This window comes from Echiichthys vipera (genome assembly GCF_963691815.1).
Source record: "Echiichthys vipera genome assembly, chromosome: 6".
NCBI classification, from domain to species: Eukaryota; Metazoa; Chordata; class Actinopteri; order Perciformes; family Trachinidae; genus Echiichthys; species Echiichthys vipera.
Genome location: NC_139831.1, coordinates 28,929,938 through 29,002,026, shown reverse-complemented (window position 1 = coordinate 29,002,026; position 72,089 = coordinate 28,929,938). Strand labels below are relative to the sequence as shown.

Here is a 72,089-nt window from a genome sequence, read left to right as displayed (position 1 = left end):
TGGTCGGCCCCCTGGAGGAAACACTGGAAAACTGAGGGGCTAAAACAGTAAAATAAGATAAAAAGGTATCGAAGCTTAAAACTGAGGGAATAAAAGCAGTCAAAACAGTAAAATAAGATAAAAACAATAGAAATTGAGGGAGTAAAAACATTCAAAACAGTAAAATAAGATAAAAACAACAGAGGCTAAAAACTGAGGGAGTAAAAACAGTCAAAACAGTAAAATAAGATAAAAATAATAGAAACTATGAGGAAATAAAAACAGTCAAAGCAGTAAAATTAGATAAAAGGAATAGAAGCTAAAAATAATTATACGTTTTTGTACAAATAATCTACCTTTCTCAAAACCATTTGTTTGTTCAAAGTTTCCCTGTGGAGTTTTCTTCCAAATAAAATTTTTTTCTGTTTACTTACAACAAACTCGTAAAGCATATGCAATTTTTACATTTTTTCAACTCCGTGTCCTCAGTGGCATCTGCGGCTCTGGCTGAAACAAGAAGAATGTATTACTGTCAGTTTGGAATGGGATATTTTTGTAAAGTTACTTATAGAATGGGAAAACTCTATGGTTCAGGGTCAATACAAGCAGTCAATAAAGGTAGTTGAGGTAGTTGAGACTGTACCTACTTGAGAGGATCTTTACTTTTTTCAAGACTCAACTGACTATGATATAATGTGTTCTGTTGAGATCAGTAAAATGAGTATAAACTATGAGACAAAGATAGATATAATACATATCTTACAGCCTTCCTCTTTCTCTGTTTTTATCCATGAATTAAAAAGAAAATCTCAAACATTTTTTAACCTTGGTTTGCTAGAAGCACGGGAGCTGTTCCTGTCCTATTGAATCCGTAAACGTCCTTCTACTATTCTCTGACAGAGTGAAGCTTTTTGTTTGAGACATATTTCTAAAGTGTTGCAGATCCCTGGTTGAGTTTAAGCAAGGGGAAATCTATTTTCTTTTCATTCTTTCGATAATCTAATAACACATTTGGGTGAGGTTTCAATGCGCAACTCCATTTGTAATGTGAAAATGTTCTCATTCCTTCCCCCTCGTTGTTATGTTCAAATAAAGGCCATGCATCATTTTAAGTCTGTTCATTTGTTTAACTCTGTTCTGTGCTTTTCAAAGCCATTTACATGGAAATATCCAGCAGTTGTGAAGCACTGCAGCACCCCCATGTGTCTGCCCAGGGAACCGCATCTCAACATGTGTTCTCAAAGGAAAATGGGATGAACTTTCTGCGTTGTTGGAAAAGAGGAGAGGAGAAGAGGAGAGGAGGAGAGGAGGAGAGGAGGAGAAGAGGAGAGGAGGAGAGGAAGAGAGAACAGGAGAAGAGAACAGGAGAGGGGAGGATAGGAAACAAGGAGAGGAGACAAGAGGAGAGGAGAAGAGAACAGGAGAGGGGAGGAGAGGAAACAAGGGGAGTAAACAAGGAGAGGAGCTGCTTACCTGACTGATTTTTTTACAGTTCTTCATTAAAACTCAGTATTATGGGACCTTGTGTGTTGCATTTGCTGCAACACACTTTATGGCCCCCACTGATGTGTGTTGTCTCCGTGAAATTACGAACGATCATTTTGTTTTGTATAAGTCACATGCAGGCCCCCATGAAGTGCACTGGGGTTTGAGGCCAATGAGACATAACAGTAAGTACAACTTCGGTCACGTGATGCCATTGGACCCTAGAAGATTTTTTCTACCATTGACTTACATGACAAAAGAAACGGCTGTTACATTTTTTGAGGGTTAGGGTTAGCTGTCGGAAGTGACGTTTCCTCTATGGGCCACACAGTGCTGAAGAGTTCTGATCATCCTGGTGTTTTTAGATGCGGCAGTTGAACTTTTTTAGATTCATGCGTCGCTGAGCATCTTTCATAAGAGCCCCAATGGGCCCCGCCTCAGAAACTATCCAGTCCTCTTATTACAGCAAAGGCAAACAGCTCCAAGCCTGTCCTATCTAGTTCCATTTCTATATACACTGCCTTATCACGTGGACCTCAGAGGCAACAATATCCAACGTTTTTTGGAGGCAAATGAGCCAGGCAACTGTGGGGACAGGCGGGGTTGAGGAGAGGCTCCTACTGCTGTGGTCACTTTTAGAGATTGGGAGCACCTGGTTGGCGTTGAGAATGTTGCTCATTCATTACACAACGCAGTTTCTTAAAGAAAAATGTATAGCTTTGATTCGTCATTGAACAGATTCCCTGTGCATTCAGACCAGGAGGCGATTAAATCGCCCAGAACGCGAGTATCACATCGCTTGATAGTAAAATAACTTCAGATTTGACACACTTGGTTGGTGTCAGACATTGTCAGTCTTTTTTTTGTTGTAGTTGTTTTTTTCTCTGTAGCAAACCTATTAAGGATTCTTTCATGACAGATTTAATATGAGGAAATTGTGAATGTTATAATGGAACTCATTAGAGAACTTTTAGAAAACTGACTTTCACTGACAATTTGTTAAAATCAAATCAACTTTTTAGAAATTCCAAATCCTTTTCCACTGTATCCAAAAGTTGTTTGAAATTATAACAACAAAATTAATTGGTATCATCTGCAAATATTTACCTACAAAATAAACAGTAATGGGTCTAACACTAAACCAACCTTACTAAGTTAAAAAGCCTTTTTGTGCCCCAACCTAACCGAACCGTAACCACAGACAAGTCGGATTAGTTTTATTAAATCAAATCAGATTACATTATACTTACATCACCTGGGGTTTGCACTGCTTGTGTTTCCAGACCACCACGTATTTTATAGATGTTAGTGTGTGAACACACAACTCTTCAATTTGAGTAAATTGTTAGATCCTTGACTGGAATTAAAATTATTCAAATAAGCTCCAAGTTGAAGTCTATGAAAGTCTATGAAAGCAGAATTATCCTTTAAACTGTTTATTGAATTGCTGATCAAGTGCACATTTTAAATGCCCTTTGATGCTATGTAAACACATTATCCACTGTGTGTGTGTGTGTGTGTGTGTGTGTGTGTGTGTGTGTGTGTGTGTGTGTGTGTGTGTGTGTGTGTGTGCGTGTGTCTCAGTTGGATACCTCTGTCACACCACACACTGTAAACTGGCCGACTTTCACTGTGAATGCAGGTTGGTGTGCTTCCTCTGACGCACCCTTAGAATGCAATCCAGCTCCTTTTTCTCCTTCAGCCCCCCCCCCCCTCTTTATTCATCTCTCTCTCTCCCTTTCTCTCCTTATTCATCTCTCTTTCTCTCTCGTCCAACAGCCAAGACTCTGGCACTATTGACTTACCTGTGTGTGTGTGTGTGTGTGTGTGTGTGTGTGTGTGTGTGTGTGTGTGTGTGTGTGTGTGTGTGTGTGTGTGTGTGTGTAATCTCTTAGCTTGCAGCATAAATGTTCTTCAAGCTGATACAGTGGTAATAGAGATGCAATGTCCCTGCTTTTCCGGTGGACCACCATGGGACGAAGATATTTTGCAAGTGAATAAAATCACACTTCAACATAGGTTTGTCGCAGTACTACTTGGTTTTGTGTTAAACTGCTCAGTGAACTACATCTTCCATTTTGCACAATATTCATCACTTTGCTTGCTCAGCTTGTCCACTACCTAGCTAGCTACCTTAACTATATGTTCCACAACATATGTAACTTTATCTTACATGATTTGTTTTATCCAGTAACTCTTTTTATCAAACAGGAAGCCAATGATAACAAGCAAGACCTGCTTGTGTGAGTAGGCCTCACGTTACATCCTGGTGCAGGTGTCAGATCAGCCTGCCAGGTAGGCTAATGGGTAGACTACCGTGTCTACAGATGATGGACACATAATGATTAGAGGAACATAGGACACAGTGTTTACGGGAATAGCTTTGTGCTTGGTTATTGTGACAAGACAGTGTGGATGAAGCATTTAAATTTTACTCATTTAGCAGAAAAATATGTCGGCTAATTAGCTACTGGCTAGCTAGCAAGCTGACCAATGGGACAGAAAGAGCACCGAGCCCTCCCTTCACAAAGAGTTTATACAGCAATAAAGTCCATTGGGTTGTTGTGATTGGTTAAGAATGTTGCTGAGGCAGTCCCTGGTTCAGCCTTTAGAATGTCCATCACTCCCAGATTGGCTCTCATTTGTTCACAAGTTGAATCCTCCGCACCCTGGTCACACGGTTCCTCCAATGAACCACCAGCTCCTGTAGAAAGAACACTGCCTACTTTGTAACTTCCACTTCCTGGGGCTGACCCCCTCTCATCTTACTGCACCTAGTTTTAACCTGGAACTTATCTGCTACATCCTTCAATTATGCTTCTGTGTAAAATTGATAATCATGTGAAAGAATGCTAAAACATTTTCTTTAACTTCTGTACGTGCACATTAAGTAATAACAAAACTTCAATTATATTGTGACAAAAATAAGCATTTCATGTTTAAAAATCCCCACTATATATATATATATATATATATATATATATATATATATATATATATATCTATATAGTGGGGATTTTATATATATATATATTTATATATATATATATGTATATATACTGTATATATACAGTATGTAGCACCTTTCTAGCGTTCTTCACTTTTCTTTATTCAAAACATAAGTTGAATAGAGTTCAAGTCCTTATTTAATGAGGGGCTCTGATATGGCGACGTGTGGTTGGGAAATGAAGTGTGATGTATGCTTTTAGTTTGCTCATCCACTGGGGACTCTTTTTTTCTTTTACAGGGCTGACTTCTTTTTGTTGTGGTTGTTTTTAGCGGAGAGGATGCAATGTTGTGCGTTCCCTTCAGAATTCAGCTGAGGGGGGTTTAAGTCCTCACAGTGTCAACTGCTACAAGTACAGAAATATGTCCATTTTGAGCTTTCAGGGGTCCTGGGGGACTGAGTGACCTACTATAGCTATCACTTTGGTTGGAGTCTGATACTCGTTTCTCAAACTAAAGCTTTGAAAGGCTGCTGGAAGTTCTGTGACAAGTTTATGAGTAGAAAGCTTCTAAAATCAGGAAGATTAGGAGGTACAACTGTAACCGTGGAAAGCATCAGCGTTCTGCTGAATGTTGCTGAGGTGAAGAATAAAATTACTCTAACACATGCTCTTTGGTGCTTTATGCGTTTGCTTTTAATAGGAGATACTTAGACAGATTCATAAAAGATGGTGAATTTTATCAGTAGATTAGACATGCATTGTTATTTCCTTGTGGTTTTTCAAATGGGGGTTTGCTGATAAAGACACTGGCTCAGAGTGGGAGTGCAACCAGCAAAAAGTTGACCTGATTTAATCTTCTTTTTGACTCCATCATGTTATGTTTGTTTTTTGACCGCCCATTCCCACAATAAAGTTAAAACCGCAGAAGACAACCTGATGAAGATGTGCTGTGACAGTCCACAGAGCCCTGAAGCCCTGTCCCCTCTGCTGCCTCTCATTTAATCCATAGGCTGTAAAAAAAAAGGGATCCTATTTGGACAAGGGGGCGGGGCTAAGGGGGGGCCGCTACACAGGTGACGTTGACACAGAAATAATGCATAAGAGCTGCATGGAAAGGAGGAGGAAGTGAGACAGAAATGTGACCTATAACCAGGTTATTATAGTTTACAGGGCTGTACATTGAATGTAATGATCGCAGTAGCACAGTTCTATTCTACCTGGTAGTTGTAGTCTATCGTGCGATGGTGAAACAGCGCATGGAAGTGGTCACAGGAGACTATTTAACACAGACCAGGCTGTCCTCATTCACTGTTCCTACATATACCTGCAAAAAGTGATGCACTGTAATTTGTATGTAAACCACCTATTTATTGCTATAAAAAAACATCTTCAGCTGATAACAATATCAGTTGATGTATAAGAGCGCCAAAATCCACTTTCACCCCGGGGAACCAGACGTACTAATGCAAACTACAACTTTTTTTGTAATCTTAACCAAGGGGGGCAGATTATTTTTAATTACTTTACATTTCGAGAATAAAGTTGAAATGAATAAAATCGAAATGTGGAAAATTCAATGTGACTCAAACTACTGACTTTTACGCATCCTCAAAATGCCTGGTGTAGAAATTGGTGAAATTGTACTTCAAAATTGGTTTTAATAACAACAAAATTCTTTCTCTTTTAGCGCATTAACACAGTGTGATGATAAGTATTCAGACTTTGAAGAGATCGTGCCGAATTGCGTGAAACATTGCGTGATCAGAAGGAGAAACACTACAAACTTTGAAGTGGAGGGCGCATTTTTGCAAACTAAAATAGCTGGTAATGGACAATGCAAGGGTATCCGTGGTTACACCAGCGTGCAGTAGAGAGAGGATATGTTGTATCACAAGACAAAATAAGGCAATTGATCAGGTTGATTGATCCTGAAGGTGTGGAGATGCAGGCATTACGCAAATTAAAGCATGCAATAGAATTTTGTATTTCCTAACATATCATATAAACGCCCTGATGGGAATACGCCGTGCAGATGCACATTCAACAATAGTCAGCTGTCACTCAGTCTGCAGCGTAGTTCACTTCACTGATTAACTAGATTATTATACATACCATTGGGCTTCATGCTTTTTCCCACCTCATTTAATGGCATTTCCACTCAGATTTTTATGTGTTTGAAAATGCAAATGAAAGAAGGTATTCAAAAACAGGTCTATTTTTCTATGTGTTAAATGTCCAATCCTTTTGAGATAATGCCAACATTTAAGTTGACACATTGTTTGAGCCGTAGCATTATAGGCTATCTTTACTGCTACAGACGTTGCCAGAGACATTTGGGATGGAACTATAAAGACAGAATACCACAAAGTACCAAACAATGACTGTGTACACCATTATTAAATGGTGTTGCCCTTCATGTGTTTATTAAAGCTCACATAAAGTAATTTAAATACATGTTAAAGTAATATCCTAAACTGAGCGGTGACAGCCAATGAGCCATCAGCAGCGTGGTAAAAGGGACATGTGCTTGCAGCGCGGGCACAGCTAGCTCTGCTCTCACAAAGGCTAATGCTAGCTGAGTTTAAGCCAGCTTTTTATGGCTCAGCGCTAAAGTGGAAGCTCCCGGGCATTTTGTCTCCATCCTGCCATCCTCTCATCAGAAGTAAAAGCCCTCCATTTACAGTGCTGAGAGGGAATGCAGTGTGCCACAGGGCAGCGGTTACACAGACAGATTACCTGCAAATCCCACCCAGGAGGAATGGAGAGCAGCCACATCAGCAGACTGCACGCGCCACACACACACACACACACACACACACACACACACACACACACACACACACACACACACACACACACACACACACACACACACACACACACACCTGGAGAAAGGCTAGAACCACACCAGGTTGCACAGAGCCAAGCCATTTCATTTATGATGCAGGAGGGTAGAGGGTGGTGCTGCTACGGTCTGACTGTTGTGAAATGTGAGTGGACTTCCAGTGAGCAGAGAGACCAGACAAGGTTGTGAGGTGATGGAAAGTCATATTAACAAAGAATAAAATGGCAAAGGTCGTAACGATAGCACAGCACCATCTGCATGCTACAACCTGGTTGAAAGAGGGAGACAACAAGTCGATACAAAACATGGTTCTTATTGTACTGTAGGAGAAAAGCTGAAATATATTTCATGCCAAAGTGATTATTGTCTCTGTTGTCAGAGAGCGTGTTAGAGCTACACTAATCAATATTTTTATATTAAAAATGGATACAATGAGTACATGTAATATGAAAGGTGGGAATAATCATTATCTCTGCAGTTCCCCTCAGTTTGATTGAGTGAATAAGAAAAATACATTTTCAGTTTATTGACTGTACTTTGTGTAACCAGCATGAAAAATCTGGTTACTAAGCCTGTATGTCATTTAGACTGTTCCAGTAAACCTGCAGTAGACGACACTGTTCACCTGTTAGTGTTCAGGCAGGTATCACAGGTATCGCGTAATCGTGCAATCACACCAAAAGCGATGGAGGCGATTAAATCGCCCGGAACACGAGTATCGCGTCGCTTGCTCACATTTGTCACATTTTTGATCATCGCTTCAATTGCAGGTAGCAGCCAAGGTAGCTAGCTAGCCCCCGGCTCAGTCTACTCTGCTGTTGTGCTAAATGGAAGTTCTGCTAGTGCTAACCAGGGTTAATTAGCTCTCAGATGAAGTTTGTGGCTCTTAAAAGAGCTGTTGTGTTGCAGTGAGATCAGGCCGTCAGTGATTTAACCTCCGTAGCTGTACAGGTGCTGCCCGGTCTCCTGTAGATCAGACCGGGATACACTTCACTCTTCACTGACAGCTTTCTTCTTCTTCTTCTTCTTCTTCTGGATTTCCGTCAGATTAGATGCCTAAAGGCACGTCGCTGCCATCCACAGTTCATTGTTATATCCATTATATTATATCCAAAGGAACAGTCTGGTTCCCCCCAAGGACTGCAACAACAGCGGCTTTTGTGCACCAGGTGAGCCCCGGGATATTTCACAGAGAACTTCGATGGCGCTTACCGCAATCTCAATGCTGCTTTTGGTGTGAATGCACGATGACTCTGCTCTAGGTCCTGAGGACAGGCGCTCTCATTGTATGCCACCATGGGCTTAGCGGCCAAGCATGGTACTGTAGCACTTGCGTGTTTAAGTGGCGATCCTTTACCTGGAAGCAGATTCGCCCATTCACTCCCATACATGTGGGGAAAAAGAGATCGCCTCCAAAAAATGTTTGGATCCCAATCTAAAGGTTCATAATTATCTCTGGAGACACCGGTGAGTTAGCGCACAGTTAGCCTGCAGTTTGCTAGCCGCTCAGACGGAAAAAATGCATTTATTGTGCCATTAACTCGGTTTCAATGTTTTGTCAATGTAACGGTTGTGTACTTTCTAAGGTGGTTTATTGTTTGAAAAAAGACTGCTAACTAGTGCTAATCGCTAGCTCATTTGCATCAAAATGCTCATTTGTCTATTGTTTATGCTTCGTTCATGCTAATCGCTCTGCTAATCACTATGCACTATGATAAAATGCAGTTTATTAATTTTTTGTATTCCATTTGAATTGCTCATTTGTGTTATTAGCCACTGCAAAGGGTAACAGCACAATTCAAGGTGTGGGATATTTCATTTTTGATGAAGAAATTGTACTTTTGTTTATTTAAAAAACATTAATTAATTTGATGTTAAAGAGTTAAATAATAAAAGGTTGAATTAAAATAGTAAAAAACTGGTGATAAAAGATCAATAGAGGTTTAAAAGGATGCATAAATGATGTGTATGTTAAAAATACTGTTGTTGATTCATGAATAATTGGTTACATTTATGGTTAATTGTTTTAATTCATAACAAGTCATTTATTGTAAATGTATTTCCTTGATTTTTGGTGATATATTTCATGTTTGAATTGAGGTGATGATGATATCTCATAAGAAACTAAGACAGAATCAGATTAAGTTACTTACAACTATGCACTTTCTGTGTAGGTTGTTTTTTTTCCTTTTGCTCGTCTGAACTACTGTCCGAGAAATAGAGAGGAAGAGACGATTAAGATGGCGAGCCCAACACAACGATTCTGAGAGCCAGAGAGAATTGAAGACGCAGTGTGCCCAGCTGCAGAACCTACCTCGACGACTCCAGATCATCTGAATTTCACTCTCTGAGAACAGATAAGACACACACACTCCTCACCTTCCCGGCTAGTAGTAGACGTAATTACAGAAATTGAGGACAAAGAAACTGAATTGACATTGATACAAATACATTGGATCATTCTTGACTGAACTTGCCAGAATACTGAGCAGGAGAGCTTGGTTCCTTGAATCGTTATTGTTTTGTTTTTTTCTTTTCGTGCCACCTTATTTTGGAAACAAGTGTACAGCCAAGCTGTTGATGTGCATTATCTGTTTTACATTGTATTAAACTATCACCTGTTCAAATACCAACTCTCACTCCTTTTTGTGAGTTACTTCCTGGTGCAACTCCTGCCGGACCTAGAGCGATGTGAGTATCCCCAAAATCTCAAAGTTAGGACTAAAGGTGCTACATTAGTATATGTAACAAACATCAGTCAGAAATGCAGCAATTGTCTTTAGTATGCTTTATTTGTTTTTATATATTTGCATAAAGTAATTAACTCGTGAAAACCAAAAGTTAAAACAAAACAAAAATTCCTGATATTCCAGGGCTGCAGTAATAATAATATAGAAACAATTGACAACATGTATAGTATAATCACTCAATATGTACAGTACTGTGGGGCTATTTAGTTCTCCCTATGTCCTGCATTTGTCCGGCATGCATTCTTCCTCTCCCTGCCACTCTTCTTTCCAAAACCAACCTGTTTTCTTTGATACATGTTTCCGAACTTAATAATTCGGAGGCCGCCCTCTTTGGCAACAAGATTTATAACAGGACATAGGCTTTCTGCTGTGTCTGGAACGGTTATTATTTTATTTCATTTTATTGTAAATATTCTCTCCAAGATTTTCTACATATTATATTTCCGTATAGTTACTGTAGAAACTTACCCCCAGGTCTGAGAATGAAGCCAGTCTGGCAAATACTGCAGTTCATAGAGCAGCCACTTGGGTCTGTCTCCAAAACTGAGCAAATCCCCATAGACACACATCCCAACCCAACTTTACAGAAGAAATAAACAGCAAGCACCCACCACGGCGACTTCCTGGTTGATCCAATCAGGAAGTGCCAAAAACTACAGTTCTCTGAGTGTCCACTTGGGGCAGGTTTCATAATAGAGCAGTTTCTCATTGACCCCCATGTTAAACAGGCCGTTTTCACAGCATCATTGAACCTGTTTAAGGCCTGGTACAAAAAAACATTCTAGTCTGTATGTTTAGGTCATATCTCCATGACAACACTGAGGGGGGTGAATCTTTTTGTACCAGGCTTTTTATTTGATTGGAAGTTAAAGTTTATGAATAATTAGGGATACGCCCTCTGGAGTGACAGCTAGCTGCTATACGTCAGCCAGATGGACGTATGTCCCTCCCCCCAACATCACATCACTCCCTTTGATGGAGAGGCTACGTCCACTTTGTATACCATATATGGTTTACAATCTGGTATAAAAAAATGCTTTTCTATATGCTTTTTTATAATTCACTTTAAATTAAATTAAATCTTAAAGTTCTGCATATATATATGTATATATATATTTATATATCCTTTGAGTGACAGTGGCAAACATTAGCTACTAGCTGTCTTTCTGCTCTGCAACCGTCACAACCCCTCAGTTCTCGGCCGTGTTTGTGCTGTTGGTATGTGGATACTCAGCTGATTCGATGGAATCGATAATAAATATCGGGCTAATACTATGGCTTGCTGTGCATTTAGTTGGACTAAAGGTCTATTCATAGTTTTGAAAACAGTGTTAGCATTTAAAAAATGAGTATGAATGAGAAAAATGTTCATGGATTTTGGGGAATGTGGTCACTGAGTGTATTTTGTCGGAAAGTAATGACAAATGAATGAACAGTTTAGTCCACTAGACTTTTGCGTTTTGCTCACTCCGTGAAGAGTTTTTCGTGTTAGCAACTTAAAGTGGAGACCTGCTGGCAGCAGAAACAAAAATGTGGTTTTAGAGGTACTGAGTAACTTAGAAATTGATATATACTGTATCTGAATTAATGGTTGACATCAAACATCCTAGGTTGCCGCTGTTATGTATTACTATTCTACAGTTTAAGGTCAGTGGCTGATAGAAGTTTTTAATGGTATTTAAGTTGAGCTAGACTGGAGAGGCTGCTATGACGCACACTATGTGTGTGTGTGTGTGTGTGTGTGTGTGTGTGTGTGTGTGTGTGTGTGTGTGTGTGTGTGTGTGTGTGTGTGTGTGTGTGTGTGTGTGTGGATAACATGAAAACCAAAGTCACAAATTTCATGCAAAGTGGGGCTGATTGCCTACTGCCCCGCTGCCATGTGATTGTCTATTTACTCTTGTGGTCATTGGCTCGTAGTTGGCAGAAGTTAGTATTTCTCTAAAAGAAAAGTTTAAACCCTTTGAAGAAAAACTCAAGATAAAACACCATGGTGCCCATCATCTGTATCCCTTATAAACCAAACTGCTGGTAAAAATAATCAGATATAACATGTGGCAGTTCTTCAGGAAATAAAATGACTACTGCTATCTTATCTGAGAAGATGCTTTTTTGATTCCTGCATTTTTTTGAGAGGATGCTTCCTGGTCAAGAACATATTTTAGGAACTCGAACATCTTTCTTAGAGGATTACCAAACATGAAAGCAGCAGAACAAGGTAAAATGGGGCAGACATAGCTGCTCAAACTACAAACAGGAAATGAGCAGTAAAATAGTAAGTTGAGAAGAACAGGTATAGTAATAACATTAATAATGATAACTTTATTTATAGTACATACAAACAGTACATACAGACATAGGAGTAAGAAAGGTATTAGTTATTAAGTTAGTATTACAAGGCACAATTACAAATATGAATGTAACAACAATAACATTAATTAAATGAATTAAGACAAAAAGGAAATAAATATGTAAAAATGAACAAATATGAAATCATACTGATCTCCTCAAGCAGGGTATCCCAAAGTCCAAGTCTTCTCTCACCCCATTTCCTGTCTGTCCTATCTAATAAAAGGCTTGAAAACTGGAAAAAAAAGTGGCACTTGAACACACCGCCAAGACTACAGCTGAAAGCCAACTAGCATGTACACCACCTGCATGAGAGGAAAATAACTCCATACCAGCAGGGGGCATCATTGCAAAAGGAAAACCGGAAGACTCAGTTAGCCAGTTAGCACGCGAAAATGTTAGTTGCCGATTGGATAAACCATCTGTCTATCACCAACATACGGGCCAAATCAACCAATCAGATCAACAAGTGTATGACGTACTATCAGCGTTGAGGCAAAGCTCAGAAAGTAAACAACATGTGGGTAATGGATATTTGCCGTTTGTGTAACGTGAATTTACAGATAAAAGGCACAATTTCAGGAGCCCGATCCATATTCAACAGAAGGATCCAAGTGAAAGAAGAGTTAACAAGCGGCTTGTTCCATAGCTACGCTCATCTCATACATGGAAGCTGCCATGTTGTTTACACTGAACAGTTACTTCTCGTTGCGTCACACTTTGACACACCTTAAAACCAACGCTGATTGGTTCGGTTGCTGGTCAAACTTTAATTTTCATAATTTTCTCCATTGGCTCTCCGTTGGCTAGCCTCACAAGACCATCCTGATCTTGCAAGGCTAGACAACAAGTGCCAACGGTGCGGCACACACTCCAAAAACAAGGGCGGCGGTCGCTCACCATTGGCCAGTCAGGGTTAGCTTGGTGTGTCTCTACCTTTAGGTTTTAGCTGTGACTTTGTAACTGAGGATCTCAGGCAGCGTGTGTGCTCATTACAGGAGATGTGTATGTATGCAGTGTGCGTTTAACTTTGTGGGGATTAGGACATGACACGATAAAACACGATAAAATGCAACAGATATACTGTAATCTGCCAGCCCCAACATTTGTTCAAGGACACAATATGAAAATGCAAAGATTGACAAAGGGTTAGATTAGTTAGCGTGGATTATTACCAGGATTTCATTAGACTGTAGACTGCCTCTTCCTGGAAGTGTCCTTTAGTTCAGTCTCTGAACATAGGGGATCCCTCTCTGTACAGTTATTTATCCAAACAGATGTTGAATTTTAAGACATGATGCTCATTTCACAATATTTGATATTGGAACCAGCAAAAAATGAACTAAGCTACATACTGTATGTAACACATTTGAGTTTGGCTCATCTCTATTTTTACGCAGTTGGTCTGTTTTTTTCTTTATGCGTGGCTATGCAGCCCGCCAATGGTTAAGAACTACATGGAACTGTGTAAAAGAAAGAAAAAAAAATACAAGACAAGAACTCGACAATGTGAGGCAGCACAGCAACTTCGTGGGTGTTTCTACATTTCACATAAAAAATCAATGAATCAAATCCATGACCCTGTGGTTAAAACAATGCAGTTAATTAGTTCAGTACCAGTTAATAGCCTACACTGCAGAACCAACTGCATTATCACTAATAAAATCACATTAGTCCAGACAATGTTTGTATCATGCACAGCGATTTGTTCTGTTCAGACCCAGTGTGGGCTGTTGAGAAGAAAATGTACTGTTACATAATCACAATGCAATGAATAACACAGTGACGTAAATGTAAAATTAATTTGCTTCTTTCAACATGAATCTTTATCCTTTAATAAAACACATCTAATAAACTCACATTCAGCAGACATTTATGACTTTAAATCTTTGTACTAAATGAGTTTTAGAGAGTACAACAGCAGTTTTACTCTCTGAGTTAGATTTCAGCTCAGTACTATATCAGGGCTATGATCACATATATATATATATATATATATATATATATATATATATATATATATATATATATATATATATATATATACCATTTTAAATGAATGCCTTTAGCAAGCATACCATGAAGGAGGAGAAATGTTGAATGAAACTCAACAGCTAAACTGACTATTTTAAAGCATGGACAAAAAAATCCTGGATGTTTTATCTAGATGTCTGTTCTTACGCACCTCCTAAACTAAACTGTGCCTGCCCTGCCCTGTCTTTAATGAATAGAAAGACAGTAGTGTTTGACATTGATTGTATGGAGCCACAGCAGTCAAGCTACTGCTTCTGCTGGAGTATGGCAACACCACTTGAACAACCCACACACAGCACTGCAGTACACCTAGACTGTATAAAAAGATGAACAGTTTGACAGCTCCCTAAAAGTGAAGCATCTTGATCGCCCCCTGGTGGCTAGCTGCAGCATAGGTCATTAGCCCCGCCCCGACCATGTGAGTGGATGGGACGTGTGCCAAACTAAAATATCAATGTGCACCCCTTTAAAATTTTCGCAAAGATGGTTTCTGTCATTTAAAGCTGCAGTTCGCAAGTCTAGTAGATCGGGTTGTGTGTTTACAACTCTCACGCCCCTCCCCCTCTACCACCGAGCTCCTCAGCTCCCTCCCATCGAGTGCTCGTCAGTGCGTGTGCACCAGATTCCTGTAAATGCCCCTCTGTCTTCTCTCAACGATAAACAGCAGGGGATAACTGGCTAAATTACTAATAGATAGCAACTGCTAACATCATTTAGCGTATACCTAGCTTGAGGCTGTGATATTTTAACATGCGCGAGGGGGGGGGGGTCTGTGGCCTGTGCACAAACTGTGCCTGACAGTCAGCTCTCACACAGCCCTGCGCTGAGTGGACAGGATGATACGGGCGCGGTGGATTTTTGCAAAAAAAACAAAACAGGCTCTAGGTACACGTAGAGGGGCGTTTTTTTTTTCCTTAAATCGGATGATTTATGTTGTTCTATGGGAGCATAGTGTCTGCTTCAGTGAATATAATCAAACAAATGTTGCCGACTGGGAATTGAAGGTAGTTCTTATCACACTAAAGTTTTCAATTTTGAAAATTTTTCAATAATTTTTATCCTTTATTTAGATAGAGCTGTTGGAGGTTGACAGGAAATGGGAGAGAGGGGGGGGGGCACATGCGGCAAATGGAGGCGGACCCTGGGCCGCTGCAGTGAGAACTTATAGCCTCTGTGTTTTGGGTGCCTGCTCTAACCACTGAGCCACCGGGCGCCCCCATTTTTCTGATACATTTAATTTGAATTTGAGTTATTTGATGCTATAAAAACAGGGTGAAACGTCATGACTGACAGCTGTGACTGACTCAACATTGGTAACAAATATGTATTGTCCATCTTTATATACAGTTTATGAGTACATTGAGAACTAATACTGGAAATTTGTGACCTTCATTTATTTAATATAATATCATTTTCTAATTCGACAATACATATTTTGAGCATGTATATATAGTAAACAGTATATATATATATACAGTATATATATATATATATATTTCCATAATTACTGCCCTTGTAGATATAATGTAGTGAACGTGAGAGCTGTTATTGCTCAGGAGGCACGACAACCAGGAGGATCTGCAAGGTTCTGTTGAAGGAATCTGGGGACACAAAGAAAACCACACCTAATGAGAATGTATGGAAAAACACGAGGGGTCTTTCAAAATTACAAACAACATTTACAATGTTGGGAAGAAGATGTGCTGTTAGTACAACCCATTCTCATCCCAACCCGTCACATAATGCGGTTTCGTCCATTACGTTACCATTTGGTATCACAGCCCAGCGCGTAAAATGCAAGGAAAAAAAATCCCTCATCTGTTTTGTGTAAAGTGAAAGATGACTGCATGGTGCCTCAGTTCATCTTTCTCTCCATGCCCATATTAATGCATAATCTAGCTACAAACGTCTGTAGCATATATTCATTATTAAAATGTACTTAATAAACGCAAATTAGATGTCTAATTATCATAACAAAATGACAGGTAATAATTATGACATAGTTTTTAATTACCCTGTCACCATAGCAACCTTTTCCAAAACTTGACTCACTTCTTTTAATGATTATCTCCATCAATTAGTACACAATTCAGTAAAATCAGATTTTCAAGTGATTTTACACAATAAAAAAGCAGATTTCCTAAAGAGTTCCCAACAGGTGGAGTGCTACCCTAAACTCATGCCTTCTGGGAATGAAATTATATCTTTGGTGACATGGTAAATACGTTAAATTTGATTTGTTGATTTGTTTTTGTCCATCTGTGTTTATTGGAAAAGTGACATGTTGTTCTGAAATTAGAGATTTGATTCCATTTTGTAAAATAACAATTCTACTTAGGATTCCCTGGTCTTATGAAATATATCTATTTGAGGGGAAGCAGCAGAGTCACTCTTATAAAATTGTTGTATGTCTTGATTAAACAAATGTTTGTATCAAATTGTATCGTATCAAATCTAACTGAATTATTATATATGAATTTGTATAATTCCCTGAATCATATCAAATCAGATTATCTTATAAGGGAGAGATGTAAACCCAGAAGAAATATGCAATACATTAACAACATATCATATATATTTTTACAGAAAGTTACCAATTTTAGCATTAACCAGCATTTGGAAATTATTTGGAAATGTATTATTTAGTTGAAATGTTATTGGAAATCAAATTTACGGTAGCTGTTTCCATTCTTACCGTTCACTCATTGAAAACTTGGAAAGATGACAAAACAAAAATCCATATTTTTTTACTAATATGTTTGTGCAGGTTCTCAGCGTTAATTTGCCAAAACAATTTTTGGTGTTTGAAAGCTAATCGTAGCGCTTGGCTAATGTGGCTAGCTAAGTGAAGTTGACTCTGACCTCCTACAATGAGAGCCTCAATATATCAGGGGGATCTCTCACTCAAGGATCCCACATTAACCGTCTGAATAAGCGTTCTTTGTATAACCCAGTTACCCTTTTTGATCAAATGTTTCTTCCTGTCACTGGTTTTAAAAGTCTAAGGATGTTCCACACATATTCCACTTAGAACCCGTTTACTGAGACTTCTGGTTTTCCCTTTTATGGACATGATGCACAAAAGCAGATATTCAATATATTCTAACCTATGAGTTTTTTAACAATGAATATTCAAATGTCATTTTTGGCCAATTTTGACATCCGATGTATTGTAGTCATATGTGCTGTTGAATATAAAGTTCCCATTGTATAAGCACCTGTTAGTTATGACTTACCTAAAGCCCTCTGAAGCCACTTTGGTCTGTTGTTGAAGTAAATGAAAATATAGTAAGCGGGGAGGCCAGTCAGGGAAATGGCAAAACCAATCCCTGTGTTGACCGGGTCCGAGTACAGGGACAGGAAGACCATGAAGAAACACGTGAGGCAGAACACCACTGGGATGAAGAGAGGAACCTGTGCACAATTTAGGAGGGCATCTGTCATTTCTATATATACTGTGGGTGAGCAGATGGTGAGGAAGTAGTCACACTTTTGTGGAAATAAAGTGTCATCGGCGTCAAATCATCCCATGGTCTATTTCAGCACTTACATACATTAAATAAGCCATCAAGACAGTTTTTTTTTTGTGTAACGACTATTAGCCGAGCTAACTGATTAGCTCGGGTAGTACAGTGAAGGCATTAAAACAGCTTTTCTAACCAAACCTCTGCAGTAGCATGATAAGAGTCAATACACGTTAACGCCCCGAGCTAATCAGTGTTAGCCACGTCCAGCTGTTAGCGACTCTTCTGGATTGCTCCGTTAATAGTTCATACATGAAAGAAATGTCTTGATGGCTTATTTAATGTATGTAAGTGCTGAAAAAGAACATGGGATGATTCTATGCCGAAATTACACTTTAACTAATTCACATGTTCATTACATGTTCATACCCCGCTTAGGGCTCTCTATGAGAAATGAAACATTGCTACAAGAACAAAGTGAGTTACTGTGGAATACACCTGTGTTCTGGTTAATATTGTGGCACAGATTCAGACAGGATTCAGTACTGCAACAGCTGTGCACAGGTGTGCAAACTCGTACCTTAAAGGGGCGGGGGAGGTCAGGTTTTGTATATCGAAGGTAGATTAAACCCAGCACCACCACACCGATGAACAGCCACCGCAGGAAGCTCATGAAGTTCAATAGGCTGTAGATGTCTCCCACAAACAGCTGCAGCATGGTCATAGGATACTGCACACACACACACACACACACACACACACACACACACACACACAAATGTAAGAAGTAAAAAGGTTATTACTTACTTTAAGATATTTCCATATCAGGCATCAGCCCTTACTTATCAAATTTTTTTAACCATATGTCGGCATGCAAGGTATATGAAGGTAACCATAGCAACAATATTATTATTCACAATACATTACTAGTAGAGGATAATGAACATGTAATATGATGAGTATTATTTGTTTCAACATAGTAGTACTTTTTCAAGGTTAATTGTTAGTGTTGTTATCAGTTATTCTTATTTCAAATGAGGGTATTTGTAATATTATTGTATTGTCAGTATTGTCTAATGAACAGTTATTATTGATATTGCAGTAAACAGACCAATATGAGGACAGCAGCTAGTGGAGTGTGTCTGTTGATGTGGACCATTGACAAAACCTCAGGGAGCTGTCCTTCACGGGATGCCACGTAGAACATTCTGGTGAACACACAAACACACACACACACACACACACACACACATATGAAACACTTTCTATACAGATATTTCACGTACAGTAAAAAGCCTTCCTGTGGCTCAAAAGGCATGGCTGGTAGGATTTTCAAATGAAAACCAGCAGGAAGTGTTAGGTTTCTTTGACAGTTACTCAATAGCCTTCAAGAAAAAACAGCAAGTAAAAGTGACTTAAAACAGTTTTTCCTCAGTGTACTAGATTGTAAGGCAAATAAGTAGTGTGTTGTCATTGTTAAGTGCGTGAGACCAAAGCCAGCTATAAGCATCTGTACCTTGATAAGGCAAAGAGGCAGCCATTCATGGAGCCGTAGCAGGACAAGGCCACAAACACCGGCACTGCTATGGAGAAGTTCCCCATCAGCTTCTCTGCAAAAGTCTGACAGGAAGAAACAGAGGGAGACACAGACAGGGAGCAAAGTGAGCAAAAGTACCTGCTGCTTTACAAGGAGCCAGCATGAATCAGCAGTGTATCTGCTCCCAAACTCATGACAAGGTAGATTACATTATTCTAAAACATTTTTACTAAATCTGTCCTCTGGGTGTGAAGATAGCTAGCTTATCCGTTGAGAAACTCATTGTTTTTGTCACTTACAGGCAGGGTTCCTACACATTTTCCATTTCAAAATCCCATACTTTTCAGACTCTAATTTCTCTGAGGATTTTTCAGTCAACATTAAACATCTAAATACCAATTGTTAAATGCTTATGTAAATAAATGGTATGTTCATTTCTCACTATGTATTATGTTGCCATAAAATTAGAAGACATTTTTAACTACGTATTGTAGCTCATTAAAGTGAATGAACTCCAAACTGAGACATGGACAATACACAGCATTTTATTCAAACTAAAGGCTAAAAAAGTGCAATTAATAACTGTGAACCTGCAACCCCTTAAGACAGTAACATTAGAAATGGACAATTAACCAGGAACTACAAAAGAAAACACAAGTCTTTGCTTCATTGGCTTTAGATGTAATGAGTAAACATACTTGTAAATAAATAAAATGATAATAAATTAAAAAAAATCTTAAATAAAATGTAGACGATACGTAAGGAAAAAAAATCAATAAATGAGAATTACAGTCGCACCGTGAGCAGTAACCATGGTAACCCAATACCATTATTTTCATATCATCTACAGGTCGGCTGCGTCAATTCAATTCAATTCAATTCAATTCAAAAAACTTTATTTGTCCCCGGGGGGCAATTCAGGGCACACAGAGCAGCAAATAACGACAGTGCAACTATACAAAAACATTTTAACCTAACACAAGAATAAAGTGTAAGAGAAGAGTAAGTGTCAGGATGTTAGTGTGTTAGTACAGGTAGAATAATTGTCAGGATGTTAGTGTGTTAGTACAGGTTAGATACGGAGAACATCGTCGGCGTGAGATGTAGAAAGACATGCGTGTATCAGATGTAAGCAGAAATGTGAACGGGTGTATAAGATGTAAACACGCAGTAGACTGTTAAAACAGGTATGAACAGAACTGTAGTGGACAGTGATCTGATTCAGATGAGGTCAGACATGATACATGTGTGTAATGAGCAGACGTAAACAGAACTATAGTGCAGTAATAGAGTATAAATATAATATATAACTATAAGCTAAATAATAAAGTGATAGTGGTGTATGGCAGGAAAAAGCAGTCTAAGTATATGCTAGCTCTGTGTAACAGATGAATACAGAAAAATAAAGTGACCATAGTGCTGTGATGGATACAATATAGGACCTGATAGACAGAATAAAGTGGAGTAGTGCATTAATACCATAATTTAAAATAACTAACAGAATCAAGTAGACCAGTAAGAACATAGTAACAGAATAAGTCCGGTGTGAACATAATAACAGAATAAATAAGTAAGCGGAGTAGTGCAACAGACCGGAGTAACATTCTAAACAGAATAAATAAGTGGCGTAGTGCAACAGACCGGAGTAACATTTAAACAGAATAAATAAGTGGCGTAGTGCAACAGACCGGAGTAACATTTAAACAGAATAAATAAGTGGAGTAGTGCAACAGACCGGAGTAACATTATAAACAGAATAAATAAGTGGCGTAGTGCAACAGACCAGTAACATTATAAACAGAGTGAACAGAATAAGTGGAATTGTGCATCAAACCAGTAGTTTGATGCACACATGTAGTTTGATTGCGTTGCGTTAGAAAGTTGTATAGATTAATATATTTTAATTTAGAAAGTGAGATAATAGTCTGGAAACAATACAAACATTTTTCCAAACTTATCCAGACCTGGTAATTACTCAAATTAAATTCCATACTTTTCCATACTGTGTAGGAACCCTGTACAGGCTTCAATTGCCAAGTGAACAATGTATCACAGACTATTTGTTTTTATCCAAGGAGTCCAACACTTGAGAAAATACACTCATGAGCTTCCTCTCCTAAAATGAGATAACAAGTGATTAGCTCGCTGCTAGTAGCTAATTTGTCATGAAGTTACGGTGGCCCTGAGCGCTCAATGCACTGCAAATTAAAACAACACATGCGGACAAAATATACAGGACAGCACAAGCGAAAGAAGAAACATCTTCACTAACTTGCATGCACAGCATTTACAAAACTAGCTGCAGTATGCTGACAACACAATAGGACACTAAAAAGGGACGTGTGTGGCTGGGCGGGACACGCCATAGACAGGAGCTGGTTTCAAAATCGTTCCTTATCACATTCATCATATTCTTTTTGTAGTGTTGTTCGAATTCTCAATGGATGATTTCATTCAAAATAGAGTCCACTATAAAATAGCCACAATGCACAGCTTATTTGAGTGTACATACGATGTACACTACATTTGTATCCTGTATACCACAATGCAATGGTGTTTTACTGGAGGAGAAGACAAAGCAGAAGAGGTGCTAACGGTAGCCAGGTATTTTAGAGCTAACTGCAGTTACAATCAACCTCACAAGCTGACTTGTTCCTTAACACGTTTACTACTGTTACTCGCTTGTAAAAATGCATCAAGGGCAAATAGCTTGCATTAGGGACACACAACCATTAAAAGCAATCCCCACTTTAATACCATCGAAATTTCAACAATGTATTTAGGATTTAACATTGAAACAGCAATCAAAAAACCTCTTCCTGAATGGCCCGGTTTACAGCTCCGTTTGTTTACATGATGCGGGTCGCACCCGCTAAGGTCACACATATATATGCATTTACTGACGCCACCATTTAAAAAAAAAAAAAAATCTTGTTTTATCATTCCCTATATAGTGCACTATTTAAAAAATACTATATAGGACATAGTAAATAAGTGAATGAGGGCATAAATCCCATCCCCTCTATGTTAGCAGTTATGGCAGCTTGACAGCTGTGGGAGGGTGAATGTATGGTACAGCTGTGGGAGGGTGAATGTATGGTACGCCGATACCCCCAGATTTCTACTGCGCAGACTGGTTCAAAAGACATAATTAGCTTCACATTTGTACAGTGGGAAAGAAGTGGAGACAAGTTGTCCATCTTTAAATACAGTCAATGGGACACACTTGTTGTTGCCATGGTTTGTGGCTTACTGAAGTAAATTAAGTCTGCTTTCTGTCATTAAGATCGCATGATTCAGATATTAAAATGAATAAGAAGATATCTGCAATACTATCTGAATCATGCTATCACACTGTGTGCACAAGATTGCAACTCATGGGGAATTGTTTGGTCTCTGTAAATCATAAATAAGTCAAGGAGTGTGGTCTTTACCTACTCCATATGTAAAGTGTCCTGAGATAACTTTTGTTATGAATTGGCACTGTAAATAAAATTGAACTGAATTCTCTCTTCTTCCAGTTTTCCGTGTCTGTACTCCAGCTCTGTACTTTAAGCACACTTATAAAAAAGAAAGCAAATAAGTACAGTATATTCTTCTTAAAAAGGGTAGCGGGGTTCTGTTAAGAATTATCTCACTGTGAATACGTCTTCAGCTATCAGTTTATTGAATTGTGGTTTGTCTTAATTTATTAACTGTAGCTGGTTCGATGAAATTAGAGCAGTTGACAGGGCTGCTGGCAGTAATTGTCATTAATGGGTCATTCAGAAGTGGGAACAAAAGCAGCTTATTATTCATGAAGCCATTCAGTGCTGATTAACCACAGTCCACACTTCCATAGACCAGCACGGCTGTAGGGGGGGGGGGGGGGGGGGGGGGGGGTCTTACACATGTGTATTTGTTGTTCTATGCAAATGGACACTGAAATGATGTTGTCACTTAAGATCATTTCTGTATGTATTCTGCTGTATAATGATGCAATTCTGTTAAGTATGCTTGACTTCTATAGAAAAATGCAAAATATTCCAAACACAGCGGTGTGGCATTGACAGCGGAAAAGAAAATGCATTCCACCTACAGAAATAGGATTTCCCCTGAAAAATATGTATTATACTCTGTACAGAAAACACAAAGATCACAATGTGTGCAGTTATTATTTGGGGATTTCTACACAGAAACGGGTCTCTCTGAGACTGAGGGAGGTGATTGTTTTTGTTTTGTTGTCTTGGTTAGTTTTTTATTTGTATGTAGTCTTTTATAATGTGCCTGTTACCATAACCTGCTTAGGAAATAGTGAAAGGAAGTGAAAAACGTGGAAATGATGTGGATCAGTTATGAGAACGGCCAAAGTGGTTATTATGTTCCAGCAGACACCAACAGAGGTCAATAGGCACATAACATATCCAGAATTTAAGTGCATCACTGCCTTTGTAGCCACACAACATAAAACGTTTTCAACCCCTTTTTGCTACGGTTGAAAAGATAACAGTACAGCAACTTCTGGCTAAAAAATATGTTATACATTTAAAAATATCCCATCTGTAAGAAAGAGTATGAAAGAAAATTTGTGATACTGCTGTGTAATTTTTCACGTTGTTGCCTTGGTGACGTTGTATTCTGCTGTTGATTCTGTAACAAGTGCCAAGCTGTTTACTTTATGTTGAACCCTTTGGCTCCGTTCTCACTGCAGGTCTTCATGCACAATTCCGATTTATTGCTCAAATCTGATTTTTTATTTGTCCATTCACATTCTTCTATGGCCCCTCAAAGTGCTATCAAAAATAGATCGGTTAGGAAACGACCGAGACCAGGTCTAGCTTGCACTGAAGTGTCACCCTAAATATTAATTAATTTGTTTTGATCCGGTTCCTGGCTCCTGCCTGTGGCAAAGGGTTTTTTTTCAATAAACTTTATATGTCATTCATTTCCAAAAAAGAGCAGCGTGGGTCAGAATGACATCAAAGCCACATTAAATATGACCTGGCTGTCCAGGTTGCGCATTCAAAAAAATCTGATACGTATCTGATTCAGTAGCACATTTAAAAGTGACCTAATTCTGATTAGAAAATGTCATATTCAATGCAACTTGTGGTGTTCACACTGTCAAAAGCAAATCAGAAATGGGTCACATATGAGAGAAAAAATCGGATTCAGGTCACTTGAAACGGCAGTGTTAACGTAGTCTTAGTGGTCTGCATAGACCAGTCTTCTTCAATTTTCTGGTTCATTCAAGTGAAGCTAAGCTGGGAAAGGTGTTGTATATTTATATCATTAATTTCTAATTTTCTATAGAAATGGTATGTCTTGTTGGTGCAGACATCGGAGCCTACTGGCGTGATGTGGTGTAGTCTGGCTTAGCACTCAGCTCTCCCCTCTAGCCCAAATATGGTCACGTTTGGTTTCAAAAACCCAAGATGGCGATGGCCAAAATGTCAAACCACAAACAACTGGGTGACATCACTGCAGCTTCGTCCATTTCTTATAAACCGTCTATGGGTGGAACCTGTTATTGCTCTCAAAGTAATTGAGTTTAATATACAGACTAGCACAACACAACTAGATTCAACTTAGTGTTTCAGCATTGCTCAGTTCTATATTTTCATTTATATTAATAGAGAACCTACTACTTATGCATTTATCAACGCTTCAATATGCCTCAAACTTATTTGATGACTAACTTCCGCACAAAAGGATAATTATCTGTCTGTAATTCTTCAAACTCTTTTTAACTATTAGCCTTCACTCTGACATTATGTGAATATTCTTCTAATTTATGTGGTCTAAAATGACTGATGCCTTGAGGCTAGTCACCTCAAGACAACTTCTAGACATATTCAGTTTGAGATGTAAACTTTTGCCAGCTGTCTGTGAGGGAGGAAGAACAGAGTGTAATTATATGATCATATCACAGCCGTCTAAGAACAGATAAATGCTCTTAACACCTTTCTTAAGGCTCTCCTATCCCTCATCGTGTACTGGGCAATAAAACTAACTGCATTAGAATAGATCCAAGATCTCTCAGTGAATGAGTCTTCCCTAGCTATAGGCTTACAGTAGCAGTGATAGCAGTCCTCAGTCTAATAAGCAACGGTGGCTGTTATTAGGGGATGTCCGTGATGTGATTAGCATTAAAAGGGCTGGGCTGGAAAAATCACATTAACAGCTGCTGGGAAGCCAAACTGTCAGAGACGCTTCGCTAATAATTACATGTTAAGTGCAGGAAGGCGCTTGCATTAGCAGTAAACGTTACTAATAGCAGAGAGGTGAGACCTCATCTAAATGCTTTAAAGTAGCTAACAGCACTGCAGGAGAGCCAAGGCTGACTCCAAATGTCCAGAACTCAAAATAACTGTTGACGGTTGCTGGTTAGAAGCTGACAAACAAGGGTAGCATTACTAAAAGACTGCACTTACTGTTTCCCTGTTTAGTTTGACTGTACAGGAAGTATAGCAAGATTTTATTCAGGAAAAGTTCCAAAATTCGCATCCTACTGTCATGGTTCTAGCCAACATATTACTCCTATTAATATTCTTGGTCCTACTTCTATTTGTGGAGTTAATCGTTCTCTTCATTTTGGAACTACAGTACCCAGTATCCATGATTTGGGGGCTTTGGTGGTAGTACACTGTTGTTATAGAGAGAGTCAGTTAGCTTTGGGCATTCTAAAAATAATCGATCAGGAAGTGCTGAAAGCCGAGTGGTCTGCCTATGTGGGCCTGATGGCAGTGTTGCGCATCCACATGCACGTTTTTGATGAACAGTGAACTGAAATTATAAGTTTGCAATTAATGAAAGTGAACATCAAACTGTGTTTCGGGGCACCAAAAAAACGGCACCCCGGTGTTGTATCAAAGACTTTCTCCCCCAACGACATGTGTCCTACCTAAATCTGAGCCAAACCTTACACATTACCCTCACAAGGGGTCACTAGGGAAACAGTACAGAAGGGAAACACTATTCGACTGGGGAACAGACCTTGACACAACACATCTTTTCATCTTGGTTGAAAAGTATTAATATTACTTACCACAGCAACTGCCTCTGAGGCCAGGAGCTCCTCTGCTGACATCACAGTATAGTATGACACGTTGATCAGCACATAGCAGGAAGTCACAATCGCCATGGAGATACAGATGGCTAATGGCACAGTCCTGAGGGATAATAACAGATGCAGAACACTGTCATTTACTTGTGTGTGTCTCACTCACCTTCATCTCACCTTTATTATGACCTCCCCTCTCTTTTTCTGTATTTAAATCATAAAAATCAGATGAAACAGTGTGGCTCTGACATTCAACACTTTAATTAACAGTTTCTTAATACTTCCAGACTTACAGTAGCGAACCGTGGGGTCTGGCACTGGGCCTTCATGGTGTTAAAATCATAATGTTTTGTGGAATTTTTTAAAGACGTGAACATCTCTAACTTGTTGCACAACAAGCTACGACACACAGCTCTAATTCACACACAAACACACACACGAAATTTCATCTCAGCACCACAAGGTAAAAAGCTCCACACACAGTGTCCAACGGCACCGTCACAGCGTGTGCGCCATAGGCCGTATAAAGAATGGACGTAGCTTCTTCACTGCGGCCTATTCTCTCAACTTGATCTAATCGTACTCGCCTCTGGGAGTACGTCCAGCTGATGTTTACAGAATTAGCCGCATTAGCTCAAACTAGCTGGAGTTGGTCTTCCATTTGATTATTGGTCGATGGTTGCTTCGAAAGCACCTTGAAAAGGCAATGCTTTTAAGCTAGCCACAGTGTTTTCCTCTTCTTCTCTCATTGTCGCCACTTCAGCTCACTTCTTTGCGCCCACTGGCCCTTGATCGTGACCCTTCTAAATGTTTTTTTTTCTTTCTTTTTTTTTGACCTGACTAAATAACAATGGCCTGCTAGAAGAAGGAGAAGTGCAAGGTTTTTTTTGTCCCGCCCACTAATGGCAATATTTGATTGGCTGATTTACCTGTCACTTACTACAAAAACAGGTCTGGACCACAGCTGCAGAACGACAACGGAATCTAATTGGATAACTCTATTTTCAAGTTTTTGGGAAACTTAAACAGTTATTTTCTGAAGCAAGCTTGATAGAAAATAAGGCTAAAATCCCCTCTGCAGACTTCCCTACCCTGTCTTTGGCTCTCAGCTCCAAGCCCATTGGTTCCTACTGAAGACTTAAATGACATATATTGTTTTATATTGTTTTATCTAAAAAGGCTCACTCGTTTCCTAGAACATTGTTGATTTGGGTCTATACGTGGGATTTGTTGACAGTAGAAAATATTCTCTCTCTTTTAGCTCTGGTTTTGGTCTCTAAATGCTTCACTGTGTCTATCTGTAGTTTGCTGCTAAGCTGGTAAAGTACAGTGGGTTTAGGAGAATGAGCTGCTGAACAAGTTGATGACAGCCATGAGAGTAAACCAAAAACAATTAAGTGGCAGACCGTAAAAACAAAACAACACACAACTGAAACGCTCTCATATACACAACTGAAAAATGATATGCTCACACACACAACAGATATAAATAATTAAATAACTGCTAAATAAATGCAGTTTGAATAAGGAATTTTAAATGTTTTCTTTTTGTTTTCAAATACATTAAATAAGTTTGCTTGTAAATTTCACTTGTATGTCTTTATTAAGGACAAACATTATTCATTTTCATTGCATCACCAAAAAAATCATAATATACAGATTGACAATCCAACTTACCGCTCAGGGTTTTCTACCTCCTCTGTCACAAAGTTCAAATAGAACCTGCAATAAGAAACAGTTATTGTACTGTATAATCTTTGTGTGTGTGTGTGTGTGTGTGTGTGTGTGTGTGTGTGTGTGTGTGTGTGTGTGTGTGTGTGTGTGTGTGTGTGTGTGTGTGTGTGCATGTGTGTGTGTGTGTGTGTGTGTGTGTGTGTGTGTGTGTGTGTGCGTGTGTGTGTGTGTGAGAACCATACCTACCACCCAGCGTATGCATACATCCCAGAGTAGAAGGCCAGTGGCATACCAGACAGCTTCACATTGTTCATCTCAAAGGCATTCTCAAAGTTCCTGGTCTCTCCTGCACAGACACAAACACACACACACACACACACACAAGAAAACACATTTCTTCTTGTTGACATTTTGAAGCACCACAATTGTTCCTAAATGAAGAAGGATTGTTGCAGCAATAGAATGATCTGCTTAAATTGTTCTTACACAAGACCAGGGGCCTGTTTCACAAAGCAGGTTTAGTGAAAACTCTGAGTCTGTTAACCCTGAAATGAGGGAAACTCTGAGTTTTCCGTTTCACAAAGGGAGGTAACTCAAACCAGAGACAGAGGGGTAACTCTAGCCTGTTTCACAAAGAGAGGTAACTTATCCTCTCGGTCAGTTACCATGGTAACATGCTCTCTGAAACTAACCTGGTCGGGACCAGGTTTTTCTCAGAAAACCTCAAGTTTCTCTCTGTCTCCGCCCTCTTTCAGCCACACACAGTGTTTGATTTCCTCATTCATTCAGTCAGCGGGCGAGTTTTGGCGTAGTATAGTTTCGTCTGTTTTTTTCAGAAAATCACTGCAAAAATCAGCCAGTAGGCCTACATTAGAAGTTATATTAGGTCGCAACTATTTCACTACCATGGCGTGTCCTTTTGATAACGATCCCGGGGATGAAGGTGCAGCATTACTGCGCAGATAATTAAATATTCGTCGGGAGATGATTATCAGACCGCGCATAGACGTCCTTAATATACTGCAGCCATAATTACAAAATGAATGAAATGGATCTTTTGAGCAAGTTGAATGTATTTGACTTAGCGTTTCCTAAATATAATCCCAGCTTTTCTTGCAATTCATAGGTTCAAAAGTGTGTGCTTTTAATTGGGTTACCAGTATATAAACTACTCCTATATAGCCTTCTGATCCAGAATATCACCTATAATGCGAGGGGGCTGAATACGGCACAACACCGTTTCATGTCACAGTCCATCTCACCCCTCCTTACATTTCCAACATTAACAACCAGTAATGCTCTCATATCATAGCAGATATTGTGTGTTGCGCTGCGTTTTTTTTTGCAAATGGGAGTTTTTTATACAACATTTATATGTTGTATAAAAAACAGCCACTTACGGTAATATTTACTTTACCATGTAAAACATGCTCAAAATGAGGCGTCACCATGAGATTTTGCCGATGTTTTACCTGTTTGAATACCTGTATGTTTTTATGTTTCATCTTAAGCTACTGCCAAGTGCGCTTCTCCCCCGCGGGGTTGCACTTAAATGAATTAAACTAATAGGCTCCCACTCAAGCAGTTTCCCCTGTGATATTATTGTGATTGCAAAAGACTACATTTAAACTTATGCACTGACCCAAGCAGCAATGTTCTCCCGCACCGTCTCCCTCTCTTTTGCTGCAGCAGCGGTGTAAACCTGCTCAAACTCTCCGTATGAGCCCATTAATATTTCCAATTCCAGTTGTAGCGTAGCCCTTCGCTTCCCCGTTGCCATGGTGACTCATCGAATCAGGGCTCCATTGATGCTGTCTTTTTTTACTTGTGGTGCACGCGCTTAACTCCAGGTCAAACTACTCTGAGTTGATCAACCTAACGCAAATCTGCTGTTCTGGAACCGAAAACTCAGAGTTTCCTATCTCAGAGTAGATCAACTCAGAGTTCAGGGTTAGACTCAGAGTTTTTTGAACCTGCTTTGTGAAACAGGCCCAAGGGGCCTGTTTCACAAAGCAGGTTTAGTGAAAACTCTGAGTCTGTTAACCCTGAAATGAGGGAAACTCTGAGTTTTCCGTTTCACAAAGGGAGGTAACTCAAACCAGAGACAGAGGGGTAACTCTAGCCTGTTTCACAAAGAGAGGTAACTTAAACTCTCGGTCAGTTACCATGGTAACATGCTCTCTGAAACTAACCTGGTCGGGACCAGGTTTTTCTCAGAAAACCTCGAGTTTCCCTCTGTCTCCGCCCTCTTTCAGCCACACACGGCATTTGATTTCCTCATTCATTCAGTCAGCGGGCGAGTTTTGGCGTAGTATAGTTCTGTCTGTTTTTTCAGAAAATCACTGCAAAAATCAGACATTAGAAGTTATATTAGGTGGCGACTATTTCACTACCAAGGCATGTCCTTTTGATAACGATCCCGTGGATGAAGCTGCAGCATTACTGCGCAGATAATTAAATATTCGTCGGGAGATGATTATCAAACGATTGATTATAGATGTTCCTGCATTTCCAGGCAATTCTCTTTTTGAGCGGTACCGTTTCATGTCACAGCAGATATTCTGTGTTACGCTGCGTTTTTTTGCAAACAGGAGTTTTTGTATACAACGTATAAAAATCATTCAGTAGGCCTATATATAAGTTATATTAGGTGGTGACTATTTCACTACCATGGCATGTCCTTTTGATAACGATCCCGTGGATAAAGGTGACGTATTGCCGCAAAGAGAATTAAATATTCGTCGGGAGATGATTATCAGACCGCGCATAGACGTCCTTAATATACTGCAGCCATAATTACAAAATGAATGAAATGGTTCTTTTGAGCAAGTTGAATGTATTTGACTTAGCGTTTCCTAAATATAATTCCAGCTTTTCTTGCAATTCATAGGTTCAAAAGTGTGTGCTTTTAGTTGGGTTACCGGTATATAAACTACTCCTATATAGCCTTCTGATCCAGAATATCACCTATAATGCGAGGGGGCTGAATACGGCACAACACCGTTTCATGTCACAGTCCATCTCATCCCTCCTTACATTTCCAACATTAACAACCAGTAATGCTCTCATATCACAGCAGATATTGTGTATTGAGCTGCGTTTTTTTTTGCAAATAGGAGTTTTTTATACAACATTTATATGATGTATAAAAAACAGCCACTTACGGTAATATTTACTTTACGATGTAAAACATGCTCAAAATGAGGCGTCACCATGAGACTGTGCTGAGGTTTTACCTGTTTGAAAAATGTTTTTATGTTTCATCTTAAGCTGCGCTTCTCCCCCGCGGGGTTGCACTTAAATGAAATAAATTAATAGGCTCCCACTCATGCAGTTCCCCCTGTGATATTACTGTGATTACAACAGGACTACATTTAAACTTACGCACTGACCCGAGCAGCAATGTTCTCCCGCTGGTCTCCCTCTCTTTTGCCGCTGCAGCGGTGTAAACCTGCTCAAACTCCGTATGAGCGCATTCATATTTACAGTTGCAGTGGTAGCGTAGCCCTTCGCTTCCCCGTTGCCATGGTGACTCGTCGAATCAGGGCTCCATTGATGCTGTCTTTTTTTACTTGTGGTGCACGCGCTTAACTCCAGGTCAAACTACTCTGAGTTGATCAACCTAACGCAAATCTGCTGTTCTGGAACCGAAAACTCAGAGTTTCCTATCTCAGAGTAGATCAACTCAGAGTTCAGGGTTAGACTCAGAGTTTTTTGAACCTGCTTTGTGAAACAGGCCCCAGGAGTGATTGTAGCCATAACAATAACAGTAATGATAATCATAAAAGTAGTTTTAACAATAAAACTGATGAATGGAGCAGTACTCTGACTCATCATCTTGGAAGAATAGATTATTCTGTACAACACAGATACATCAGCCAGATGAAATGGAATCAGTGTTGTGTTTTATACAGGGGATCACATTTATGAACAAAAATTGCTCATACAAACACATAAAACAATCTAATAGGACACTATTGTTGTACTGCTGTATTGTTGAGAGCCATGGATTGTCTCTAATGATCACTGTGTGAAGACATGCAGAGGTGAATACAGATATTACCAGGGTCAGATTAATCAGATGGGGGAGCCCAGGGAAAAAATTAGACAAAGGGCCCCGATTGCCCCCCATCTGTTATAATTCTGTTGGTCAAATTTATTTAAAAATATGGACCATGTACATTTTCACAAGAGACATAATCATGCAAAACTCTCCTTATTGTATTATTATTTGAGTTGATATAGGCTTTTGTGGTGTATATTTGGAAACTAATTTGCAGTCAATGACATGATCATACACCAAGTGACACAATGAAAATGGGGTTTCAGGGCAACTGTGGGACCCGGGTCCTGGGGCAGTTGCCTTCTCTTCCCAGTTGGTGATCCAGCCTCAAATAAAACAATAAAATACAACACATAAATATATAAATAACATTAATTACATAATTCCTAAAACTTTGAGTTGTGTTGAAAAAGAGCTGGCTGTTTCCATAGTATAATGAAACTAGAGTCACCAATTTCTGGTAAACACTATATATATATATATATATATATATATATATATTATTGTTCAGAATTTGACAAAATATTCACTGGGGCCATACCATTGCTGTACTACCATGTTTTTTTTTTTTTAAACGACTTCAACAAAAACATTTTTTTAAAAAGCATTGAGCAAAATTAAAGAACACTTTCAGATCCCTCTTTAATCTAAACTAAATTGTCACCTGGTGAGATTTGACTTCATTGTTGGACACACCCTATTTATCTGCAGCTCTCATGGTTCCTTTGTAAGATGGCAGCTGCTGTAAGGTGACTGAAACCCTGAGACAGCAGGCTGTCCAGATGAAGGCCAAAGGGATGACCCTCTCAGCCATCAGAGAGAGGTTGGGCGTTCACAGTCTGTGATTTCTAGAAGATTGGAACTTTACAAGGACACAGATTCAGTCCCTCAAAAAGGTCGGTCGTCCACGTAAAACAAGTGCACAAGAGGACAGGATTATGAGATTATTATTATATTATCATTATTATTATTATCATTATTATTATCATTATTATTAAGACTCTTTATGGGGAATCAGTTCAACACTGCAGCTGGAGTTGGTCTCCAGTTCAGTGCTGAACAGGACAAGGATCTGTCTCTGCACACAGTGTCTCATTGTTTAAGACAATTTGGACTAAAAGCCTACTCTGCAGTGACCAAACCTCTCATCAACAGAAAGAGTAAAAAGGCTAGACTTGCCCTTGCTGAGGAGCATGTTGTGTGGACAGAGGAGAACTGGTCCAGAGGGACTTAAGTGATGAGAGTACGTTCAGTTTATTTGGATCTGATGGAAACATTATGTTGGGCGTAGGACTGGGGAAAGACTGAACCCAGAGTGTGTAAAGAAGTCAGTTACATCTGGAGGAGGTAGTATCATGGTGTTATATATATAATATATATATTATACTATGAAATTCTGGATAGTAAAAAAAAATAATTTCATTGTATTTCAGATTAGTTTGTTGTCTAATTTTGATCACTGCTTTTTTCACAAAATAAAGGTTTTTGTTGAAGTGCCATGGTTATTTTAAAAAATATGCTCGTACAGCAGAAGTATAGCCACGGATTATATTCTATCAAATTCTGGACAGTAAAAAAATAAATGTCGTGGTATTTCAGAATAAATCAAGTATTAATTTGTTCTCTCATTTTGATCTCCAGTGTATATGGTTAATTTGTCTCTAGTGGTCTAAACATCTGAATGTAAGAGAGATCCAACTCTGCTATGCCTAAGACCTGTGTTCCCTACCAGGCCTGATCCATGTAGGATCCTGTATGGATATCAAGCTAAATGAAATGTGTTCCCTGCCTGGTCATCTGTCCTGGGGCATTTGATAACTTTTAGATACAGAATTGAAATATAAACTATAGTGCATGATGATCCTTTCTACATTGGAGGGTCTGAGAATGAACAGCTGCAATAATCAGGATCTGTAGTGTAGTGTTCGATTTAGCTGGTCTGCATTTCAAGAAATATGAATGATAATTAAGAGAGGTCATTTTGAGAACATTATATATGATATTTATTGTAGTAATGCCTCTATACACACATAGACAGATTTTAAAATGAGGCCCATAGCTGAGGGGATGACCGTCTTCATGCGCTGCAAGGCCTCTTATAACACCAGCTGTAAAGACATTATGAAATGCCTGAGTTGTTGTGCTTGCTGTGAGCAGCTGCGTATCACAGCCTTCAAGGCTATGGGGTTATATTTACAGTGCATGTTGTTGTGTGAGATGAAGGAACAAAAGTTAATTGTTACAGCTGAGCATTCTGTGTGAATACACACACAGAATACATCACAACACATCCGATGGACTCTTGGGGGTATATTTGGAACTCTAGTATAGTACTAATAGAGGTTATTAAAGGTGGTGATGATGTTGGTGATGGTGAAGATGAAGGTGTCTTACCTTTAAAAAGCAGGTACATTCCAGGGACTATGATGATGCCGATGGCAAGCAGCTTGCTGAACGTGAGGAACATTTGAATCCTAGCTGTCCACGTCACACTCATACTGTTCAGGTACATTACAGAAGCTACAGGGACAGACAAAGACAGACAGGAATTATGTAGCTATGAGGCAATTTAGAGTAATGGTCAGTGTTCACGCTGGCCTTCTGGCAGTATCCAGGTTTGCCTTGGGAAGCTGATGATCCTACCAGCAGACTTAATTACAAGAGAAGACACCTGGGAGCCAACACAAAGGTACAACAAACAGCCCAAAGAGTACTTAGCAGTAGGACCTGCCCTCTTTTAAAAATATCTCTATATATTTACCAGCTTCAACAGTGACACTGTTATTGTTTTCACCTTGTATGTGTGTGTGTGCCACTCAGGGTTTTCAACTTCCTCTGTGAGTAGCTTTGTTTTCTGTGTAAGGACTCTTCTCATGCTACCGCAGAGGTTTGGTGTTATTTTGAGCAGTGTTAGAGGTTAAAAAAGACGTTTTAATACCTTCACTGTACTGCCCCGAGCTAATCACTGTCACGTCAGGCTGTTAGCGACTCTACCGGATTTCTCCGTTAATAGTTGTTACACAAAAATAAACTATCCCGATGGATTATTTGATGTATGTAACTGCCGAAAAAGACCATGGGATGATTTTGCGGAGGAACTACACTTAAGTAAGGACCTAAATACTTCTTCCACCACTGCCTTCCTCCTAACTGCACACTAACAGAAATAAACATCTCCTGGCATTACAGACCAGGTTACAACAGGTCAAAATGATTATCCTAACATAATGACACACTGATGTAATAATGTAACAGTAGTCTGGTATACGTACTTATGCCGATGGCGGTGGCCAGTTTGACAGCCATAGGGGGGATATCACAGGGCATGAACAGAGGCTCTAGGATGTACTGACCAAAGGCCAGGGAGATGACTGCCATCGCTGCAGGCCTGAAGGGACAAGCACACACGCACGCACGCACGCACGCACAAACGCACGCACACACACACACACACACACACACACACACACACACACAGGTAGACAAATATATCAATACTACAAGTTCAATGCAAACTTAAAATAAAACCTCTGGAACAGTTGTGTTGACTTGCTTCTAGCTAAATCCTGCGCATGCATGTTGGTCACAGGATCGACACAGAGGTACAGATAATAATAACAACGCAAGCATACTGTATTTATGTGTGTCTTTTCCTTTGTGACCCTTTTTACCCCTTATTTGTGTGTGTGTGTGTGTGTGTGTGTGTGTGTTTGTGACTCAAGTCCCCTCTTGCTAAAAAACTATTAAATTGCACATTTTCAGTAATATTATGGTTGAAGACCTTAAAAGAAAATCTTCTTTTCTATTTTTGTTATTGTAAAATGAGCAGAAGTCCACACACTACCTGCACGGAGAAACAGCCCCATCACTGCCTCTGTGTGTGTGTGTGTGTGTGTGTGTGTGCGTGTGTGTGCGTGTGTGTGTTTGTATGTGTGTGTGTGTGTGTGTGTGTGTGTGTGTGTGTGTGTGTGTGTGTGTGTGTGTGTGTGCATGCTAAAGGCCTGCCTTCAAAAAGAATCAAATAAGGTTGGCCGATCCCACAGGCTCATCTTATGGCTCATCAGTGTTTCCCTCTTCATTTCCCACAACAGCCACTGAGCTGCTGAACCCAGGGAAATCTCTCTTTGTCTCCCTCCTTCTTGTTTTCATTCTCTGCCTCTGTCTCTGTTCATTTCCCATGGTTTCCATTGAGTCCCGCTAGCCCGAGGCCAGCATAAAATTGGGCAGCTCAGGATAGCCACTAGACTGTTTATACTGTTCGCCTTGGCTGTGTACATACACTGCGGCACAGAGAGCATTTTCTCACCTCGCTGGTCTAAACTAAACTCAGTATCATGTCTCACAAGGTCACAGACGGGGCTTTTATTTGTCTGGTTTGGTAGGCTCTGTCACCCAGCACAGTCTAAACTAAATCCGAAACCCATCATGTGCTAGGGAAACAAATAATCTTTCATCATTAATTGGATTATGTGTAAATTGCTTGGATTGGACTGAAACTCTCTTGGAGTTTGGAGAAGATAACTACATGCACTATTTACAGCAGTGCTTCAGAGCTTTGAGGAGTTAAGAGTGTGACACAGATGTAGTGTATTAAGCTCAGGAGTAGAGAAACTGTGTGAGAACACATTTTGAAAAGAATTATGCTGCAGGATTTGAGAAGTTTCTGTTGACATTTTGAAATGCTCCAAACTTTCCGAGCTACTGTTTCAGCATACAGGCAGATGATGGGAGACTCAAATCGTACATTTTTGGGTTTGAATTCCTACAACCAGAGTTAGTGCCCAGTCAGATTAGAGAGATGTGAAATGTATTTGCACATCCTTATGAAATAAGTCGTGTTGGAAGCCTGGTGATGTATGGCTTCTAAACACAGTGCTGTTTAATTCAATTCAATGTCATTTAATAATAATAATAATAATAATAATAATAATAATAATACATTATATTTGTATAGCACTTTTCAAAGGCACTCAAAGACACACTAAATAAAGCAATAAAAATCAATACATTTAAAAGTACAAATAACAACAAGCAGGCTACAAGTGAGTACGTTAAAAACAAGCAGGCTATATTTAAGAAGTAAGATTACGGTAAAAAGCTGCAAAAAGATAAAACGGCTTAAAAGCAGGCACATTTAAAAATAAGAAGTGATGCAATGGAAATTAAATTAAATAGTGGAATTATTGGGGTTGAAAGCAGTTTTGAAGGGATGGGTTTTGATGAGTGATTTGAAGGTGTGCTGGTCGGGGCAGTCACAGATGTGCGTGGATAGTGAGTTCCAGAGGGAGGGGGCAGCAATTGAAAGGTGTTTTACAGCGTAAAATCATAACGGGGCACTTTTCATATAGAGCAGGTCGAGACAACATTCTTTGATTTACAGAGACCCAACAATTACCCCATGAGCAAACAGCATCATCAGAAACAGCTGCTTGGAAACAGTGGTGATGATAACCTTCCTGACAAACCAGGCTCTCTGGTGGGCGGCCATCTGCCTTGACTGGTTCGGGGAAACAGAATCCCAAAGAAGCACAGCAACCACTTGCTCTGTCCAACATACAGTACATTTAAGTACGCCTTCAGGCTTGGGATGGCAATACAAAACGCTATACTGTGACTGTAGCCTGTTGCTTTCCAGTTCTGCTTTATCCTAATTCTTCTCAACTGAGTGTCAATAAATGTTCCAGTGTAAGACATCAGATCAGAGCTCCAGAACTGTTCTCCATTCTCCAAAATTCTGTCTCAAGACTGACTGCACACTATTCCTCTTTTGTCGAGAAAAATGTACATTCAATGACACAGTTAATAGCATAGCCTCTTTCCTCATGGACTCTCAATCCGTGAGTGTACATGCAGTTTAAAAACCTGATTATATACAGGTTAAGGTCATACACCGGAGTTCTCATCCCCTCGTTAACAAACCTTGAGAACTCCTTCATTTCCCTGATTATTAGTGCATGTAAAGAGCGTTCCAAGGTTACTATTGGGTTTCCACAACTCCCCCCCCTCCCCACTCTGCTGCAGTGGCTTTTGACCCGGAAATAGAATAAATAAGGAAGCAACAGCACCAAAGACAGCATGAAACAAACAACAACAATAGAGCGTAACCTTTAAACCGAGGGAGGACTTCACTAAGGCAAGAAACGTCACTACCAAGAAGACCTGTTTCTGTAGTAATTCTGTCCAAAAGTTGTGATTTTGACAAAGGGGAACCGGTAAATTAAGCAGTATTCAGTCCAGCTGTATGTTGGCGGAGCGCCACCTTCTGTACCGGAGGTAGAGTTACTCTCTTCATTTTCCCATCCAACCCCCTCTCATGTATACCTGGAGAACTTCAATAACCTGATTATTCCCTTAAACGGGGTAAGGCCATTATAGGGTTACTGATGTGCATGTAAACGCACTGCTCCCTCAAAGTCCATGTTAGAATATATGCATATATTATTTTTTTTTATGTAACTAAAATGGTTTGATAATTGCAAAGAGTTGTGTGTGTTCAGAGAGACAGGTGGATAGTGAAGGAGTGAAAGGTTGGAGCACACAATGAGACCAGCTACTGCTTGTGTAGTTATAATGTTTGTTACAGGCAAAGACATGAGAGACATACAGTGCTGGCCTTGGGCAAGATTGCTGCGGGCAACACAATAGAACACTTGTTTAAACCTGTAATGGATGCACGTACGCACAAAGTGGCTTCAACCCTAGCATGTGTGTGTAGCAATTCCACTTTAACAAATATGCGGGATCATTAGGGAAGATGGAGTCAGATAGATTATAGAAGTTTGGAGGCGATCCTAAACAGTCAGCACTGTCAAGATGGTTTTCACAAATGTTTTTATTCAAGCTTTGTACAAAAGCCACCATGAGTCATGCACTGTTCATGCAAAAGTTGTTATAGTGAACGTGTTAGCAAACGATTTGATATTCTAGCAACATTAGCCACCTGCTTCGAGTGACAGTGGTCAGGCCTTTTATCTGGGAGACCGGTGTTCTGCCCCATTTTAAACCGAAAGTCAACATTGAGCTATTTTCTTCACAATGGGACTCCCAGCGTTAAAAAGTGACCCTAAGGGACCCTGAGCAAGCTAACGATGACTGTTGCCATGGGAATAGATGATAACGGCCTTCTGAACCTACTGGTAGGTGTAGCATGCTCCTTCTATTCTTTATCTATGATGCTGATAACCACTGATAAGGCTCATTCAGTGGAGTAATAACAGCATTAATGTGAAAATGTGCTACTGACCACAAATATATGTAAAATATTCACCCTTTTAGCTCTAGTTTGGTCTTTATCAACTTCTCAGAAAAAATGTCTGTCTCTTTAAAGTTGTACTCCGTAAGCTTTTCATCTATTAAGTAACTAGCTATCAAAGAGTAAGTTAAAACAATGGTTATGGATCATGCGACCCACTGTCTGTGGAGACATTCCCTCTCTAGATGTAAATAAGTCTCCATGTTAGTGATGCTGCTGGCCCAGATTGTCACTAACAGTTATGCTGTCTTCACTTGTAATTGGAAATCGGCAACCTCAACTTCTGAGTCAGGCTTGTAGTGAGGGCAGAAGTGTAACAGGAACGTGTTTGTGTATGGATTTAGGACGTAATATAAAGGGGACGGACTGGAAGTAGAGAGGTGAATGTGTTTCAATAAAGCAAGATAAAAAAAAGAAAAAGAAATAGTCAACACACGTAAGGTGTGTTTCCACTATGGTCGACTACCCTGAATGAGGCGGGTCTATCTCACCAAAAACACCCCTAATTTGCATGTGAGTCCCTCAGGAGGCCGTTTGACCGAGTAGAGATATACCTGATTGCTGATTGGATAACGCTAAGAGGGATTTGACGTGTGGTAGTATAGACGCAACCACAACATAGTGAAGCTCTACACTTGGTGTAGAAGAACACAACACAGAAAATCATCTGTGCATGCACTGGCACGGCACTTTGCTGCTTGCTCTTTCTCCCATTTAAACACACACACACACACACACTCAATCATACATACACATAACGTAATGTTAGTACTGCAGCGGGATGACAGCCTGTCTGTCAACACACACTTTTACAGCGCCCGGTGGGGAGGCGGGTGTTGCCGAAAGACGGACAGGGAAAGCCAACTAGCCTGCAACTTAAAGTGAAGAGAGACGGAATGGTTTGTGTTCGTATCTTTCACTGCTACGAAACAAAAATGGAAGCTTACGTTGTTGGTGCTTAATGTGTAGGGACTCTTCTCATGCTACTGCAGAGCTTTGTTGTTAATTGAAGCAGTATTAGTGTTTAAAAAATACTTTTTAATGGATCCAACTCGCCGCCCAAGCTTATCCGTGTTAGCCACGGCAAGCTGTTAGCGCCTCTCCGGAAAATCTACATTAATAGTTCATTCACGCAAAAAATTGCTTATTTGATGACCCAGTTTGCCTAAAAAGACCCTGGGATGATTTTATACTGGAGTTTCACTTTAAATGGTGGATTTAAAACTTTCCTATAAAATCTTCACGATAAAAGTGCCACGTTGTTTTGTTATTTAAAAGCTTTTATTATTAATCTGCAAAATCAGGAAATGTTGGGCTTAACTTTGCACTTTTAAAAACCTCTTTCTCTCTTGTCTACTGCACAGACATAAGTTGAGTCTTACCTTTAATATTGGCTAATATTGGCTGGTTTCTTCGAACCGCGACTGAGCTAGAACTAAATAAAGTACCGGGTACTCTACACAACTAATCAAAAACCCAAAAAGAGCAAAACGAGTCAAGCCGTACCGTGCAGTGGAAAAACCTGTTATAACTGTCAGCTGTTTGCTGCTGAGCAGGAAGTGTACATTGGGTTTAATTACCTGCTGCTGGAAACAGGCTGATTAGAGCACTGAGAGTGAACCAAAACAGTAAAGGTGTTGGCCGTAAAACCAAAGCAATGAACTGAAAAATGTTAAAACGCTCCATGGAACTGAGGGGAGCTGCATAATTGGATGATAATTCTGGGCCCATTTCATATGACCGTTTTTACCTTTTGTTTGTATAAAAATTTTGATTAATGCAGTTTTAAGGTTAAGCTCAGTAAACTTGAGGTAAGGAGGCAGACATTACCTTATAGCAACAAGATCAGCCCATAGCCTTATGAAAGCCATCTGGGGTCCAAAGGCTTCAAGTATATATGTGTAATGTCCACCGGACTTCTTAATACAAGTCCCCAGTTCAGCGTAGGACAGGGCTCCTGCAGGGACAGAGTAGACACATTAGCTCTGGCTTAAAAACAAGAAGGCACACAACAGTCCCAGGGCCATTAAACTGTCTCAGCCCATCCATAGAAATGTACAGTCCCTTCCTGGGCCCCATGATCACCCAGAGAGTTGGAGTCTTTCAGGATCTCAACCCATAACTCACAAAAAACAGATTTAGGTGGACAAATTTTAATTGCAAGTTTAGGGAATACGAATTAAGGGAAGCAGGAAAGGTTGTAAGGAAGGGTATCCAAGGATAATGTGCTTGGACCTTTCATTACTTCACAAAATCTGAAGGATTTAAGGATATTGTGACAATATATGCCATTTATGCCATATATGCTCGAGTACACCCCTATTTCAACCCTGACTCAGAGAAAGAAACTTGGGCTGGAAATAGAGATATGTTTATAAATTTCCTAATTATGCTGTGGTGACAAACCTAATCACTGCCCGTCTTGTGTTTTTTTCATTGAATAAAAGCAATGTCCCTGTGACTCTGGTGCGGAGGTGGATGGAGGATGTAGAAAGACACCAGTGACCAGGGTACATATCCAGACCTCCGTCTGTGGTTACATTTAGGCAACAAAGGCACTGTGGTTAAGGTAAGGGAAAGTATTCAGTGAAATGTTAATAAATGTGTAGTTTCTCATGATTCAAGGTACTGGTGAGTTTGTCTGTATTAAATCAGACCAAAATCGTCCCGTAACCTTAAAATGTAATAAAATAATCCCATGGTCTTTTTCGGCACTTACTTAAATAAGCCATTGAGACGTGTATAAACTATAAATGGAGATATCCCGGACAGACGCTAACAGTCGGACGTGGCTAACACTTATTAGTTCGGGGCAGTACGGTGAAGGCATTAAAACGGCTTTCTTAACCGCTAATACTGCTCAAAATAACACCAAACCTCTGCAGTAGTATGAGAAGAGTCCCTATACACCTCCGGGTAAAAAAGGAGACAGTGTCAACAAAATTATCTGTGACCTTGTCGTACCAACTAGGCATTTTTTCCAGGGACTTGACCAGCGTCCTATCAATTGCCAGCAGAGCTAGGCTTCTTAAACGGCCTTGGCCCAGCTGGAGCTGCTGCGCTAGGCAACTGTGAATTGTAAACGCCTGTGAGTGTGAGTGATTTTAGCAGAGAGCTGTGGTGGTGCTGGAGGTGACTTTGCATAGTACACGTATTAGGTGCGGTGTGGCTTACGGTACTAATGGAGGTAAAGCTTGGGAGCTGCGGACAGAGTCCTTCACATACGGAGGCTTCTGGTCCGTCACATGCCGACACTGTGACTATAACCTGTAGCCTGATGTTAAAGAGGCTGCGGGGTACACGTGTTACATGTTTGTGTTAAGCTGCTGAAGGCTTTTGGATTGCATTTGGTAATCAACTTAAATGGACTTAAATATGAGAGGAGCTGGTACCGTGGCCATTAGGTAAGACGCTTTTTTTAATAAACTCCGGGTTCAATTACTACGTTATTGGTGCTTCATTTTATGTGTAGGGACTCTTCTCATGCTGCTTAGCAGTATTAGTGGTTAAAAAAGATGCTTTAATCCCTTTCACCGTACTCCCTTGAGCTAATCAGTTAGCCACGTCCGGCTGTTAGTGACTGTTTGCGTCTCTCCGGGATATTGGCGTTAATAGTTTATACAAGAAAAAACTGTCTTGATGGCTTATTTGATGTCTGTTAGTGCCGAAAAGACCATGAAATAATTTTAAACCAGAATTAATCCTTGTTTGTGCCATGGCAATGTGGGCATTGTGTTCAGTTAAACGGTGTTTGGTTGGTCTGCATGGTAGAAGTCCCTGTGGAACAGAGCAAACCCGTGCTGGAGTATGGTCTGGCTACACTGGCTTATCATTCTAGGATATGGGAAAGAAAAACCCCCCTGGCTAGTTTGTATTTCTTTTAACAAATTACAATTGTCTTGGGGAGAGGTAAGCAGACATGCTCTTGCAAAACAGAAAGCAGAGATTGAGGAAAAGTGATGTCAGGCTTTATTACATCACAGTACATCTGGTGAGCATTATGGATTGCCTTTATTATACTATGTATGACCAACCATTAATAGACAAGTTGAAAAAAATATTTTGAGTGCAACTGAGTCAGCACATATCGTCTCGTATGTTATTATTTGTAGTTGCCTAGCGCTGTTTTTCATGACTTAATTTCATGGTGTCAAGACGCTGTACAGCTTTTGAAAAATATTTTTAAAAAGGGAGCAGTGATTCACTTTTCTTATAAAACACATGCATCAGATATGTTTTTAACTTGATATTTGTAACTGACTTCCCTGATATTTAACCTGGCTATCATCTCACTTGTAAGATATACATATATCATATTTACAAATACCACCATTTCGTATTTGAAGTGAAACAGTATAATTTGCACATACATTTCTCATAAAGGCCAAGTTTAACCTTGTTTTTTGTAATAATGGGGTTTGTTCACAAATGGCACATAAAGAACAAGCTTAACCTAAGTTTCTAGTAATGAAACAGAATTTTCCTGTAACTCACTAAAGGTCAGCCTGGTACTAAGACTAATTGCAAATGCTTAGTAGTCTGGTGGTAGCCTGGTACAGACAATAAACACATTTGGCAACTTTCACCTCCACCTTTACCATTCAATGTAGCTACTCTCAAAGAGGAAAGACATCTTTTTTATCTACTGACCCACCTGTGAATCAACTCACCGAAAAGTGACAGCACACCGCAGGCGATCCACACTATCAGGGACATTCCTACACTGCCTGAGCTCCTCAGGATGCCCTTTGGAGAAATGAAGATCCCGGCCCCGATGATGGTTCCGATGATGATGGAGATCCCTCGGAGCAGGGTCACCTTCTTTCCCAGTCCCACCTTACTGTCGTCCTCGTCCTGCAGTTTCCCATCGGTGTCTGACTGAGCCCCATTTTGGGAAACTTTGGGTCCCCTGGATTCAAATTTTCCATCTTTCTGAGCAGATGCAGACCTTTTGGTCATTTTTTAAACAGTGCCCAATACTCAAAACCCAACACCACACAGAGTCTCTTTTTTGGGGGGGGGGGGGGTGGACTCAAAGTGTGTTTCACCTGGGATCTGCCCCTCTGGTCTAGCCTGGACCCACACAGCCTGTGACTGGTGCAGGCAAAGTTACAAAACTAAGTTCAAGAGACCTCCTCTCTCTCTCTCTCTCTCTCTCTCTCTCTCTCTCTCTCTCTCTCTCTCTCTCTCTCTCTCTCTCTCTCTCTCTCTCTCACTCTCTCTCTCTCTCTCTCTCTCTCTCTCTTCTCTCTCTCTCTCTCTCTCTCTCTCTCTCTCTCTCTCTCTCTCTCTCTCTCTCTATGTGTCTGTCTCTCTCATTGTCACTTATTTCTCACTTTAGAGCACAGGAGGCCTGCTCCTTCCCTCCCTGACTTCCAACTTTTCCAGTTACTCTGGTCCCCCCCACCCCCCACCCCCATAATTATTTCGAAAACCTCGTATGTCTCACTGGGGTGAAGTGTTGTGCTCCTTTAGTGCAAGATAATTATGACACAGCAAAAAGGGTTTCACTCTTGACACTTCACCTACATCCGGGTCTCTGCTTCCTCTCCATTTTTTCAATTAAATATGTGGCTCTCTTTGCAATCCAGTTTTGGTCTTGGGATAGTTTTATCAGTGGCAGCCAGTAGGAACAAGCTGGGATAAGACAGCAGCCACTTCAACAGGTTTCTCACAGACTGCTTTGCATTGTGGTGGGGTGTGGTACAGTAGGGAACAGAAACTAGGAATGTGTTGGCAAACTCACTTGGAACCAAGCCAAACTACTTCACACAGGTTTATTTGTATAGCAACATTAACAACAAATGCAGCTAAACTTCATTCTCAAGGTGGTGAAATATTGGAACAGAAAAAGAGGGGAAAATACATGCAGGATCCAACAATGATTAGGGTACCAATACCTTCATGATGAAGCAAATTAGTTTTAAAAGATGTCTAAATCTTGGTGATATGTGTTTGTTCAACAACAAATGCTCTGCTTTCCTTACTCTATCCTTACTCTGTATGTGGCTGAGTTACAAACTCATCGGTTCCTGCTGAAGGTGAGATCTTTAAATTCCCCTCACAAATATAAAGTTTCATTTTCATTCCTGGTTGATCCAATCAGGAAGTGCCAAAACCTGCAGTTCTCTGAGTGTCCACTAGGGGCATGTTTCATAATAGAGCACTTTCTCATTGACCCCCATGTTAAACAGGCCGTTTTCCCAGCATAATTAAACCTATTTAAGGCCTGGTACAAAAAAATATTTTAGTTTTTATGTTTAGGACATATCTACATGACAACACTGAGGGGGGTGAATTTTTTTGTACCAGGCTAGTTTTTATTTTTTTGGAAGTTTAAGTTTATGAATAGTTATAATTACTCTTGAGTGACAGCTAGCCCCTGGCCCTCACTTCACCTCGGAGGTAAATGTCAGCCAGAAAGACGTATCTTCTTCCCCCCCAACGTCACATCCATGCCCTTTTTTGGTAAAAGGAAATGAGACAGAGTCAAAGTCTCACAAGTTGGCGACTTCAGTAGGCGAGGACGATTAGATCAAGTTGAGAAAATGGACCCCGACGGGTAAGCTACGAACATTTTTTATAGTCTATGGTTTTCCCTTGTGGCCAGCTAAGACTTCCTCTTCTGAGCAACATGAATGCCGGCAAATAATCACAAAAAGCGAATGAAAAGAATAAATCATCGTCAGACGTTAGTGGATCATTTCTGTGACTTAATGCTGGTCAACGTGCCTCTTTTGCTCACCACACAGACTGTTTACCTGCATGCAACCTCCTCTTTCTTTTTCTCCTTCTCCATCAATCAGAAAGCGTGTGTACCAACACACGCATCAAACATGCAATTTGATTAGACCTCCTATAGCTAGCTAAGTGGCCATCCTTGACAACGGATTACCTAATAATTATACCTTGCCATTGGTATTTCCTTGCTATGGCAGACCTGGTAATAGACAGGAGCGAAGCCAGGCTAATTGTTCTCTTGTTCCGCACTCTCATCATTTAAGTACATGAAGGCCCAGTGGATTCACTTTGTTCTTGATTGAAATCCCCCAATAACAACTGGAAAACTTCAAAATGTGCTTTCACGCTTATAGTTTAGTAGACTTGATGATTTGTGAGTAAAGTTCATCTGGTTCAGTTAGCGTTCATTATTGACTGTATATAAGAAGTATGTGGACTACCATTTGATGCCAAGAGTTTGGCATTTTGGTTATTTACAGCCTAGGGTGTCTCTATGGATGGGCGTTTTCAGTAATTTCAATATTCGAATACTCGCATTACCTGATGGATGAGTACTTGAGTACTATTAGTATAAAAATAAATAAATAAATAAAGCCACTGCCACCATTTCTGTCTCGTCGAGTTCTTCGGGCACACATTGTTGTGTCATCCTGTTAAATTAACGTCTCTTAATGTTAGACAGACAGGACATATGATGTTAGCTGCTTAGCTCCGCCGTTAATGTTGCTGTTTATTATAAGACGCTTGTTTAGCCTTTGCTTAGTCTTTCCCTGGTCATTAGCCTCAAATGCTAAATACGTCCAAATTGCACTTTTGCTCTGTTCATTTTCTACTAAAACCGGTAGCGAAGGTCCTCCAGCAGCAACGCTAGGCATGTTTCATCAGCTCAGTGTTGTTAACATGATGAACCAGAGATCATGTGCTCAGAGAGATGAGCTGTAGCTTCTGTCTTGGTTTGTGTGCAGCGCTGCTTGGTGATGTTATGTGTCACCTGTAGAAGGTGGAGAGGGTACTGTTGATGGCAAAAGTATCAATACTTTTGCAAGTTAGTATCGATTTTTTTGACAACCCTATTTCAGCCATTGACCATATTTTTTTGCCTACATTTTTTCAAACAAACTTTTTGTGGTCAAAGAGCTGTCATGTCTATTGTACTTCAAATCTTAATCCATCAATAAATATGATGCTATTTTTAACACTAATATAGTCTTATTAAGAATGTTAATAAGTATCGTATAAGAACTTATATAAAAAGCCCTTATTACCTATCAACTAGCAAGTCCAAGGATCTTAGTATAAAGTTTTACCTTATTTGTCAAAAGGATGACATGTTCAGTGGTAAGCAACTCTGTTCAGTTTAACAATAACGGAGGTTTTCCTCTGACATTAGGAAACCGTTGAAGACTTATTTGCCTTGTGAGTCAGAACTGAGTTAGAAAAATTACGTGGTCATGCTGACTGGCAGTGTTCTGGGATGGAACAGTAACGTTACACATATTACGTTAGTTTCTTTAACTTATTTCACAGAAGTGAATCTGTTACATTGATCAATATGTTAACAGAGTCTGTAAGGCTGGCAGTACTGGAATCCCTACAACAGTCTACCAGCCGTAGGGCTAATAAACTTTTGGTCCAATGGGAAATTTTTCCGACTTTTGGGTTATTGGAGCTGAGTTAGACAAGGTCAAAATGTATAACCACAGTTACTTCCCTTACAAAAGTACTACAATTCATTATCAGTTAATCTGTTGATGATTTCTCAATTAATAGAGTTTTGGTCTTTAAAAATGTGTGACAGTCATGACAAAGAACACTTTCTCAGAGTCCAAAGTGATCAAATATCTCGTTTTGTTCAACCACCAGTGTTAAACCAAAGTTTACTATCACATAATACAGACATGTGACACAAGAAATAGGACCAGCCAGATGATGAGTGTCCAGGATATTTTGACAGGGGTGGCCAAGGTGGGACACAGCCAGAGTGGGGTGACCGTGGCAAAGCAAACCTGAATGAATGGCATACAATATGCATTATTACCCAATGCAGAAATTATTAATAACTGAATTCCACAAATCATGTTAGCATCCATTGTAATGATTTTTTATTCAGCCGTAGGGCTAATAAACTTTTGGTCCAATGGGAAATTTTTCCGACTTTTGGGTTATTGGAGCCATCGGACCAATGGTTATTCTCTCATTTGTTTGCTGTGGTTTTGAGATTCTGCTTGTGAAACCTTTATCATCACCCAAACACAATGGAAAAGAGAAGCCTATACTGTTTGTGACGCACTGTGGCAGAAACTGCTGACAGCGAGTAAAAACGGATGTTGTAGTGAATACACAAATATCAACTCTTTGATACGTTTCTTTGATAAAGATGTTTTGTAACTTGAGTTAGACAAGGTCAAAATGTATAACCACAGTTACTTCCCTTACAAAAGTACTACAATTCATTATCAATTAATCTGTTGATGATTTCTCAATTAATAGAGTTTTGGTCTTTAAAAATGTGTGACAGTCATGACAAAGAACACTTTCTCAGAGTCCAAAGTGATCAAATATCTCGTTTTGTTCAACCACCAGTGTTAAACTAAAGTTTACTATCACATAATACAGACATGTGACACAAGAAATAGGACCAGCCAGATGATGAGTGTCCAGGATATTTTGACAGGGGTGGCCAAGGTGGGACACAGCCAGAGTGGGTTGACCGTGGCAAAGCAAACCTGAATGAATGGCATACAATATGCATTATTACCCAATGCAGAAATTATTAATAACTGAATTCCACAAATCATGTTAGCATCCATTGTAATGATTTTTTATTCAAGACCATTTTGATACAACCTAGAACAGTACTAACATGCAGTTACCATGCTATTCACTATTTGCTTTTCAACTTTGACCTAACAAAATCTCCGGGAAACTTTGATTATTTTTATTAATATTTTCATTCAGTATTCATGTTAAAGCTGTATCACCCAGTTTATAAACATCAACAGCTGCTTTTAAATAATTCAAACAGTCATAATATGCAAATAATAACTTCAATGTGTCTAAGTGTCACACTTCTCACGTCTCAGCAGCTGCTGCCGGATGGAACAGAGTGAGACCATGAATAAGAGCGTAGCGATTCCAGTCCCCTAGGTGGCAGTAATGTCTCTAAACCATGACTTTTGTCCTGCAGTGTTTACATTTTAGCGCGTCTTTTTCAGCTCACCTCTTCCGTCAGCTTCAAATAAAAAAAAATTGCCATATTGGCCGCTGTCATATAAGCAAGGCTTGGTCTTTGTTAGAACTCTAGCCGCAGCATTCTGAACAAGCTGTAGCTGTCTGACAGTTTTTTTTGGGAAGACCTGCAAGGAGACCATTACAGTAGTCTGGCCTACTGGTAATGAAGGCATGGACAAGTTTTTCTAAGTCTTGAGCTGACATGAGTCCTCTAAGTCTTGTTACATTTTCAAGGTGATAGTAGGCCGATTTTGTTACTGATTTGATGTGACTGTCGAAAAGTAAATCAGAATCCATAATAACCCCAAGATTTCTGGCTTTATTTGAGGTTTTCAGGGACAGTGATTGAAGGTGTTGGATGACTTTAAACCTTTCTTTCTTAGCACCAAAAACAATTATCTCAGTTTTATCCTCATTTAGTTGAAGGAACTTTTGGCACATCCAGTGTTTGACTTGCTCAATGCACTGGCACAGACGATCTATGGGGTGATAGTCATTTGGTGATAGCGCTACATAGATTTGGGTGTCATCGGCATAGCAATGGTGGTCAATGTTATTATTTTGCATGATTTGTCCTAGTGGGAGCATAAAGATGTTAAATAAAGTCGGCCCTAAGATTGAACCTTCGGGGACTGGTTTGTTCTGATACAAAGTCGCCAATGGAAACATAATAGTTCCTATCTTGTAGATATGACTTGAACCAGTTTAAGACTGTGCCTGAGATCCCCACCCAGTTTTCCAACCTGTCCAAAGGTATTGAGTGGTCGACAGTGTCAAATGCAGCACTGAGGTCCAATAGCATTAATACTGAAGTTTTGCCAGAGTCTGTGTTAAGACGGATGTCATTTATTACTTTAAGGGCCGTCTCGGTACTATGAAAAGGTCGAAATCCTGACTGGAGGTTGTTGTGGCAGCCAGTAGAAGCCAAGAAGTGATTTAGTTGTTGGAGTACAACTTTCTCAATTATTTTACTTATGAATGGTAGATTTGAAATTGGTCTGTAGTTGTTGATAATAGAGGCATCTAGGCTCCGCTTTTTTAGAAGAGGTTTAATGACTGCCGTTTTGAAGGCCTTTGGGAAATTGCCCGATTGAATAGAGTTATTAACTATTTGCAATACGTCTGTTGATAGGCATTCAAAAACATTCTTAAAGAAGTTGGTAGGTAAAGCATCAAGACAGCAGGTGGTTGGCTTTAGATCGGTCACTGTTTCCACTAGAGTTTTAGGGTCTATGGCATTAAAGCTTGCCATCGTTGCTGTGTTATTTTGGCCTAAACGGGGTTGTGATCCAACTTTTGTGTTTGAGATATTGATGGCACGTCTGATGCCTTCAATTTTATCAGTATAAAAGAATGCAAACTCATTGCATTTCTGTGTGGAATGGAGTTTGGCTGGTATTTGTGTTGGGGGGTTGGTCAGTCTGTCGACAGTTGCAAATAGGGTTTTGGCCTTATTCGTGTTGCTGTTTATGATATTGGAGAAGAATGTTTATCTAGCGCTTTTTAAGACTAAATTGTAGGCCTGGAGCCTCTCTTTATAAATGTCATGGTGAATATAAAGTTTTGTATTTCGCCAGATTTGTTCAGCCTTCCGGCACTCTCTTCTCTGGGCTGTTACAACAGCAGCTTTTCTCCAGGGTGCCTTTTGCTTACCAGAAATCGTTTTAACTGTAACAGGTGCAATGACATCTATGATATTCACAATTTTGGAATTAAAGTTGTTTACAAGATCATCAGCATGGCATGGGTTTAGAGGTGGTAGCGAGGAGATGGCATTTTTAAAGAGTACATTAGCATGTTCATTGATGTAGCGCTTTTTGACATTCATTGATTCTGTTTTTGTCTCCGGAATTAAAGAAATATTAAAGAAAACACAGAAGTGATCAGACATGAAAGATCAGTCACAAGAACATCAGAAACATTGAGACCTTTTGTGATAATCAGGTCCAGGGTGTGTCCTTTACAATGAGTAGCCTCTTTCACATGTTGAGACAGTTCAAATGTATCTAAAATAGTAAAAAGTTCCTTTGCACCCTTGTCATTCAAATCGTCAATATGAAAATTAAAGTCACCAGTTATAGCTAGGCAGTCAAAGTCAGTGGAGATACTAGACAATAATTCGGTAAAATCATCGAAAAAAAATATATCGTCACCCCAAAAAACACATGAACTTTCCAGTTAACATACACAATGTGCGCTGTTCCCCCACCTAGAACTACTGAAATGGGATCTCCTTTATGGCGATATGATTGTATTTGTCCCTTAGGAATTGGGAAGTATATATTATTTTTCCTCATTTGCTAAGTACTTAAGACTGACACAGAAAAATAAACTGGCATTAAAAATATGCCTCAGGTGTAGAGGTGGCGAGTGTGGATTAAGCATGACCTATGGAGGCTATGTTTATGGGAAATATGCCAGGTTGAAATATACCAGTTTTTTACTTTATTTCAGCTTTAATTACCATTTAAACTGTAACTAGTTTACCACCATTTCAGTTGCCAGCAACAAACCTGGAAATAATTCCTCAACCTACCAGACTTTCTAGGTTTTCCAGGGACCATGGGAACCTGAACAATGTTCTTTTTATATGTACCTGGACATCAGGTTATACTTCATACTGAGAGGCAAGTACATACAGGATCATCCTCCCTCCCACCAGACAACAGTTGGCAGGGGAGCTGATTCTGGTTAAGGAAAAGTCGCTTGCTTAGGTGAAAACAGACCATATAGTTTACCTAACCAAGTGTGAGATGAAGACACTGGAGGGAATTCAAGGCCATAGTCATACATCTCTGTATAAAGACACACTAGAGATTCCAGGACACCCTCGCAGTGATAAAAACTGAGTTCATTACACAACAGAGTGCTCAGCAGTTTTCAGGAAAATGGTGCAACATTGGAGAGTTTTGCAGAGGGTGGCTGACGTTAAATGCTGCGGTGTAATCATTTGTCATACGTTTGTCAAAGTTAAGGTAAGGGACGATAAGGGTGATTAATGATTCTGCAAACAATTTTGCCAATATGTGCTGATTATATTTTGAGGATTTCTTTGATATGCTGTATCTCTTCTATCACTGACATTTAGTCACAGCAGCAGAAACTGCTTTCGGAATCAGCTGGGCTCTCTTAGTATATGAGACTGGTAGTACAAATATCTGGAATCAGACTTTAACATTTACTCAGATTTATTCCACTAAGCACAGGCAGTGTGCAGTTTTGAAAGTCTAGATTTTCCAGATGTCATTTTATAATAAATCATTGTCTTTTATTCTTGAAAGCATTGCATGGGTCAAATACATACAGCAACCTGCAACAGGATCTCCAGCCTGGGTAACTAAAGCTCTGGTCGTCGAGGAGGTGCACTGACACGTGCAGGCAACAAGGTGTGCAGAGGCTGTCTCACAAGCCAAGCAAGGACAGTGGATGAGATGGGAGGGAGTTAAGAGGAAATTTTTTCTTGGAGGGAGTTGTGCATAGAGGCATTTCACATCAACTTCATGTTACGCACTACGCATGACGTCCTGACTTCCCCTTCTAGCCTCAACCAACAGTACGGAGAAGACCCCACTTGCCCCTTCTGACCTCTCCCGCAAACCTCAAGCATATTCCAGTTGGCTGCAAGATGAGCCTGTCACAAGGCCGTTACACCTGGCGGCTCAACCATATCCTGAAGTGCCTAGCAGCTACTTTGGACACCAGACCAAAGATCAATGGCCTGCCTCCTCCATCATCCCATCCTACATCTGCAAGGGAATTTATCCGAGAAGTTGCAAAGCCAGCCAAAGTTTGTACAACATCCGACATCGGCCAGCTCAGAGGGGCTTGTGACTGGAAGTTGACCTTAAATCTGAACAAAAGGCTCTGCTTTCCTCCTGAGATTGCTACAACAAACCTCAGACCAGATCAGACCTCATTCTCTGGTCCTTCTCATTTCACACCATGTACATCATAGAGCTTACTGTTCCCTGGGAGGCTGCTGTGGAGGAGGCCTTTGAATGTAAAAGCCTTAAGTACACAGAGTTGGCAGCAGATGCTAGGCAATGCGGATTGAGAGCCAGGTTTGCCCAGTGGAAGTCGGCTGCAGAGGTTTTGTAGGTTAGTCAACCATCCGGCAGTTAAAGGACTTGGGAGGCAAAACTCTAGGGAAAACCCTCACAGCCCTCTCAGGTGCAGCAGAAGAAGCGAGTCGGTGGTTATGGGTGAAGAGGCAAGACAACACCTGGAGCACTACTAACACCTGCAGATAAAAGGGGTTCGAAAGCAGAGGGGGGCATTCCTGGGATGCCAGGTGTTGCCGATGAGCCCTCTGGAGGTGTCGTGGGCCTATCATTGAAGGACCAGTGAAGGATAGTGCCCACCTGATGACCCCAATGACGCTGCCAACCCACCACCCAATCTAACTTTATCAGACCCATCACCACTGAATCCGCTTGATGGATGTATCGTCACCACCATGTTGTTATTGGCAGTCAATTTCTCTTAGAGCCTGCACCTAAGTGAAGCTGATTTTGCTATGCTTACTTCTGATGCTATAGGCCTAGTCTGTCGGGGACGGGCGTATCATTGAAACACCAGTGAAGGAGGCTGCCCACCAATCTATATAACTAAATCAGAGCCGTCACCATCATAGTGCTGAAACCGCTTGATGGATGTATCGTCACCACTCGTAACTCAGGGGTTTTTGGTTTTTTTTGTAACAGGGGATTGTTTCATCTACTCCTGAAAGTCATACTCACATTACTATAAATATTATTATAGTTACTGTTACTTCCGTGGTTGCTTGCATCTCTGGGACTTTCTCTCTGTCTGTCTTTGTCTCTCTTTGTCCATCTGTCTGTCTTTTCTCTTTCTCTCTCCTCTTTTCTCCCTCCCCAACCGGTCAAGATGGATATCCGTCCTCCACAAAGCTGGGTATGTTCCATGTTCCTGCCTGTGAAAGGGAAGGTCTTAGTTGCCACTGTGTACTCATGGGGGAATTGTTGGGTCTCTGTAAATAATATATACGGCATAGAGTGTTGTCTTTACCTACTCTGTAAAGTGTCTTGAGATAACTTTTGTTATGACTTGGCACTGTAAAAGAAATTGAATTGAAATTAACAAATGTAAACATTGGGCTTTATATGCTGCTTGTCCAATTGACCTATAAGGTCTTATTAGTTGAGAACAGTCTGCAGACGACATTACACAACAGACTAAAAGTACTCCCTGTTAACTCTGATGTAACTGGACTTATATATGCTATATGCTAATTTACTATAGCTGTCAGATAACTTTAATCAAGTAAAAAGTACAATGGTTTCCTCTGAAATGTAATGAATGTAATGAAAGTAAACTGAGGCTAAAACAGAATCATCGAGAAAAGCCAATAATATTAACTAAAAACAAGCTGTAACCCTGACATTGATATGTTTTTGCAATATAAAGTTAATATGGTTAATTTGTTAGCAAATAGTTTCTTCAAACATCCATTTCAAACAGAGCAACATTATCATTCATTTGGTTTAAGTCCACCAAGTCCAATATTCCCCCATTGAGCACTGTTTTAATCTCCAACAACTCCTGAGCTCTCTTTAGCTGCTAAATGCTCCACTATGTTCCCCAGCTAGTCTCTAATTATGTCTGTGTACTGCTGCTGAGCAGTTGTGTTTTTAGAGCTTCTCCACAGCCACCTGCTGAATCTAGAAACCAGGTTGTAAGTGAAATGAATCAAAACAGTAAATTTGTTGGCTGTAAAATCGAAACAAGATGCTAAAATGCTCCATAGAGCTTAGGGGATCAGCAGTGTTGGTGATAGGTCATTGTAAATTAAATTTCAATTAGTGCAGCTTCAAATATGCTGCTTGACTAAATGTAGTTAAACTGGCTGGTTCAGTGAGAGGAAAAGCAATGGTCCCTGACTGGAGCCATGAGCATCAATACCCTCCTTAACACTAATAACATTCTCAGTAAGGAAAAGGGTGAGAATAAGGCCCAGGAGGGGCCTCATCCCTGGGTTTGTCCTGGGCTACCAAATCACAAAATATGCCTGTGACCTTATGTTAGCGCAGCCACAACTTGACATTTTATTTTCTTCTTTTTTTTAAAAAGTGAAGGAAGATATTGTAATGTTGCTGTCTTTTCCACCAGGTATACGGTAACGCAAGAGTGCTTTACTAATCATGAATGTGTTCGGGCATGCATGTGTTTTTCATTGGGTGAGCCGCTCACAGTTGTCAAAGTACAACCGCCGCTGGTGACCGACAACAGAAAGAGAGAAAAAGGGTGAGATAAAGGGGATTTTCTGTCTTCTGTTCCCTTTGTGTGGGATGAAAAATCTCTTTGCAGATTTGATACACTCCCCCCTCCGGCTAAACACTCTTGTCAAGACAAGTGTTTGAAGGCAGGAGAGAGAGAAACAGAAGCAAAGCAGACACACAGAAATCTTGGATCCCTTTTGAGTTTGACAGCCTCCCCACTACCCATTCTATGTGTGTGTTTAATGAAGAGGCAGACCAAGCCAAGGACACACAGTCACCTCTCACAGAGTCTTTTAAGTCTTGTAAGTGGGCCCCCTTCCCAGAAAAAACATGCATTACCCCTTTCACCCTTACCCCTCCATCCCCACTTCATGATTCCATGAAGATGTCTCTCTAGAAAGACCCCAGACTCTACAGAATCCCTGCAGAGTGGGAACACACAGCGGGATCAGTTGAAAGCAGTGTGTTTACATGCACAGCAGTAACCCAAAAAATGGTCTTACTCCAGCTAAGGGAATGATCAGATTTTTGAAGTTCCCCCCGTTTACATGAGCAGGAAGAATGGGAAAATGACGAGAGTAACTTGACCTCTGGTACAGTAAGTGGCGCTCCGCCAACATGCAGCATTGGCTTTTTCTTTCAATTCACCTTAGTCAAAATCACAACAACTTGGAAAGAGGGGGGAATGGCTGACTTTTGGGAAGAATTACGACCGAAGCAGGTCTTCTTGGTAGTGATGTTACTTGCCAGGGCGAAGTCCTCCATTGGTTAAAACTTAAAAACATGGTGATTCTCAGGAGAGTTATAAAGTATCTTTTTTTCTATGATTTCCAGTGGATTTATGGACACTAATTTGTGATGTTGGCGATAATGATATAATTTAATCTAAAAATATGTGTCTCATATCAGTGTGAAGATTTGACTGAGTAATGACTCAGAGAAGAATTATGATTTTTGACTCAAATTCCCCTCCTGCAGCATCTTTGGCTCCCCTTATATTCTACTGTGCATAACACACATAACATAACCACTATTCCCTTCTCTGTCAAACTTTCTGTGGTAGTCCCCACTGTATCACTTAAAAATGCATGAGAGAAGGATTTGGGGGTATACATTACTGAGACCCGGAGGAGGCCCATTTCACCAACGCTAGCTAAGATATACCCTAGTCACAGTGACACTCGTAACCGCTGTAAGCAGTCCCCAGCCGACACATGTTCTGGACGTGCCCTAAGCTTTTCTGAATTTTGGTTTGATATATTTCAAACCCTCAAACAGGCTCTTAACACAAATTTGGAATCCAATCCCCCGACTGCTCTCTTTTGGCTCCCTCCGTCCAAAAATCTGCCCAATACTACACAACGTGTCGTGGCCTTTACCACCCTGCTCGCCAGACGTACCAGTCTCCTTAAATGGAAACATGTTTCTTCACCGACTCATAATAGTTGGATACGTGTGTACTTGTGTACTAAAATTGGGGGGAAAAAACTGTTGGTGGTTGCGTTGCATTGTGGGTAATAAGGGTAGGAATCTTTGGGTGTCTCACGATTCGATTCGATTCCAATTCTTAGTGTCACAATTTGATTCAAAACAATTCTTGGTTCAAATCTATTTTTGAATCAGTACATGCTTCAAGATCTACTACAGTCCTAAATATGGCAGGAAAGTATAAGATTATACTTTATTTTTTTGACAAAGGTATCAACTGATTGCAATAATGTAAACACACAAAGGCAAATCTAGGAACTAATTCATTTATTTATGCTTAACTTCCACAATTTTTGTATCCATCCCAATTCTCAGTGACTTCAAAAATAAAACTGCTATACAGATACAATTATACATGTAGGCTAGTAGCTGCCTCATTTCTCAGAATCCTGGCCATTTCCAAAATAAAATTGTACAAAGGTATTACTGCAAAACTGGTATTTTGCCTGTTTCTATTTTTTTTATAAAATAATATATTTTAGTGTAAAATACATTTTGAAATACCTTTTATGCTGAAATTCTACAGTGAAAAGTTCTGTAAATATTTTGCAAAATTAATCTTATTTCCATATTTATTTGGTATTTGGGCTTGGTAGTGGAACACTTTTTTTCTGAAAGCTGAAAAATGGATGTGGACATGACAAAAATATTTTTGTGTAAAATTAATATTTCATCTCCTCTCTTCATGTCAGAGTTTTATACTGCAGAGTGAGAATGTCACCTCCTCTGTGCCGTTTCAATGCATTTACTATAAATGTCAGAATACGGGCGCACTACAAATAAAGGGCCGACTGGTTTGTCTACGGAGAAGCGAATGACGGCTCTCTTGACCACAGTGGGTGTTGCCGAAGAACTTGACTTTAATTTTGCAAACCTTGCATATTGGCTGAGTTGTGTCCAGCTTCTCCTTCCCTGGAGGTTGTGAAATCCTAAATGCGCAAAAAGAGTTGCCTTCAATAAGAGGCGGGCTGACAGTGACTGACTAGCCGGTAGCTTCCTGCAACAGTGTTCTACAGAAGCGCGAGGTTAGACCAGATGGAAAAATAGTTATTAAAAATCTATTTTTAGAAGTTATGAATTGATTATGAATCTGAGAAGATAGACATGACATTTTGACAACATGCTTTCTACTTACCCCTCCACAAGCTACCTGTATGATAAGTTCACATTTTAATTGCTGTATTGATTCCTGTTAGTGCCTTTAAGGGCTTGCAGGATAGGTTTTATAGTCCTGAAGTAGTCATGATGATGATTATACTGGTGATGCAGTATTTCTTCCTTTTGATCTTTTTTAATTTCAACTTATTAAAAAATAAGACTTTAAGAGATGTGTTTATACGCATAAAATACGTGTATGTGTAATAGGACCTTGTGCACAAATTGAAATGTTTTCCTGCCATGTCACATGGGAAATAAAGGAGCAGGTTATTTGAGATGTTTAAAGTGAAGAAACCTTTTTGCAGCCCTGTGAAGTAAAAGAGGGGAATGGGTCACGGAGAAAATCTGCAAAGAATACAACCCTCAGCCAACTGTTAAAGGTGGGTTTGTGTGTATAGCTCAGCACTTGTTATGACAGCAGCTATTTGTATAGAAGTGGAGTAAAGCAAGAGCAATAACAATAATGTCATAACCAGTTAGCTATCGCTACAATGCTTGTATGCACACTCACATTTCTTGCTCCTACATTATCCCAGTAAAAGACTGGAATGACTTTACCACATAATTTATTCCCAGCATGCATTCTATTATATTTATGCACCAACATTCAATCCCTGCATTCATACAGTATGGCCCAGGTTATTTTAACTCTAAAGTCACACTCCAATCACATTTTACTTTAAGGTTTGTGTAAAGTAATGACAAAAGTGTGATCTGAGTTTGTCACTACAGAAAAATGTGTTCTTAACCACCCAGCCAAATTCAAAATTAATCAAAATACAGTCAACGATGAAAAAATAAGTTTTACAAAAAGGAAAAATATCTTGTCTGTGAATTGTTTTGTTTTTTCAGGCCTGCTCAAAAAATCCTAAAACCCCAAATTGTTAAAAACTTTTCAAGGCTCTAACTCCATAATTTAGAATTACATGAATCACAGTCTTTTCCCGTGTCGACAGAAATCATTTTCTGACATGTAGAATGTGTTTTGAAACAAATCTCTGAGTTTAATTTAAACAGACTTTAATCATTAGGGGATTTTGGGAGGGGGGGGAGTTAACAATTAATCCTACAGAATGATCTAATCAGAATCTGAAATATTACTATATTCCGTAAATCATTTATTGACAACTAATTCTCGGGTATGGCATCATTTTTATATGGTGCTGGTCACAAGGTTTAAACTATTTTTTTTGTTGTGAGAACATATGAATTGATCTTTTGCTGATCAGTTAATCAAACTGTCAAGTACTTCCCCTTTTCTCAGCCATCTGTGTCCGGTCTGCCTTCTGGGTACTCTCCAGCAGCTCCTTCATTTCTTCACACACACACACACACACACACACACACACACACACACACACACACACACACACACACACACACACACACACACACACACACACACACACACACACACACACACACACACACACACACACACACACACACACACAGTAATTAGGCATTACACCTGTTCTTAACTAGCTCTTTAAACTCTATCAGCTTTACTTGAATCTTTAATTTATGTTAGTTAGTCTATAAGTTGTCCCCTTAGGAAAATTCTTTTTCACAGTGTTAAGAAGGGTCATAGTATTGAGACCACTGAGCCCTGAAAGCGGCCTCTAGGGTGTGACTGTGTAGAGGAATAAGAATAAAAATATCTTCCCAACAGGAGGTACGTTACTGCTAGGGATCCAGTGCCACCACTCACAAGTCAAATAATGTTAAGTGAACAAAAGTTAGTCCTACTTTCTGCTGTGCTGTGTCTTAAACTGTCAGCTAGTTCAGTTCAGTGTGGTTACTTGATCAGCCAAAGATCGTCTATTTACATGAAGACGATTGTTCCGTGACCATGAATGATCACTACTATCGGCGGTATCAGCTGTAAATCCTAATAAATAACGTATAAACAGCCATTTATGAATTTATCACAAGCTGAGAGAAGTCAATGTTCTTGAGATGAAGGAGAACCTGTGTTTAGTGCTGGAAGCATGACAAAAAATGTCTGTAGCTCATGTTAATGTCTGGGCTGCCTCTCTGCCAAACACACACACACACACACACACACACACACAGACACACACACACACACACACACACACACACACTGTTCATCACACATAGAAGGTGAATGCATTTTCTGCATAACCGAAGCCTTTAAAAAAAAGCTGTAACACATTAAGAAACAAATTCCTAATAATTTTCTGTGTGTTTTCCATAAATGTGTGAAATACATTTTCTGGTCTTATTTTCCTTTCTAAATCTGGTCACATGACTTTTTCTATATTCACATGATACCACCACAGTATTCTGAAGGCCCGGGTTGTTCTGAAAAAGGATGGAAAATAATTGATTGACCCTCACAGGGTCTGAGGTTTGACCACTATTCTTACACAAGAAGACCAGGCGAGATTATAATAAATAAGTAACTATAGTTAATAATAAAGTTAATAGGGTTAGTGGTTAATCCAAAGCTTTACCCTCCCCCAATGGTTTACGTTTTTTTTATATAAGATCATTTTCAAGATGATTTGAAATTTTGCAGGTAGGAATGGTATGCTCTGACAAAGCACATTTTAAATATGTCAAAAAAGCAACATCAACACAATATTCTTATCATTATTTCGTGTCATGTTTACAAAACACCTGTGGTTTCTGACAAAAAATAAAAAATCCAAGGGATAGCTAGAGGACTCTGTGAATGTATGAATCAGGAGGTAACAAGTGTTCAGGGACCATAAAGATTTCCTGGCCCATGATGAGGACTGAAATATTTCATATGATTATTATTATTATTATTATTATTATTATTATTATTATAACAAATTATTAATACTTTATTTATTCTTAAGTAATGTTGTTGTTCAGAATTTGATAGAATATCCTCTGTGGCTCTACCACTGCTGTACTAACATGTTTGGTTTTTTTAAATAACTCATCAACAAAAAAACTTTATTTTGTGAAATAAAAACATTGATCAAAATGAGAGAACAGTGTTCATTGTGCCAGCAGAGAAGATTTCAACAATGTTTTAGGATTCAAAAATTAACAGGAAGTGTAGAGGCCACAGCTTTGAATTACTTCAGGACATCTGCGCCCATAGGGCATCACTAGTTTCTCACACTGCTCTGCTTTGATCTTGGTCCATTCTGACTCAGTCTCTTCCACAGTTCACTAACTGGAGTGGGTTTCTTAGACATTACTTTGTTGCCAAGGATTTCCAAGAATTCTCATGATCTCTTCTCATGCATTTCTTCAGTTTCCTGTCGGTTGTTGCGGTGATCCAACGTGAAGAACCAATGACCAGCAGGCTCCTTTCTATGCATCAACATTCATGAAGTGCTTTGCATTGAACATTTATAGTCAGACGTAGGTGGGATGAGGCCACCTGCACCCATTTTCAGGTGGACTGGGATTTATAAAGGGAATTTATCTGTAGGTGTGTGGACGCACAGTTTTATGAATCTGATTATTTTTTTGGTGCATGCCATTTCCAGCTTTTGTGCGCATGTACACTTTTATTATCACTTTTATGATTTATTAATTAAGCCCCAGCTCTGGTTCTTCTGTCTCTTTTCTGGGCCTCCTGCAGTAGAATGGGCTTCTTTGGTCTTTTGCCTCTGAGCTTTTCTCATCCTGCAATTATCAGGCCGTCTCCTCTTAAGGGGTCTGTAAGGCCTCCTGACTCTAGCACTATAGTCGTTTTTCAGATCTCTGCGATAGTTGGCAAAGGGGTAGAATACTCCCATTAGCTGTGTTTTATTTCTTGTGGCATTTTTTCCTGCTAACCTCAGCTATTTAATAAATGTATAGCAACGATCCCCAAGAGCTAAATGTAATTAACAAAAGAGAAAATGATGGCCCAAACTGTGAGCAACAAGCAATTAAACACAGAATTACAACATTATTGATTAAAACAGTCAGCTTTTCCAAGTGTCCCACGTTCCATCTTGTGGTCAAATGAGTCTTCAGGTTAATCATACATTTAAGCTACTTTTTGCTCTCATACATTTCTCCATTATATTTGAGGGGTAGCAAAGTGACTGACTGATATGAGATTTGTAATTAAAGGCCAGTACAGTATTACATGCAGTGGTCTTACCTGACTCCGTCCAAGGTCTCTCACAGTCTGCTGCAGAGGGTCATGTTTTTGAGGTTGTAATCAGTGGGGATCCATAATCTATTAACCTGCTGCTTCAGCAAACCGAAGGCAAGAGAAAGGAAGAAAGAAAAAGTGTGAGAATGTGGTTGAGTTTGCAGCTTGTTGGCTGCCTGTTTCAGGCTCTTTTTTGTATTATTAGCTATTAATCCAACATTCTCTGCCAAGAGTGTGGTTAGTCATGAGGTGAGTCCTGCTGGCATCACCACACTCTCACCTATTCATGGAAAAGGCCTATGAAATATAGATTACTGCTGTGGGCTTCACACAGAGGCCTGGCTTCTGTAGCTGCAATGCCAAGCAGGGAGGAAGACGATAGTGATTTGGAATGAAGCAACACAGTGTTCAGCCAACACACTCACAATTCAGTGAAATGGGCAACAACTCTGAAAGAGCAATGACATGGTCTGGAGACAAATAATGAACATTATGTCCCTTTAAAACCTCAACCTGCAGGCAGACTTTGCGAGCCAAAACTAGAACTAAAGTTAAAGAAAAGATTTTTCAGTCACAAGCTATTTTTCGACAGTAAGGGCCTAATTCAAACAATATGTAACACATAGTCTAAAGTGCATGGTGCATTTATGGTGTATCCAACTTCACTTTTGCTAGCTAGACGGTGCATAATGTGGCACAAAGTGAGGTGTAAAGGGGTTGTATTTAGTCTTTTAATTAAAGAGATACTTTACCCATTTTAATCCAGTGGTGAAAGTCCCCGCAGAAGGGAGCATCGGAGATATGTCAAAATTATTTTGTTTCTTTATTTCGCATCATTTCATGCCATTATACTCACCCAACACTGTTCATCTGAACATGCAGCAATGACAAGAAAGATCTGGATTAAAATGGGTAAATTATCTCTTTAATTATAGGTGTGTTTTGGGCGCAACATGAATGAGACCAATCCCATTCTGCTTCAAAAATGGATCTGTTTGTGTGAAAAGTGATGGACCCACCACTGTCTCCCAATCCTGTGTCTCATCAACAACTCCATTAGCGTGGGCTAAATTCTGCAGCTCTACAGGCCAGGAAAAACTGACAAAATAAAGAAAATGACTTCATGTATTTCGTTTGCTGAATTTACAGCAAGGGAAGGATAATTTGGAATGTGTTGTACATAGTGTTTCTGGGGGAGCTGGGGGTGGAAGTGAAAGTCACCTTTTAGAATATTACTAGGGTAAAAGTCGTAAAAGAGTATCGAAAATTTTCTGTACTTAAGTATCAAAAGGGATTTTCTGATATTGAATGTTCTTAAGTATTTGAAATAACAGTAAAAGTACAAAAAACCTTGATTATAACTTTTTTCTCTATTTATTTATTTTTGTGTAAATAATGCCTGGAGCTCTATCGGCACTGTGAGTTTTCATCTGGCTCTTGTTCTACTTAGTCTGGAGGAAGCGAGAGAAAGAGACACATGACACATCTCACCATTTTTCTTCTTCCACAGAACACTTTTAATCTGGCTACAGAGATCTGGGCTGGCAGACCAATCCCTGTCATCAGTGTCACTAACATGGCGGCTTATTTACATCTAGAGAGGGAATGTCACAGACACACAGATTGGAGATATGCACAGAGATATGAATAACCCGATCACTCTGTGACATATAAACATCATATCCCGAATACGATCAAAAATGGGATAAGCTAAATATTGATGTCCATTAGTGATGTGGATCATTTCTAACATGTACGCTTAAACCCACCCAAATGAACTTGTTTTCTCTGATTGAGGGACCTGCACCTGCTAGGACATTCCACTCCACCAGTCCCTGTAGGCTATGTTGCTTTGTAAATTATGTATTATATTGATGTATGAGTATTATTTTTTTAACAATATGATTAGAGTGTTATACAAAAAAAATAACTAAAATGTCATCCTCCGGATGGCACTACAGAACAATGCACCAAAGTCATTATGACTCATACTGTGGAGAAGAGGAACATCAATCCATCCAATCATTGACATATTTCAGTCTAGACCCAAGCGTTGGACAGACTGATATAATCATCCCTAGAGGCATTCCACCAATGCAAACATTCATAAATTGTCCATGCAACAGTTTTTTTAAGGAATAAATCATTTGTTTGATCTCAACAATATAAACAATGAGTTAAGGTGAGAAACACAACTTTCTTTATTTACAAAAAAAATCCCCAGGGCACCTTTAACTCAGATGTGTGTTGAGTGGTGGGTGGTTAAAAGATGTTCAGCAGGCTGATAGTTTCAGACCAGAAAAAAAAGAAACTTCTGGTGATACCAGCTCTAAATCCTACTTCTCCCTGTGTCTTTCTCTCAACAAGCTATCTAGGACTGATAATACATGTGAGCAATATAACAAGGGGACAGACAGAGACAGGGAGGAACAGATATTTAAGTGTCAGAGCAGTTATTAAAGTCAGAGAACAGAATGAGAGAGAGAGAATGGACTGATAATAAAGCGATACACCAGGGTGACTCTCCGCATATACTGTAGTTACTCAGTGTGAAGATGAATGGGGTTGATAATGTAACCTGTGAACACCTTTTACAAGTAATTTTTATTGGAATGTGCTGTCAAGCCTGTAACAGACAGACTTAAAGACAAACTGGTGATAGACTGGAGTTCTGAGACGAGGTGGCCAGTTGAATGTGGGTGAAGAAATGCATTGCAACTCTTCCTGTGCTTCAACAATTTAAAAATCATATGAGTGTTGTCATGTGTGGAGAACTTGGTATCTTGCACTTAGGGTGCTTTCACACTAGGGACCCAGGACCATTCCCAGGCATGGTTGCTCCCAAAGTCTGTATCATTTGGTTAGTGTGAACACTGCATTCCGTCTCAGAGAACAGTCTAGCTGTAACAGCGTGACAACCAGGGTTCTAAATTAAAAATTCATTTTGGTGGGTGTTAATAATAACTTACAGCCAGTTTGGCCGGTGATGTACAATATCAGGCATTACATGCAAGATCGAAGGCTCTGTTTACGGCCATTTATCCCTGTGGAGGTACATCCTACATTTCCCATGAATGCTGTGCCGTAATGCTACGTGATGACGTTCCATACGCCATATGCGCAGTTTGCAGTGAAACCAGCGTGAGAAACCATGAAAAATTAACTTAGCCTGCAACAGAAAACACAAGGACGAAGAAAAACTAATGGAGCCGAAGCAGGAAAACAGACTGAAAGAGGAGGGAGCTAGCTAACATTAGTAAAGTAAAGTCAAAAATTCAGATTAAACTAAATGACTAAAGAGGAGGCAGCTAGCTAACGTTAGTAAAGTAAAGTCAAAAGTTCAGATTAAACTAAATGACTAAAGAGGAGGGAGCTAGCTAACGTTAGTAAAGTAAAGTCAAAAGTTCAGATTAAACTAAATGACTAAAGAGGAGGGAGCTAGCTAACGTTAGTAAAGAAAAGTCAAAAGTTCAGATTAAACTAAATGACTAAAGAGGAGGGAGCTAGCTAACGTTAGTAAAGTCAATTCAAAAGTTCAGATTAAACTAAATGACTAAAGAGGAGGGAGCTAGCTAACGTTAGTAAAGTAAATTCAAAAGTTCAGATTAAACTAAATGACTAAAGAGGAGGGAGCTAGCTAACGTTAGTAAAGTAAAGCCAAAAGTTCAGATTAAACTAAATGACTAAAGAGGAGGGAGTTAGGGCGCACTCACACTGTCACACGGCGAATGCTTTTTGCTGCCTATACGTCATCATGCCGTAACACGTCACACACATTGATTGACGTCATCACCATGCGTCGCTTTGTTTACAAATCTTTCCATAGACCTCAGAGTTTTGTGTGTCTTGTCCAACTGTTGAATATTTTCATACGACCAAATCTGCAGTAAACACTCCACCTCCGCATCACACCAACGTGAACCTTTCGCCGCCATTGTTTTAAATGTCCGCGCATGGTCCCTCCTTCTTTTTTCTATGTCCCAACAGGTGCACATAATATGACGTCAGAACAACCATAGGCCTCATGCTCGTGCTCGTACACGTGCACACGCTCGTGCTCGTACATGTGCAAACGTGCTTTACAAAAAGAGGATGGAGTTAGCTAATGTTAATAAAGTAAAGTCAAAAGTTAAGATAAACTAAATGACTAAAGAGGATGGAGTTAGCTAACCTTAGTAAACTCAATAGCTAAAGACATTGTTACTCTGGATGATGTTGTGTTGTCCTCCAGCACCACAGTAAGGAATCTGGGTGTTATTTTTGATCAGGATATGTCCTTAGATTCTCACATAAAACTTACGACAAGGACTGCATATTTTCACCTGCGTAATATTGCGAAAATTAGGAACATTGTTTCTCAGAAAGATGCAGAAAAACTAGTCCATGCATTTGTTACTTCTGGGCTGGACTACTGCAACTCCTTATTATCAGGCTGCTCCAATAAGTCTGTTAAGAGTCTCCAGCTGGTCCAAAATTCTGCAGCTCGTGTACTATCTAAAACAAATCGAAGAGAACATATTTCTCCTGTATTAGCTTCTTTGCACTGGCTACCTGTAAAATCTAGAATAGAATTTAAAATACTTCCCCTCCTTACCTACAAAGCTCTTATTGGTCAGGCTCCGTCGTATCTTAAAGAGCTCATAGTACCGTATTACCCGACTAGATCGCTGCGCTCTGAGAATGAAGGGCTACTCGTCATTCCTAGAGTCTCCAAAAGTAGAATGGGAGGCAGAGCCTTCAGCTACCAAGCTCCTCTCCTGTGGAACCAACTCCCAAGTGTTATTCGAAATACAGACACTGTCCCCATGTTTAAGAGTAAACTTAAAACTTTCCTTTTTGATAAAGCTTACAGCTAGGGCTTACGAGCCCTTAGCAATGTTGTTATTTTTAAGCTGATTTTGTTCTGCTTAATTATGCTACTATAGGCCTAGTCTGCCGGGGGATAATACTTTTCCAGATACTCTGAGCTTCTCTCCTCTCTGTCTGTATTGTTCATATCTCATCAATGCATGTAAATAATTCAAGTTCTTCCCCCGAGTTGTTTGTGCTTTGAGGTCTCGCAGGTCTCTGCTGATCGTGGTGGTGCCTGCTGCCGTGGTCCTGTATGACGCTTCCTGCTACTATTATAATCTATAACCTTAGCTGTGCTTGTTTCTACTATTCTGCTGTATTAACTGCCATAGCATATAAGTCATATTCACATTACTATAGATATTATTATAGTTACTGGAAGTGTGTCTGTCTCTGTCTTTGTGTCTGTCTTTGTCTCTCTCTGTCCATCTGTCGGTCTTTTCTCTCTTTCTCTCTCCTTTTTTTCCTCCCCAACCGGTCAAGACAGATGGCCGTCCATAGAGCTGGGTCTGTCTGACGTCCCTGCCTGTAATAGGGAAGGTTTTCGTTGCCACCGTACTCTACGGGGGAATTGTTGGCTCTATTTTTATCATAAATAAGTCATAGAGTGTGGTCTTTACCTAGTTTGTAAAGTGTCCTGAGATAACTTTTGTTATGATTTGGCACTATAAATAAAATTGAATTGAATTAAATTAAAGTCAAAAGTTCAGATTAAACTAAATGCGGTGGTGGTTGGACAGACTTCTGGTGGCAAAGAGAGGAAAGAGGCAGGGGACGAGGATATCGACAGAGAAACAAAGAAAAGTGACTGAAATGGGCTGTGGATTTTTGCATGTATTCAAGATAGATAGATAGACTGACAGACAGACAGACAGACAGACAGACAGACAGATAGGCAGATAGATAGATAGATAGATAGATAGATAGATAGATAGATAGATAGATAGATAGATAGATAGATAGATAGATAGATAGATAGATAGATAGATAGATATATAGATCGATCCCTAGCTTGAAATTAAATGTTTGCACTTTCTGTGTATATCTTGTTGTATGTATTGTACTTGATACGTGTTTTTCATGTCAACAATGTTAATAAAACGATCAAATGCATTCAGTGGCACTCATAATTTCTCTCATTTTCACAGATAAAATTTGGCCAGTTAGTGTGATTAATTAGTAGGACACATTAATTTAGAACCCCCAACGTGACATATGATGATGTGATGACGTCCGTTCTATCCAAAACATCAGCCAAAATGACCACGAAAAGATTGCCTGCAGATGAAAGCACTTAATCACAATACCCAGAGAATGCTTGCATGTGCATGGGTTCAACAGAACAACCTAACAATGTTGTGCCAAACTAAAGCTAGACTAGGGGTGGACTCCATTATAGGCATTTGTGTAGCCTACCTATTTCTCTAACGACTTATCACAAACAACGGAATTGTAACTACTCTTCTTCTCCTGTGTTCATTTGCAGATTACTAGCAGCAGGTAATGTGAAAGCTGGCTGGCAGGGGAGGGGGGCAGTTGTTCTCAGTAACAGAACAGAGGCAACAGTTCCTAATGTGACCCTTAGAGGCCACACTGTAACATTCCCCCTGTTTTTGTGTCAATGACAGATGAGTTCCAGACAAGTCCTTACCAAATTCTAAGCCTTTGCCTATGCCTTCCAACTACATGAACTGAAGATTAAATAAAAACTCTTTAACAAATCATTGCTATCTTACATGGACATTTTTCACAATGATGGAATGGTTCATATCATACTGTGCAAAGTTACACACAAAGCCTTTTCAGGCTAAATGCTATAATTCACTGTCAAAGCTGCTAAGGTCCCCAGGCCTCTGACAGCGTTTCTGCTCCTCACAGAAGAGTTCTCTTCACTCCCAAGTGTGACTCCGCGAGTTACAGAGGCAAAGCATTCCAATAAGCCTTTCTGAAAATATCACAATAATGATTAGTTCAAATAAACACAGTGAAGGAAAAAGTCAATACACTGAGGATGTGAGAGAGTGGAAGAGAGTCACAGATGCATTAACACCAAGGTCATTTATAATGCCCACAGCTCCGACTCGGCAAATCTAATTTTCTGCGCATCTCATTGGTGGTGGAGCGACCACACTCACTTATCATTCTCTGTTGTACTTTCCTTCTCTGTTTTCATTCTTTTTTCTGCACATTTCAGTAATTGCCAAGGCTTCTGGCACGGAGTGTATTAGGACATCATCTGGGGCTGTAGAGTGCTTTCATTTAGCTGTATTCTTATAACATTCACCATTAATTGCATGTATATATGTGTGTGTATTTCGGGCCTGTGTGTGTGTAACATCTATAGTTACAGAGTGAAAAAATTGAATTTCCCCCATGCGGGATTAATAAAGTAATTCTTCTTCTTCTTCTTCTTCTTCTTCTAACAGCCACAGGGTGCTGCTGGGGGTTACTTATATGTATGCATGGTTAGAAGGCTGGGCTAGGTAATGTGTTTTGATTGCCTTTGTGAGTAAGTTGGTTTACTGTGGAGTTCAATGGATGTGACAAGATCCTCCATATTGTATACATTCTGTGCTTGAACTCACCAGCCTCACATTTGACAACATATATGTCAAGAAATACCGTAATATATTGAAAGGGTTAGTGAGAATAAGATGCTGGGAGTGATCATCGATGACATGTTAAGTTGGAAGCCATACATAAGACATTTAAAAAGTAAGCTGGCCAGGAGTGTGTCCATACTTTGGAAGGCACAAAAACTATTAAATCTGCTGTATGTCGCACTGTTCTCTCCACACCTACAATACTGTGCAGAGGTGTGGGGACACACTTATAAAGGCAACACACATCCCCTGCTTATACTCCAAAAAAGAGCTTTGAGAATTCCACATCATGCCAATTATAGGGCACACACAAATCAATTATTTATCAAATCAAAAATGCTCAAATTATATGATTTAATTAACTATTGCAAAGCACAGATGATGTACAAGGCTGCCAACAAAAGCCTCCCCCACAACCTGCAAAAACTATTATTAGACTGAGAGAAGGGACACAATCTGAGGGGGAACATGGTTTTCAGGCAGAGAAAGGTACGAACTACATTAAAATCATTTGCTATGTCAGTAACGGGGGACAGTGGAATTAACTAAGCAGAGAGGTCAAAAAAATAGCAAAACTGAGTATCTTCAAAAAGAAGTGTGTAAATTTAAATTACAGAATGACCCAGGATATAGGATATAGATAAAAGGCAGGGGTCAGCAGACACTGTGTTGAGACAGGATGGGAGACAAAACAAAAAACACTTGTACCCAAACAATAGCTGACTCTGAAAAGCACATTACGAGGCAAAGGTCAACTAGTGCGTAAGCAGATGTTTTCTTTTTTCTTTAGTTGTGTCTCGGCTTTCTTCTTTTTTATTTTACTCTTTTCTTTCTTTTATATATACCTATATATAACATGTAACAAGAATGTGCAGATGAAAGACGGTACTACGGCAAGCTGGTACACTGTGAGAGATCACACTACTGAAGAACTCAGCTGGGTCATGTAAATTGAGACACTAAGGAGAATCAATTCATCCACGATGGAGCTGCTAAGCTGGTCATTGAATGCGATTGACAGGTTCTGGTGAACCTGCATGCCTGGACAGGACATTTCGGGCTGGATACTTCCTGGATGGATTGGAAAAGTCGCCACTGAGCAGTCCAGTGTGAGGGCAGACAACACCACAGCTTGGAGTGCTGTGGTCGTTATGCGCTCTGACATCTCCAAAATCTGCGAGTATGTGGCAAGGATGCGAGCGGATGTAGCCCCAATCGGGAGGATATGGTGAAGCTAAGCACAGAGAAAGCTGCAGAAGAGAGGGAGGATTAAAAGAAAGTACATGACAGGCATGATGGAATAATATGGACACTGTGTCTGTTTGTCTGTCTAGAGCTGGACAGCAGCTCTGACTACAGCCTGCTGTTAAAACCATTATGTCAAATGTCATAATAAAAATAGTATGATGAAGATAATGTATTCTGTGGGTAACTGGGGTGGGACTAGATAAGCTTTTGCTTCGGTCATGTGAATTGTAAACCAAGATGTGTGATAATGATTCATCTAACTGACATGCCTGAAATAAACAAATAAATTTAAAAAATGTGCGCCCGAGTTCTTGTCAGGGAGGGAAAGAGTCATCAGTGTTTCTACAGTCAGTACAGTTCTACAAACACTTTTTAAAGGCTGTCTACATTCATAACCAGGCTTGAAGGCTTATTTTCCATCTTCCCATCAGTTCAAAATGTATTTGTGCAATACTTTATACTTTACTTTACTTTATGTTTATGAGCATTCTGACACTACCTGCCTTTGGAGCAAAGTGGTTTGGCTTGTGTGAACTTTTCAGAGGCTTGCCGGATCAATGATAGTGTTTTACAACCGACAGGGAACGTGTTCTTGAACCGGTGCCGTTCAGAATTCTTTGAACCTTGATGCTACCTAGCAAACAAGTCTGCATTACAAGGATGAGGGTGTGTACGATGCGTAATGTGCGCAGTGAGCCCGATGTGTTATATAATAACATTTTATGACAACAGCAGATGTCTGCTGTGTGCAGACGGAAAAGAAGGCTTTGTTGCTCTATCTTTTGATTAGCACACTCGCTGATGTTGACACGGTTGAACCGGTTTGCACTAAAACAGCCATTTTCAAGTTCCGATTCAGAACAAACTTTCCAGGTTCTGAACCCAGTTATTTTTGATTGAAATGCTCCAGACGGTTCAAACTCTGGTGCTGAACCAGAACAGAGCCCACTCCCTGTCAGTCGAAAAAGGCTATTACAGCGCAAGATGGGAAGAGGGAGGGAGATCAGGGGAGAGA

General features: G+C 39.8%; 1 protein-coding gene across 1 annotated transcript; it reads right to left on the bottom strand.

Annotated features, from left to right (window-relative positions):
• Positions 1-14,406: 14,406 nt before the first annotated feature.
• Positions 14,407-44,474, bottom strand: slc7a11 (solute carrier family 7 member 11). Its single transcript, XM_083915741.1, has 12 exons — positions 44,090-44,474; positions 41,250-41,376; positions 35,440-35,555; positions 34,562-34,687; positions 28,351-28,450; positions 28,108-28,152; positions 26,416-26,539; positions 19,368-19,471; positions 18,963-19,059; positions 18,432-18,581; positions 17,624-17,801; positions 14,407-15,988 (listed from the first exon to the last, which is right to left on the bottom strand). Exons 1-12 carry the CDS (start codon positions 44,376-44,378, stop codon positions 15,933-15,935), a joined length of 1,512 nt encoding a protein of 503 aa, XP_083771867.1. The 5' UTR covers positions 44,379-44,474; the 3' UTR covers positions 14,407-15,932.
• Between the last annotated feature and the right edge of the window lie 27,615 nt (positions 44,475-72,089).

What these genes read in the sequence shown, in the direction of transcription:
- slc7a11 (XM_083915741.1), bottom strand. Translation starts at nt 44,378, where the DNA reads ATGACCAAAAGGTCTGCATCTGCTCAGAAAGATGGAAAATTTGAATCC. An exon ending in GAGGTAGAAAACCCTGAGCG is followed by an intron (nt 26,540 to 28,107) that starts GTAAGTTGGATT and finishes ATTATCCCTCAG; the next exon opens with GACTGTGCCATTAGCCATCT. An exon ending in TAGCTGCTGTCCTCATATTG is followed by an intron (nt 18,582 to 18,962) that starts GTCTGTTTACTG and finishes GTGTGTGTGCAG; the next exon opens with TATCCTATGACCATGCTGCA.